General features: G+C 44.5%; 4 protein-coding genes across 11 annotated transcripts; 1 reads left to right on the top strand and 3 right to left on the bottom strand.

Annotated features, from left to right (window-relative positions):
* Nucleotides 1-14,507: 14,507 nt before the first annotated feature.
* LOC109868618 (cytochrome c oxidase subunit 5B, mitochondrial-like) lies at nt 14,508-16,388 on the bottom strand. Its single transcript, XM_020458303.2, has 4 exons — nt 16,209-16,388; nt 15,509-15,579; nt 15,147-15,246; nt 14,508-14,955 (listed from the first exon to the last, which is right to left on the bottom strand). The coding sequence occupies exons 1-4, from the start codon at nt 16,303-16,305 to the stop codon at nt 14,843-14,845; spliced, it is 381 nt and encodes a 126-aa protein (XP_020313892.1). The 5' UTR covers nt 16,306-16,388; the 3' UTR covers nt 14,508-14,842.
* Nucleotides 16,389-16,627: 239 nt separating this feature from the next.
* LOC109868278 (drebrin-like protein B) lies at nt 16,628-28,974 on the bottom strand. 2 transcript variants are annotated; one of them, XM_031802648.1, is made up of 16 exons: nt 28,781-28,974; nt 25,265-25,320; nt 24,969-25,081; nt 24,726-24,800; nt 24,483-24,626; nt 24,295-24,381; nt 19,717-19,794; nt 19,321-19,472; nt 19,173-19,227; nt 18,987-19,052; nt 18,747-18,849; nt 18,340-18,525; nt 17,842-17,922; nt 17,603-17,736; nt 17,381-17,450; nt 16,628-17,155 (listed from the first exon to the last, which is right to left on the bottom strand). In XM_031802648.1, exons 3-16 carry the CDS (start codon nt 25,062-25,064, stop codon nt 17,019-17,021), a joined length of 1,464 nt encoding a protein of 487 aa, XP_031658508.1. In that variant the 5' UTR covers nt 25,065-25,081; nt 25,265-25,320; nt 28,781-28,974; the 3' UTR covers nt 16,628-17,018. The 2 variants fall into 2 exon arrangements, with proteins under 2 accessions (XP_031658508.1, XP_031658507.1); XM_031802647.1 differs by lacking the exon at nt 28,781-28,974 and adding an exon at nt 25,451-25,936.
* On the top strand, nt 27,547-55,167 carry LOC109868277 (transcription factor 7-like 1-B). Of its 4 annotated transcripts, none has more exons than XM_020457717.2 (12): nt 27,547-28,708; nt 28,848-28,926; nt 29,807-29,973; nt 50,826-50,909; nt 52,199-52,316; nt 52,479-52,572; nt 52,710-52,796; nt 52,938-53,054; nt 53,141-53,303; nt 53,450-53,557; nt 53,634-53,721; nt 53,853-55,167. In XM_020457717.2, the coding sequence occupies exons 1-12, from the start codon at nt 28,523-28,525 to the stop codon at nt 54,425-54,427; spliced, it is 1,866 nt and encodes a 621-aa protein (XP_020313306.1). In that variant the 5' UTR covers nt 27,547-28,522; the 3' UTR covers nt 54,428-55,167. The 4 variants fall into 4 exon arrangements, with proteins under 4 accessions (XP_020313306.1, XP_020313305.1, XP_031658506.1 ...); XM_020457716.2 differs by having other exon boundaries at nt 27,776-28,708; nt 28,845-28,926; XM_031802646.1 differs by lacking the exon at nt 50,826-50,909 and having other exon boundaries at nt 27,804-28,708.
* A 1,764-nt stretch (nt 55,168-56,931) lies between these two features.
* On the bottom strand, nt 56,932-61,969 carry LOC109868375 (caspase-3). Of its 4 annotated transcripts, none has more exons than XM_031802930.1 (4): nt 61,216-61,930; nt 59,933-60,599; nt 58,434-58,597; nt 56,932-58,337 (listed from the first exon to the last, which is right to left on the bottom strand). In XM_031802930.1, exons 2-4 carry the CDS (start codon nt 60,168-60,170, stop codon nt 57,894-57,896), a joined length of 846 nt encoding a protein of 281 aa, XP_031658790.1. In that variant the 5' UTR covers nt 60,171-60,599; nt 61,216-61,930; the 3' UTR covers nt 56,932-57,893. The 4 variants fall into 4 exon arrangements, with proteins under 4 accessions (XP_031658790.1, XP_020313467.1, XP_020313468.1 ...); XM_020457878.2 differs by having other exon boundaries at nt 59,933-60,267; XM_020457879.2 differs by having other exon boundaries at nt 59,933-60,051; nt 61,216-61,929.
* Between the last annotated feature and the right edge of the window lie 8,671 nt (nt 61,970-70,640).

Genomic DNA, 70,640 nt, shown 5'->3' with positions numbered 1-70,640 from the left:
CAACATTTCCCCATTATTATTTTCTAAATCCTTCAAGGTCTGTCAAATTGGTTGTTGATCATTGCTTGACAACCATTTTCCAGTCTTGACGTAGATTTAAGTCAAAACTGTAACTCGGCCTCTCAGGAACATTCAATGTCTTCTTAGTAAGCAACTCCAGTGTAGATTTGGGCTGGATGTGTCAATGTGTGATTCGTACATTCATAATCAGAATTATAATCAGATTTATTATATGCTTACCTCAAGTAGCCAAGAAATCCCTAGTTTGAAAGCTACAGTTTTTCTGGAAGCTGTGCTGTGCCATTTTCCCCTATGTGGGCCAGTCCACTAACAATTCGTGTTCAACCAATGAGCTTCAGCCCCTCGCCATTTGAGTGACAGCTAGCAAGATACACACACAGCAGAGTGGGAGGGAGAGTAATGACGTGGTGCACATATCTGCACATATGTGACCTAGTACGATATTTTCTGGGATAACTTCTGGCTCTTGAGAAATATTGGCTAAAAAAAGTCAACAAAAGTACCAGATAATCTCTTTAAGGCTATTGCCAATGGATAACCTTAGAGTTGACAAATACAGGCCTAGACTCAGGGAAAATAGACAGTTTGGGGGGAAAGTCCACACCGGAGAATGTCCTAAAATAGAATGGTCTTATTTTTCTGGTTGAATACTTTGGTTTTAATCTGATTGGCTACCATACAGATAGTCTAAACCATCGTTTATAGGGTAATGTGGGGTAACTAGCCCACTCTAAGAACAATGTCCAACTGCTAACACAAAAAAGCAACATTTGGTAAAAATTTGATATGTGGATGATGGTCATGCTTAGGCAAACAAACTATGAAGAGAAGTGGCTACAGTTTACACTTTTTTAGTTATTTAGTCCCGGGGTAACTTTGTCCTGATCATGCACACATTCTGATTGTGCCCACATTTTCTATACTAAAATTTGCCTCTTATCTGTCCACTGTGTCCGCATTGTGACCAGATGTCCTGGTCTGTCCCTGTATGTACATTATTTGAAAGATATTCTTTCAAAATAATATTTATTTATTTTAAGACACATATTGATGACATAAGTCAATGATTTTAGAAGTCAGGATGATGATGATTTAAATGGTTTCACTGTCCAGATCTGTACACACTTGTAAGGGCAGGATGATCTGATCACAATGCCTCTTTTAATAATCTACACCTGTCTACAAATGTGGGCACAGTCAGAGCGAACAAGATCAGAAAAAAAGATGCATGTTAGCACCAGGTATAAACAGGGCTTCAGAAAGAGTCCTGTCATTGCCTCCTTTCCTTCAACTCTGCACTGATGTGAAATAACTATGCAGGTGAATCTAAATTTAGAATGGGTGGAAGTCAATAACTTAGCATATTGCTTTCTCCTCTCCTATGTTTTTAGATCAGTGCTGAGGATCGACAGGAGAGCAAGGAAAGAAGGCAGGAAAATGAATGAGTGGAGAGAAGACAAAGCCAGCCAAGACTATGGAGATGAAGAGGAGACAGGAGGTAGAGGTAAATAAGATGAACCCATACTGTATAAGAGCATTAAGATCAAGGAGAGGAGATGAGGAGTTGAAGCCAAAATTAGATAATTGAGGTGCACCCCTCATGTTTCCTGTCAGCAGGTGAAAGGACCAGGTACTGTAGGTCCATATCTTTGATGTGTAAAAGGACAGGACATCTCTCTCCTCTCAAATCGATCACCTTCTGTTTTATGCATTCGATTGGCATCATGGCAACCTGATAGCCACTTTCTCACTTAGTGTGTGTGTGTAGGAGTGTGTGGGCGAGTGTTAGCGTACAACTTAACAGGCCTCCACTCTCTCTTTAAGATGTCTGTATCGACATGATGTCACCCGTCTCTATGGGGCCACATGATTTAGGGAAGAAAATAATTGCTAATGTTATTTTGAAGTTTCAGTGAAGTTGGGTTCACTGTGTAATCTGAGTTCACACATTGTTCAGAATCAGTACTGCCGAAGGTGACAAAAAAGCCACTTTGGGAGAAATAAAACAAGCAGATTGCAGGCTGCCTTGGTTCACAACTGAGTCACAGCAATTCACTTTGATAGTGAGTTTCTGAATCTCAGAGATGGATTGCATACTCAGATAGAAATACAGAGAGGTGGAGGGATGAGGTATAAAGGGGAACAGGGAGGGAGAGAAAGATACAAAGAGGAAGGGAGGACCAGATGATCAAAAAGAGGGGGAGAAAGTTATACAACGAGAATCAGAGAGGGAGAAAATACAGAGGGGGAACAGAGAGAGAACACACACACAGTGCACACACACAAACACACACATACACGGTGCACACATACAGGTGTATAATCCCAATACACCTCTTGCAGGTCACATAGGAGGGAGATGGGGGACAGGGAATTGTTTTCCCCTCAACAATGAGAGCACATTATCTTATACCTTGTTATTTCCAGATTTATCTTGTCCCTCCCTCCCTCCCTCTTCCTTCCCTCTCTCTCTCGCTCTCTCTCTCTGTATGAGAGCGAGAGAGAGAGCTGAATGAATAGTGTATGAGGAATTGGAGATTAATTTGTTTTTAATATGCTGTGTCCATATTGGAGCAGAGAGAGAGGGGCCGTTACAGTAACAGCTGCTGTAAGGGTTTGGATTACAGAGTAATAATACTACAATACTAATAATACTACAATGTCCTCTTTAAATCTGCGTATTCCTTCAAAGCTCAGTTGTCCTGAGTCTGCACAACTCTGCCAGGACCTAGGATCAAGAGAGACACTCAAGTGTTTTAGTACTATATCTCTTGACACAATGATGAAAATAATCATGGCCTCTAAACCTTCAAGCTGCATACTGGACCCTATTCCAACTAAACATCTGAAAGAGCTGCTTCCTGTGCTTGGCCCTCCAATGTTGAACACAATAAACGGCTCTCTATATCCACCGGATGTGTACCAAACTCACTAAAAGTGGCAGTAATAAAGCCTCTCTTGAAAAAGCCAAACCTTGACCCAGAAAATATAAAAAACTATGGCACTGGAGGAACAAACCTACCTTGCTGTCTTTGCCTGGCTGGTCCCCCCCCCCCCCCCCCCCCGCCCTTGGGTTTGTGCCGTGGGGACAACCTGGCCTCAGGACTACCTGGCCTGATGACTCCTTGCTGTCCCCAGTCCACCTGATAGTGCTGCTGCTCCAGTTTCAACTGTTCTGATTGCGACTATGGAACCATAACCTTTTCATTGGACGTGCTGCCTTGTCCCAGACCTGCTGTTTTCAACTCTCTAGAGACAGCAGGTGTGGTAGAGATACTCTGAATGATCGGCTATGAAAAGCCAACTGACATTTACTGTGATTATTATTATCTGACCCTGCTGGTCATCTCTGAACATTTTCCTAGCCACCCTGCTTCTACACCTGCATTGCTTGCTGTTTGGGGTTTTAGGCTGGGTTTTTGTACAGCACTTTGTGACATCAGCTGATATAAGAAGGGCTTTATAAATACATTCGATTGATTGATGTTTATTTTTCTAAAAACCTGTTTTCACTTCATCATGATGGGGTAGTGTCTGCAGATTGATGAGGATTTTTATTTATTTAATCAATTTAGGAATAAGGCTGTAACGTAACAAAATGTGGAAAAAGTCATGGGATCTGAATACTTTCCAAATGCGCTGTATATAACAGTGGTATCCAGTTGATCTAGTAGAACTAATCCCTGGCCCTCGTGGAGGATTCCAAGCACTCCGCCATAGTGCAGGATTTCATTTCCAATTCAGTTTGATTTGGGTGGAGCCGCAAGCCATGTCAGAAAGTGCATAAAGGAGGGAGATGAAAACCAAGATTCAGTCAAGGGTGCAGTTAGAGTGGAACGTTAGTAGATTGGAGAATTAGGGTGGCGAGTTGGTGAATAAGTGGTTGAGGAATTAGGGTGGCGAGTTGGTGAATAAGTGGTTGGAGAATTAGGGTGGCGAGTTGGTGAATAAGTGCACAGGGTTATGGTGTTTAGGGTGCCGGCTGATAGTGAAGGTAGATTGAGTCTGAAGTTATCAGTGTTGGACCAGACCTGGGGGTACCACTTTTTCCAGACCTGGGAGTTAGTTCTGAGGATAAATAGTTTGTTTTAGCTTGAACATGAGCATCTACAGATATACAAACTCAAAAACGACAATGGTGTAATAACATGCTGTTATACACAACACACACACTCCCCCGCCTCAACATTTGCTTGTTGGCAGACACACCCTCTCCACTGCAATCACAGGACTGTAGGGGCCCGGTTTCCATGACAGCAATTATTACTTTGATCCTCCAATCAGGGGGCGGCCTCAACAGTAAATGTGCTTAATGAAGTAAGTGGTGGCACTGGCTCGCGATGACAGGCTGTGTGTTTTTGTGTAACGGACACCACACTGTTTGCTTAGCGAGGAAGCGGTACTCAAACCCATAACCTCTGCCCTGCTAGCACATGAATGCCTTCCTGAAGCGTCTTAACCGTCGCGCCACATGAAAAGCTAACTATTGGAACACTTCAGGCTGAGGAGTGTTTCACACATCCCCATGTGCTACAATCAAGTTATATTTTAGTGCTTAGCTAGGCAGACGGGTGTTCGCACGCACGAGAAATTATTGGATTTTTTTTGCAACACTGTACTGCAACATGGCAGGTGAGGTTTGGATGAAAGAGAGACAGAGGAAAAAAAGAGAGGTGGGGTGTGTGGGTGGGAGACTGACAGGCTAGAGATTACACCGATCTGCTCTATCTGTATGCAGACTATGCTGTCTGCCTTCACCATAATAACCACCATGCTAATATTGACATGGTTGATAGAGGTTAATAATTGAAAGTGTTGACTATTTATCTCTCTCTCTCTGTGTGTGTAATCTTTCCATATTCAGGCAGCCTGCAGGCCAGTGCTTTTGTTCCCATCTCTCAGCTGCGTATCAAATAGAGAAATACATGTGTTAATGAGCTGGACGTGATGGGTGGCATGTGGGCGTGTTAATAGGCTAATGAGCAACAGCTTGATACAACCTCAGTGTGTATGTGTCTGGGAATAAGTTAAACAGACCATCAGCTATCCTTCACAATCAGTTACAGCCAGATGTCAATGAAGTGGCCAAGGCGTCAGGGGCCAACTTTAACTTTCACAAAAGAGACACCGAAATACAGCGATGTACCAAGAGAACCTGTAGTGAGAACACACACACACACAAACAGAAATACAGCAGGGTCAGGGAGAGGAAGGTCTGACTGACTCAGATGCATCGGGCTGATCTGACCCTAGTAGCCCCGGGCTGGAGCTGACAGGAGGCTCTTGCAGCAGACATGCCCATAGACATTAAGCCCTCCATGGGGTGGATGACAGGGTCAGACACCCTGGACCTCAAGGAGGGGAGACCAGGCCAGCAGCAGCCTGAAGGCAGGACAGTTTCCTCCACATCAGACCTCTGTGTCTCGGAAAGAAGGAGAGAAGCGAGAGAGAGACAGGAGTTGCATTGCAATAGAGTGAGAGTGAGCGAGAGAGAGAGAGAAAAAGGATTGAGAAGGAAAGAAGAGCAGTAAACAAGTAGCATCCTCTCTGCATCTTAAAGTCAGCCCAGCTTACATAATCCTCCTGGGTTCTCCTCCCTAAACCCATAGCCTTTCTCCCTCCTTTCTATATACCTCTTCACCTCTCTATGCCATTCACCCTCTCCCTTATCACTCATCATGCCCCCCCTCTTGTTCTCTCTACACTCTCCCAACCTCCTTTCCTTCAGTATAAATCATTTCCCAAGTTGCCCTGCAAGTCTGGCATTTCTCAGACCTGTAGGACGTGACTGTCCTTCTCTCTTCCACCCCCTCCCTCCCCCTTCATCCTATCCACTCTTCCTCCTCTCAAACTCTCCCCTCTAAGTGAGAGTAAATTAGTAGTAATGTGTAGAGGAGAGGGCAGTAAAGAAGGACCAGGAATGATTCCTAAATACGCAGAAAAAAGCATACACACACACACAATGATTAATTGGGCATCAATGTCCTTTCCTTTCAGTAACCATGGAAACCCAACTTCATAGGCCACAGGGGATTATAGCCCTGGGCAAATATCCAGTGACAACCTAAACCTAGGCTATTCCCTCTCCATTTAGTTGCCCTATATGGGGACCAGGGTGCCATTTAAATGTAGTCCACTCTATGGGGATATGGTGTCATTTAAAAGGAGTGCACTATACGGGATGTGTCATTTAAAAGGAGTGCACTATACGGGATGTGTCATTTAAAAGGAGTGCACTATACGGGATGTGTCATTTAAAAGGAGTGCACTATACAGGATGTGTCATTTAAAAGGAGTGCACTATACAGAATGTGTCATTTAAAAGGAGTGCACTATACAGGATGTGTCATTTAAAAGGAGTGCACTATACAGGATGTGTCATTTAAAAGGAGTGCACTATACAGAATGTGTCATTTAAAAGGAGTGCACTATACAGGATGTGTCATTTAAAAGGAGTGCACTATACAGGATGTGTCATTTAAAAGGAGTGCACTATACAGGATGTGTCATTTAAAAGGAGTGCACTATACAGGATGTGTCATTTAAAAGGAGTGCACTATACAGAATGTGTCATTTGAGACACAGCTGGTGCCTTTGAAAGAATCCACATATTTCTTGCCACAATAGCACCACCAGCACTGTGGTAATACTTGGGTCATCATCAACATACTATGAAAGAGAATGGAATAACACTAATGAGACTATGATTCAAGACTAAAAAACTGAGACATTTGTTGATGTTCTGTCTGATACAGGATGAATTGTGGCGAGAGCATGACAGAGATGTAGACGAGCTTGAAACAAACAGCTGTTCCTCTCTCCAAACTAACCAGCTCTATGACTCCCTTACAAAGTGTGAAGAACTAGCCAGATGAGGTGTGGTTTTATAATGACACCAATCGGTCAGTGCCTGAATAACATCTGATGTAATTTTATAGGATGTCTGTGGAACATCTGAAGAGAAACACAAAACTGGGATCATCTGGTGGTAAATATTACCCTCTGCTGGTGACTCCACAAGTTGCAGAAGCAAGTCATATCGAATCAAATCAAATATGATGTCGCATGCACCAAATACAACATTGTGAAATGCTTACTTAGAAGCCCTTAACCATCAATGCAGTTAAGAAAATATTTTCTAAATCACCTAAAGTAAAAAATTAAAAAGTAACAATAATGAGGCTATATACAATGGGTACCAGTACCGAGTCAATGTGCGAGGATACAGGTTAGCTGAGGTCATTTGTACAGGTAGAGGTAAAGTGACTATGCATAGATAATAAACAGTGAGTAGCAGCAGTGTAAAAACAAAGGGGGGGATAAAGGCAAATTGTCCGGGTGGCCATTTGATTAGCTGCTCAGCAGTTTTATGGCTTGGGGATAGAAGCTGCTCAGCAGTTTTATGGCTTGGGGATAGAAGCTGCTCAGCAGTTTTATGGCTTTGGGATAGAAGCTGCTCAGCAGTTTTATGTCTTGGGGATAGAAGCTGCTCAGGAGTTTTATGGCTTGGGGATAGAAGCTGCTCAGGAGTTTTATGGCTTGGGGATAGAAGCTGTTCAGGAGTTTTATGGCTTGGGGATAGAAGCTGCTCAGGAGTTTTATGGCTTGGGGACAAAAGCTGTTCAGGAGTTTTATGGCTTGGGGATAGAAGCTGTTCAGGAGCCTTTTGAACTTGGCTCTCCGGCACCAATGGCCGAGTCTTTGACAATTTTTTGGGCCTTCCTCTGATACTTCCTACGATATAGGCACTGGATGGCAGGAAGCCTAGCCGTACTCAGTTTGTTGGTGATGTGGACACTAAGGAACTTGAAACTCTCGACCTGCTCCACAGCCCCGTCGATGTGAATAGGGGTGTATTCGGACCTCCTTTTCCTGTAGTCCACGATCATCTCTTTTGTCTTGCTCTCGTTGAGGGAGAGGTTGTTATCCTGGCACCACACTGCCAGGTCTCATCATTGTCGGTGATTGTCGGTGATTTCACAAAAGTTACGAAAAAATATATATTTTACAGATCCCGTATGCTTTAGATTGTTTATCTTGTTATTAGTCCCACCCTTCAGCTCCATTCAACCCCTCCCATCTGTCTCTCAACATCATCCATTTCGGATTTCTACTTGCCATATATTTTTCAACTGTGCTGTGATGCTTCACAAAAGAATTGAACCTTCCTATTCTCATAGCTTCTACAGATTGTAAATTAAAAATAAACATTTTTGCTAAAATAATTATTATATTATTGATTGATTGACTATGGCTTTTCAAATCACCCAGTATTGCTATCTGTAGTGTTAGTTCTAGGCAAATGTTGCAATTCTTCAGCCATTCCTGGACCTGTGACCAAAAACGAGCTACATTGTATATGGGAAGATTGTATCCCCCCATATATATAACATTCTATTAGTTGCAATAATTTTGTATAGTAATTTATATTGAAAAATGTCATGTTTTGAATCCAGCGTTGTTTTGCGTATCAATTCAGAAACCATGTGCCATGTAATGGGTACATCGAAAATAACTTAATGATGGTGTAGGAGTTGTGCTTTGCCACGCAGTCGTGGGTGAACAGCGAGTACAGGAGGGGACTAAGCACTCACCATTGAGGGGCCCCCGTGTTGAGGATCAGCGTGGCAGATGTGTTGTTGCCTACCCTTACCACCTGGGTGCAGCTCGTCAGGAAGTCTAGGATCCAGTTGCAGAGGGAGGTGTTAAATCCCAGGATCCTTAGCTTACGGCACTACGGTGTTGAACGCTGAGCTGGAGTCAATGAACAGCATTCTCACATAGGTGTTCCCTTTGTCCAGGTGAGAAACGGCAGTGTGGAGTGCAATTGAGATTGCTTCATCTGTGGATTTGTTGGTCTGGTATGCGAATTGGAATGTGTCTAGGGTTTCTGGGATGATGGTGTTGATGAAGAACCTCCACAAGTCTGGTTCTTCCTTGGGAGCAATTTCCAAATGCCTGAAGGTACCACATTCATCTGTACAAACAATAGTATGCAAATATAAACACCATGGGACCACACAGCTGTCATACCGCTCACACATTCTGTCTCCTAGATATGAATGTACTTTGGTGAGAAAAAAGCAAATCAATCCCAGAACAACAGCAAAGGGCCTTGTGAAAATGCTGGAGGAAATAAGGTACAAAAGTATCTATATCCACAGTAAAAACGAGTCCTATATCGACATAACCCGAAAGGCCGCTCAGCAAGGAAGAAGCCACTGCTCCAAAACCACCATAAAAAGCCAGACTACAGTTTGCAACTGCACATGGGAACAAAGATCATACTTTTTGGAGAAATGTTCTCTGGTCTGGTGAAACAAAAATAGAATTGTTTGGCCATAATGACCATTGTTATGTTTGGAGGCTTGCAAGCCGAAGAACACCATCCCAACTATGAAGCACGGGGGTGGCAGCATCGTGTTGTGGGGGTGCTTTGCTGCAGGAGGGACTGGTGCACACACAAAATAGATTTCATCACGAGGGAGGAAAATTATGTGGATATTTTGAAGCAACATCTATGTGATGAAAGAAATAAAAGCTTACATAAATAATTCTCTCTACTACTATTCTGACATTTCACATTCTTAAAATAAAGTTGTGATCCTAACTGACATAAGACAGCAAATATTTACTAGGATTAAATGTCAGAAATTGTGAAAAACTGAGTTTGAATGTATTCGGCTATGGTGTATGTAAACTTCCGACTTCAACTGTAGTTATTACAGACTTGGTCAGGGAGAGGTTGAAAATGCCAGTGAAGACACTTGCCAGTTGGTCTGTGCATGCTCTGAGTACACCTCCTGGTAATCCGTGTGGCCCCATGACCTTGTGAATTTTGACCTGTTTAAAGCTCTTGCTCAATTTGGCTACGGAGAGCGTGATCACACAGTTGTCCGGAAAAGTTGGTGCTCTCATACATGCTTCAGTGTTGCTTGCCTTGAAGCAATAATAAAAAAGGCATTTAGACTGTCAGGTAGGCTCACGTCACTGGGCAGCTCGCGGCTGGGTTTCCCTTTGTAGTCCGTAATAGTTTGTAAGCCCCTTCACATCCGACAAACGTCAGTGCCGGTGTAGTAGGATTCAATCTTAGTCCTGTATTGGCACTTTGCTTGTTTGATGGTTCTTCTGAGGGCATATTGGGATTTCTTATAAGCGTCCGGGTTAGTGTCCCACTCCTTGAAAGCAGCAGCTCTAGCCTTTAGCTCGGCTCTAGCCTTTAGCTCATTATTGAAAGAGATTGTGATACCTCACATCTCAAAACAGGGCTACTTAATGTTAGATCCTCACTTCAAAGGCAGTTATAGTCAATGAACTAATCACTGAACATAATCTTGATGTGATTGGCCCGACTGAAACATGGCTTAAGCCTGATGAATTTACTGTGTTAAACGAGGCCTCACCTCGTGGTTACACTAGTGACCATAACCCCCGTGCATTCCGCAAAGGCGGAGGTGTTGCTAACATTTACAATAGCATATTTCAATTTACAACAAAAAAATGACGTTTTCGTCTTTTGAGCTACAAGTCATGAAATATATGCATCCTACTCAATCACTTTTTGTAGCTACTGTTTACAGGCCTCCTGGGCTATATACAGCGTTCCTCACTGAGTTCCCTGAATTCCTATCGGACCTTGTAGTCATAGCAGATAATATTCTAATTTTTGGTGTATTTAATATTCACATGGAAAAGTCCACAGACCCACTCCAAAAGGCTTTCAGAGCCACCATTGACTCAGTGGGTTTTGTCCAACATGTCTCTGGACCTACTCACTGTCACAGTTGTACTCTGGACCTAGTTTTGTCCCATGGAATAAATGTTGTGGATCTTAATGCTTTTCCTCAAAATCCTGGACTATCGGACCACCATTTTATTACGTTTGCAATCGCAACAAATAATCTGCTCAGACCCCAACCAAGGAGCATCAAAAGTCGTGCTATAAATTCTCAAACAACATAAAGATTGCTTGATGCCCTTCCAGACTCCCTCTGCCTACCCAAGGACGTCAGAGGACAAAAATCAGTTAACAACCTAACTGAGGAACTCAATTTAACCTTGCGCAATACCCTAGATGCAGTTGCACCCCTAAAAACGAAAAACATTTCTCATAAGAAACTAGCTCCCTGGTATACAGAAAATACCCAGGCTCTGAAGCAAGCTTCAGACATAAGGAAGTGGATGGCTGCAAACGTTCTACTTTTAAACTCGGACAAAACAGAGATGCTTGTTTTAGGTCCCAGGAAACAAAGAGATCTTCTGTTGAATCTGACAATTAATCTTGATGGTTTAACAGTCGTCTCAAATAAAACTGTGAAGGACCTCGGTGTTACTCTGGACCCTAATCTCTCTTTTGACGAACATATCAAGACTGTTTCAAGGACAGCTTTTTTTCCATTTACGTAACATTGCAAAAATCAGAAACTTTCTGTCCAAAAATGATGCAGAAGAATTCAACCATGCTTTTGTTACTTGTAGGTTAGACTACTGCAATGCTTTACTTTCCGGCTACCTGGATAAAGCACTAAATAAACTTCAGTTAGTGCTAAATACAGCTGCTAGAATCCTGACGAGAACCAACAAATTTGATCATATTACTCCAGGGCTAGCCTCTCTACACTGGCTTCCTGTTAAGGCAAGGGCTGATTTCAAGGTTTTACTGCTAACCTACAAAGCATTACAGGGGCTTGCTCCTATCTAGCTTTCTGATTTGGTCCTGCCGTACATACCTACACGTACACTACGGACACAAGATGCAGGCCTCCTAATTGTCCCTAGAATTTCTAAGTAAACAGCTGGAGGCAGGGCTTTCTCCTATAGAGCTCCATTTTTATGGAATGGTCTGCTTACCCATGTGAGAGACGCAGACTCGGTCTCAACCTTTAAGTCTTTACTGAAGACTCATCTCTTCAGTAGGTCATATGATTGAGTGTAGTCTGGCCCAGGAGTGTGAAGGTGAACGGAAAGGCTCTGGAGCAACGAACCGCCCTTGCTGTCTCGGCCTGGCTGGTTCCCCTCTCTCCACTGGGTTTCACTGCCTCTAACCCTATTACAGGGGCTGAGTCACTGGCTTACTGGTGCTCTTTCATGCTGTCCCTAGGAGGGGTGCGTCACTTGAGTGGGTTGAGTCACTGACGTGATCTTCCCGTCTGGGTTGCCCCCCCCCCCTCCCCTTTGGTTGTGCCGTGGCAGAGATCTTTGCGGGCTGTACTCGGCCTTGTCTCAGGATGGTAAGTTGGTGGTTGAAGATATCCCTCTAGTGGTGTGGGGCCTGTGCTTTGGCAAAGTGGGTGGGATTATATCCTTCCTGTTTGGCCCTGTCCGGGGGTATCTTCGGATGGGGCCACAGTGTCTCCTGACCCCTCCTGTCTCAGCCTCCAGTATTTATGCTGCAGTAGTTTATTTGTCGGGGGGCTACGGTCAGTTTGTTATATCTGGAGTACTTCTCCTGTCTTATCCGGTGTCCTGTGTGAATGTAAGTATTCTCTCTCTAATTCTCTCTTTCTCTCTTTCTTTCTCTCTCTCGGAGGACCTGAGCCCTAGGTCCATGCCTCAGGACTACCTGGCATGATGACTCCTTGCTGTCCCCAGTCCACCTGGCCGTGCTGCTGCTCCAGTTTCAACTGTTCTTCCTGCGACTATGGAACCCTGACCTGTTCACCAGACATGCTACCTGTCCCAGACCTGCTGTTTTCAACTCTCTAGAGACAGCAGGAGCGGTAGAGATACTCCTAATGTTCGGCTATGAAAAGCCAACTGACATTTACTCCTGAGGTGCCTTCTTGCTGCACACTCGAACACTACTGTGATTATTATTATTGGACCATGCTGGTCATTTATGAACATTTGCACATCTTGGCCATGTTCTGTTGTAATCTCCAACTGGCACATCTAGAAGAGGACTGGCCACCTCTCACAGCCTGGATCCTCTCTAGGTTTCTTCCTAGGTTTTGGCCTTTCTAGGGAGTTTTTCCTAGCCACCGTGCTTCTACACCTGCATTGCTTGCTGTTTGGGGTTTTAGGCTAGTTTTCTGTACAGCACTTTGAGATATCAGCTGATGTAAGAAGGGCTATCTAAATAAATTTGATTTGATTTAATATTCCAGTCTGTGCTAGCAAAACAGTCATGTAGCGTAGAATCTGTGTCATCTGACCACTTTTGTATTGGGCAAGTCACTGGTACTTCCTGATTTAGTTTTTGCTTGTAAGCAGGAATCAGGAGGATAGAATTATGGTCAGATTTGCCAAGGGGGAACTTTGTATGCGTCTGTGTGTGGAGTATTGGTGTTCTACAGTTTTTTTCCCCCCTCTGGTTGCATGTGACATGCTGGTAGAGATGAGGTAAAACAGATTTGTCTGCCTGCATTAAAATCCCCATCCATTAGTAGCGCCGCTTCTGGATGAGCATTTTTCTTGTTTGCTTATGGCCTTATACAGACTTGGTGCCAGCATCGGTTTTGTGATGGTCAATATACGGCTACGAAAAATATAGATGAAAATTATCTTTGTAGATAGCGTGGGCTATGGCTTATCATGAGTTACTCTACCTCAGGCAAGCAATACCTCGAGACCTTAATATTAGACATCTCCCACCAGCTGCTATTGACAAATAGACACACCACCACCCCTTTTCTTCCTGGACGTAGCTGTTGTTCTGCCGATGCACAGAAAACCCAGCCAAATGTATATTATCTGTGTCGTCGTTCAGCCAAGTGACACAAAAGATGTTACCGTTTTTAATGTCCTGTTCGTAGGAGTCTTGAACTGAGCTCATCCAGTTTATTCTCCAATTATTGTACGTTGGCCAATGGAATGGATGGTAGAGGCGGGTCAGCCACTCTAATTATCGCATGGCACCCAGAACGGTCCCCCCTGGACCTCAGTCTTTTTTTCATGCAAATGACAGGGATTTGGGCCTGGTCTGGGAGAAACAATGCATCAGACTCATTAAAGAAAACAATCTTCATCCAGTTACAGGTGAGTAATCGCTGTTCTGATATCCAGAAGCAAAAACATGTAAAATAAGTTAGTGAAAAAAGAAACAATTGGTTAGGAACCCGTAAAATGTAATTTATCCCCTCCGTGCCATTAGCTCGCTCTTAAAAAAAGCAGGGTACTATACATTACACCACAATGAAAACTGTCAAAATAAGTGCGACAATCATAGTCCTTGAATGAATACACCATTATATGCGTCGGCTTCTCAGATCCAGATGACCTAAATCTTAATTTTGGCTCGAGGGCCACATTGGGATTTCGAAATTAAACAGAGTGCCACTGATTTTATGTTGACAGATTTGCTGGTCAAAATCAAATTACAGCCTAGAAAACTGGCACTCATTTCTAATTATATAGGTCTATTATCATTTCTACATACTTTCCATCTGGTTTTAGAGATGTAGTATTATTTAAATTAACACAAGCTGTATTTTGCCCACCCCTGACCAAAACCATCACGCTATTCTACATCACCACGGAAACAGCAAGAGGAGTTAAGGAGTATACTTTATTGATTTGATAAGACCAAGTGTACAGTACATACATCAACGTAAACTGCTGTTTGAATGGAATTGCTTGAAAAATAACATTGCGTCCCACACCATTAGGCCTAGGCCTTCGGTAAGTTTTAAACAATAACTGGTCCTGTGATCAGACTGACATTGAGGTTAGATAGATTTTCAAGTAGATGTTAGGATGAGATAAAGATAAATTGGACAGCAAACATGATTAAAAGAAGCCAACGGGTAAACACAGAGGCCCAACATTCTAATTTAAAACACCTAACTCCCCGTGCAAATACACTTCCTGAAATAACAGAATTTTAGTGGGGCAACTCGTGGGGCACCAGTTTGTAGTGGGAGCCACATGAGGGACAGCGCTGAGCATCGCCCTGATGGAGCCAGAACCACACCACTGCAGTGTTATCCTCCTCACCTAGAGAGAGGATGGAGAAAGTGAGAGAGAAGGGGGAGAAAGGGAGGGAGGGAGAGATCAGTTGAAGGAGACATTAGATATGAGCAGGAAGGACAACCCTCAGACAGCCATGACAAATCAGAGTGGTACAGCTTCTGGCCACAGAACTACCAGACAGCTGTAGAAAGACTAATATAAAGCTAGTCACATACAGACACAGCCCACAATCCTCTTGGTAGTGATGGAGGGCACCAGATGGGGGTCAGCCTTTGAGCCAGCATACTCTTTGGGCTTCAACATGCTGTAGGGGTCCTGGAAAGAAATCACACAAGACAGGTTCAGTTTCAGACCTAGGTGTGACTTGGTGACATGGAGAACAAAGCACACAGAAACCTTTTAAGGATCCTAAATGTGGCTAGAGGCATTGTCGGGCCAGTGCTGAGAACAGAGTGAGATTACTGCCAAACGAATTAATACTTGACATGTTAAACTACCGGTGTCACGTAAATGTTGGCCATAGCAACACAGTTGACGCAAATAATATTAATTTCAAACAAATGTAATCTCGACTCACCGCGCCCTGTTGCGCAGCCTTCATAACTATCTTCTCCAGACCAGTGGCCTGCTCCTCGTCGGTGGGGATGCCTGAAAACATGTCATCAGTGTTAGCTAGCAAGGTTAACTAGTTAGTTGGCATTAGCTAGTTTAAAAGTTAGCAAAATTAGCAGTGGGCTACTTCCGCGCTAAGCACATTCAATGATAAAGTCGACACGGATAGCTCGCTGACGCGCTAGCTAGAACCCTAAACTAAGGTACCATCTTTGACTTTTTTTTTTTTTTTACCTTTATTTAACTAGGCAAGTCAGTTAAGAACAAATTCTTATTTTCAATGACGGCCTAGGAACAGTGGGTTAACTGCCTGTTCAGGGGCAGAAAGACCGATTTGAACCTTGTCAACTCGGGGGTTTGAACTTGCAACCTTCCGGTTACTAGTCCAACGCTCTAACCACCTGCCGTCCCTTTGACAAAGGTCGCTATATAAGGCAAAATAGCTCAATATAGGACATGAAAACAATCTGCTCAGCTAGCTACTTAATGAGAACAATGTGGACAGATTGAAAATTGTATTTTGATACAACTAATATTGTGATAACTTGGCTAGAAAGCCTTGCGCCATTGCCTGGCAATGCATCGCCTGTCCTTGGCAAGACATCAATATGTCAAATACGATGCTTCCATGGCTTCTGCCCAAAACCTCCACATTACCGACTCACCACCAACCGCCATGCCGCGGGTGAGAGCAGGGACCGGGGCGGCCCGGCAAGTTGTTGCGGCCCTGACGGCCGAGCGAAGCAATAACCTTGCAGCCATTTCTCCTTCTCGTCGAAAGCACTGCTGTATAAGAAGTCGCAATATAACTGGCAGCACACTGATGACGTTTAATATTTACGTGACAGTCGCATTATTCTGACGTCTGTGCTCTTGTATTTAAAAAAAAATAGACGCGTTCAAGGCTCGAGTCGTTGACTAACGTTACCTGAAAAGGTAGGCTATGCATATACTTTATCATGCAAAGTGATTCAACCTTTATTAAACTAGGCAAGATTAGTCCAAATGAATACACCTTCCCCATTTCATAGAAGGGGGATGAGCATAAATAATCTAGAACTCAAAAAAAGGTTAAGCACATGGAAACAGTTGGACATTCATCTTTATTTATTGAAAAGTGGATCAAAAGCAAAAGTCTGACAAATTCAAGACACATATAAAACCCCAAACATCCCCATAATCCCATAGAAGACTGCTAGTCTGAGACATGACTAAAACCCGACAATCATAAAGACTAGAATACACTTACATGAGCTCTGTTGTACATTAAAATACAGTAATCAAGTGACAGTCACTTTCCCTGACATCCCTGATAAGCCCTGCACCCTCATTCTCTTCTCTTTCTACTTATAAACCTAATATCTGTGCAGAGAGAAAAACATCCCCCTTCCTACCCTTGTATTGTTCGCATTGGTCGCAGTCAGAATGATCTGATGCTCTAATTGATTGTACAGGCATGTGGGAGGGCTTTGGAACTACAGGAGCTCAACGTAATTAGCAGGGAACATTCCGTAGTGTCCATCCGGTCCGTAGCCTCTCCACCAACCCACATCCTCCATGTCTATCCCTATGATGATGTCATCAGGATCAAAGGTAATCTCAGAGTCGTCAGCTGAGGAGGAGAGGAGAGAAGGATGAAAGAAGATTAAATTCAATACAACTTTATGGATAGAGATGAGATAGGGATGAGTGGTGCCAGAAGAGATGAAAGAAGGGAAGCAATATGAGGTGGGACATCAGAGAAAAGATTAGAAAAGCAAAGAAGGATCAGATGAAAGAAGATGAAATGACAAAAAGAGAGGGACTTGATTTGAACCCAGAGCTGGGCAACACTCACTGGCTTGGTAGTCATACAGAGCCCTGGCACGCACATCATGTCCACTGGCCTCCTCTCTCTGCTCCAGCACCTGAGAGAGATTGTTCAAGTGATACGGAGTTAAAGAAGATTTGAACAGAATAAAACAGTGGAGTCATAACACCACAGAATTTTCCAACCTATTTGGAATAATATTTGATAACATGGCTAAGAGAAACGTCATCATACTTCCTGTAGACTTACTGTGGGTGTGTCATGGTAGATATCATCATAAATGTTATCCTCCTCATTTGCTGCTGCCAATGGCAGGAGCTCGTATACCTCATCTAGGTCAATGTGCCCCTCTCTACCCTGAACCAGGCCGGCAACTGTTGGCTCTGAGAGATTCAATATTTAAAGACCCTCACCAGCTGTAGTTTTTAAGTGGTAACAATGTGAGAGTGGAAATGAGTTTGCGTTTGTGTGTGAGGCGGAGGGCTTACCGTCCTCCGGTGCTGGTGCTGTGTCCTGTGTATCACCATCAAAATCATCTGACCAGTACTCCTCTTCAGTGAAGGAAGACTCTGTGACACACATACACACACATATTATTTAGACAGCCTTATCACTACGACATGAATCAGCCTGTGGTGGAAAGAGTTAGCTGCATGCCTGTATGCATGCGTGTTTGGCTTGTGGGTTGGACATGTGAGTGTAGGGCTGCTGGTGCCTCAGGCTGTAGGAACACAGTAGCAGGGGTTTCTGGGAGTAGAGGAGCAGGGCGTTCTGGGAGCAGAGAAGTAAGGGGTTAAAGGCTTAGTTATGATACAGATGTGTGTGTGCATTCATGTGTGCATGTGTGTCTGACTTGTGGGTTGGACAGGTGAGAGTGGGGCAGCTACTTCTGGGAGAAGTGGAACAGGGTTTAAAGGGTTATCTATGATACAGGTGTGTGTGTGTGTGTGTGTGTGTGTGTGTGGGTGGGTGGGTGCATGTATTACCTGCGGGTTGGACAGGTGAGAGTGGGGCTGCCTGTGCCTTAGGCTCTGAGAGCAGAGCAGGTGTTTTTGGGACCAGTGGAGCCGGGGCTTCTGGGTGAAGAAAAGCAGGGTATTGTGGGGAACGTGGTTCGTTGGGTGTTTCTCTCTCAGTGGACTTCTGAGTCAGGAAGTGGCTCTGCAGCTTCCCTGAGGGAGGGGGAGAGGGGAATAATATGTGTTATATGTTATTGGGGCTAGGGGAATGTGTGTTATGGGGGGGGCAGAATGTGTTATTGATATGTCATAATGATTTATTGCTAACTTTATTTAAGTTATTAAGTGTGTTTAGCGTTGACCAGTTTTCTATATCGATACCCACCTTGTTGCTTATCTATAAAACACTATTACAACATTCTAGGTGATTTTACCAGGTCTGGAGCTAGGCGTGTTGTCCAGTGAGGCACTCTGCTCTCTCTTTTTAAACAGCTCTCTGGGGTTCAAGGACCTCTGGGAGATCAGACGTGCTGCCTCCTGACACACACACACACACACACACACACACACACACACACACACACACACACACACACACACACACACACACACAAAGTTCAGTAAATTATGACATATTGAACACACAAACACAGTGAGTGAGTGCGGACTCTCACGTTTGCTTTTTGTACAGATGCAGGTCTTATCCTCTGAGAGTTCTGACGCTCACTGTCATGCTGCTCCTAAAAAGCAGACACACACACAAAAACACACACACTCAAATAAGTTTGGAATACTGTAACTCACAAAAGCATTTTGTGCAATGCATAGAAATCACACATAGTACCACATAAAAGGCTCACCGGCTGATGTTGTTCCTGGTCTCTATACCCTGACTCCTGCTGCTTCTGGTAAGTCCTGTCAAACAGACACACACACAGACAATATTATATTATTGAGCATGTGTTTGTGTGTGTCTGCGCATGTGTGCGTGCATTTGTGATGACTGACTTTGCCTGGTCGATTTGAGAGGTTCTCTCCTTTGCCCTCATTTCTCTCTCTGCAGCCTCCTTTTCATCCCTCTCTTTTCGCTCTCTTTTCACCCTTTGCCTCTCCTCCTCCACTCTCTTGCTCTCCTCCTTCTGACGCACCTCCTCATCTCTCTGAGAGAGAGAGAGAGAAAGAGTGAGAAATGTAACATTCTGTTGGAACCAAACTCCCAAAGAACCAGCAGCAGAGTAACTCAAAACAGGATTGCATACCACATTAGGAATAGGGAGATAACAATATAGTATAGTATTACTTTTGTCTGGAATCTTGTTATGTCTTAAGAGCAAGCACTTCAATGTAGCTTACTAGTTACATACGACAAATAAAATGTAGGCTTGGCTATCTGAGAAGGTCTACCTGAGATTGGGCCCAGAAGTTGTCCTTGTTGGTTTGCAGAATCTCATCCACAGCATTAGTCTTCTGGTACACCGACCCCTGAAACACAACAATACATTCTCTGCTGCCAATGACTGGAACGAATTGCAAAAATCACTGAAGCTAGAGACTCATATCTCCCTCACTAACTTTAAGCATCAGCTGTCAGAGCAGCTCACAGATCATTGCACCTGTACATAGCCCATCTGTAAATAGCCCATCCAGCTACCTCATCCCATATTGTTATTTATTTATTTTGCTCCTTTGTACCCCAGTATCTCTACTTGCACACTCATCTTTTGTACATCTATCACTCCAATGTTTAATTGCTAAATTGTAATTGCTTCGCCACTACTGCCTATTTATTGCCTTACCTCCCTTATCCTACCTCATTTGCACACACTGTATATAGACTTTTTCTACTGTGTTATTGACTGTATGTTTGTTTATCTCATGTGTAACTCTGTGTTGTTTGTGTCACACTGCTTTGCTTTATCTTGGCCAGGTCGCAGTTGTAAATGAGAACTTGTTCTCAACTAGCCTACCTGGTTAAATAAAGGTGAAATAAAATAAATACAAACATTACAGCTGTTTGTGTGTGTGTGTGTCAAATCAAATTGTATTGGTCACATACACATGTTTAGGAGACGTTATTGCGGGTGTAGCAAAATGCTTGTGTTTATAGGTCCGCCCGTGCGGTAATATCTAACAAGTAATATATAACAATTTCACAATATATACCCAATACACATAAATCTAAGTAAAGGGATGGAATTAAGAATATATAAATATATGGACAAGCAATGTCAGAGCAGCATAGACTAAGATACAGTAGAGTAAAATAGAATACAGTATATACATATGAGATATGTAATGCTCAATATGTAAACAGGGCAGGGTAGCCTAGTGGTTAGAGCGTTGGACTAGTAACCGAAAGGTTGAAAGTTCATATCCCCGAGCTGACAAGGTACAAATCTGTCATTCTGCCTCTGAACAGGCAGTTAACCCACTGTTCCTAGACCAATTAACCCACTGTTCCTAGGCTGTCATTGACAATAAGAATTTCTTCTTAACTGACTTGCCTAGTAAAATAAAAAAAAAGTGCCTATTGTTCCATTTTTTTAAGTGGCCAGTGATTTCAAGTCTATGTACAGTTGAAGTCGGACGTTTACATACACCTTAGCCAAGTACATTTAAACTCAGTATTTCACAATTCTTAACATTTAATCCTGGTAAAAAGTCCCTGTCTTAGGTCAGTTAGGATCACCGCTTTATTTGAAGAATATGAAATGTCAGAATAATAATAGAGAGAATGATTTATTTCAGCTTTTATTTATTTCATCACATTTCCAGTGGGTCAGAAGTTTACATACACTCAATTAGTATTTGGTAGCATTGCCTTTAAACTTTTTGGGTAGCCTTCCACAAGCTCCCCACAATAAATTGGGTGAATTTTGGCCCATTCCTCCTGACAGAGCTGGTGTAAATGAGTCAAGTTGGTAGGCCTCCTTGCTCGCACATGCTTATTCATTTCTGCCCACAAATTTACGATAGGATTGAGGTCAGGGCTTTGTGATGGCCACTCCAACACCTTGACTTTGTTGTCCTTAAGCCATTTTGACACAACTCTGGAAGTATGCTTGGGGCCATTGTCCATTTGGAAGACCATTTGCGACCAAGCTTTAACTTCCTGACTGATGTCTTGAGATGTTGCTTCAATATATCCACATAATTTTCCTCCCTCATGAAGCCATCTATTTTGTGAAGTCCACCAGTCCTTCCTTCAGCAAAGCACCCACACAACATGATGCTGTCCCCCCACCCTCCCTGTGCTTCACCATTGGGACGGTGTTCTTCGGCTTGCAAGTATCCCCCTTTTTCCTCCAAATATTGACGATGGTCATTATGGCCAAACAGTTCTATTTTTGTTTCATTAGACCAGAGGACATTTCTCCAGAAAGTACGATATTTGTCCATGTGCAGTTGCAAACTGTAGTCTGTTTTTTTTATGGCGGTTTGGGAGCAGTGGCTTCTTCCTTGCTGAGCAGCCTTTCAGGTTATGTTGATATAGGACTAGTTTTACTGTGGGTATAGATACTTTTGTACCTGTTTCCTCCAGCATCTTCACAAGGTCCTTTGATGTTGTCCTGGGATTTATTTGCACTTTCCCCCCCATAGTACATTCAACTCTAGGAGACAGAACACGTCTCCTTCTTGAGCGGTATGATGGCTGCGTGGTCCCATGGTGCTTATACTTGCGTACTATTGTTTGTACAGATGAACTTGGTACCTTCAGGCGTTTGGAAATTGCTCCTAAGGATGAACCAGACTTGTGGAGGTCTACCATATTTTTTCTGAGGTCTTGGCTGATTTCATTTGATTTTCCCATGATGTCAAGCAAAGAGGCACTGAGTTTGAAGGTAGGCCTTGAAATACATCCACAGGTACACCTCCAATTGACTCAAATGATGTCAATTAGCCTACCAGAAGCTTTTAAAGCCATGACATAATTTTGGGGAATTTTCCAAGCTGTTTAAAAGTATAATCAACTTAGTGTATGTAAACGTCTTAAATTTGTGATACATTAGTTTACGTTAACTTCTGGAATTGTGATACAGTGAATTATAAGTGAAATAATCTGTGTGTAAACAATTGTTGGAAAAATTACTTGTGTCATGCACAAAGTAGATGTCCAAACCGACTTGTCAAAACTATAGTTTGTTAACAAGAAATTTGTGGAGTGGATGAAAAACGAGTTTTACTGACTCCAATCTAACTGTATATAGGCAGCAGCCTCTAATGTGCTAGTGATGGCTATTTAACAGTCTGATGGCCTTGAGATAGAAGCTGTTTTTCAGTCTTTCAGTCCCAGCTTTGATGCACCTGTACTGACCTCGCATTCTGGATGATAGCGGGGTGAACAGGCAGTGGCTCGTGTTGTTGTTGTCCTTGATGATCTTTTTGGCCTTCCTGTGACATCAGGTGCTGTAGGTGTCCTGGAGGGCAGGTAGTTTGCCTCTGGTGATGCATTGGGCAGACCGCTCCACCCTCTGGAGAGCCCTGCGGTTGTGCGCTGTGCAATTGCCGTACCAGGCGGTGATACAGCCCAACAGGATGCTCTCAATTGTTTTAGTGCCAAGCCAAATTTATTCAGCCTCCTGAGGTTGAAGAGGCGCTGTTGCGCCTTCTCCACCACACTGTCCATGTGGGTGGACCATTTCAGTTTGTCAGTGATGTGTACGCCGAGGGACTTGAAGCTTTCCACCTTCTCCACTGTGGTCCCGTCGATGTAGATAGGGGGATGTTCCCTCTGCTGTTTCCTGAAGTCCACGATCATCTCCTTTGTTTTGTTGACATTGAGTGAGAGGTTATTTTCCTGGCACCACACTCCCAGAGCCCTCACCTCCTCCCTGTAGGCTGTCTCATCATTGTTGGTAATCACGTCTCCTACTGTTGTGTCATCTGCAAACTTGATGATTGAGTCGGAGGCGAGCTTGGCCACGCAGTCATGGGTGAACAGGGAGTACAGGAGAGGGCTGAGCACGCACCCTTGTGGGGCTCCAGTTATGTGGATCAGCGAAGTGGATGTGTTGTTTCCTACCTTCACCACCTGGGAGCGGCCCATCAGGAAGTCCAGGACCCAGTTGCACAGGGTGGGGTTCAGACCCTGGGCCTCAAGCTTAATGATGAGCTTGGAGTGTACTATGGTGTTGAATGCTGAGCTATAGTCAATGAACAGCATTCTTACATAGGTATTCCTCTTGTCCAGTTGGGATAGGGCAGTGTGCAGTGTGATGGCGATTGAATCATCTGTGGATCTATTGGGGCAGTATGCAAACTGAAGTGGGTCTAAGGTGACAGGTAAGGTAGAGGTGATATGATCCTTAACTAGCCTCTCAAAATACTTCATGATGACAGAAGTGACAGTTAAGGGGCAATAGTCATTTAGTCCAGTTACCTTTGCTTTCTTGGGTACATGAACAATGGTGGCCATCTTGAAGTATGTGGGGACAGCAGACTGGGATATGGAGAGATTGAACATGTCCGTTAACACACCAGCCAGCTGGTCTGCGTATGCTCTGATGACGCGGCTAGGGATGCCGTCTGGGCCAGCAGCCTTGTGAGGGATAACACGCTTAAATGTCTTACTCGAGACGGCCACGGAGAAGGAGAGCCCACAGTCCTTGGTCGCGGGCCGCGTCGGTGGCACTGTGTTATCCGCAAAGCGGGCAAAGAAGGTGTTTAGCTTGTCCGGAAATAAGAGGCCGGTGTCCGTGACGTGGCTGGTTTTCCTTTTGTAGTCCGTGATTGTCTGTAGACCCTGCCACATATGTCTCGTGTCTGAGGCGTTGAATTGCAACTCCACTTTGTCTCTACACTGACGTTTGATTGACTTGAGGAGGGAATAACTAAACTGTGTGTGTGTGTGTGTGTGTGTGTGTGTGTGTGTGTGTGTGTGTGTGTGTGTGTGTGTGTGTGTGTGTGTGTGTGTGTGTGTGTGTGTGTGCGTGTGTGTGCGTGTGTGCGTGCGTGTGTGCGTGTGTGTGAGTGTGTTCTCACCACAGGCCCTCTGGGTATGTCATATTTCTGTGTCTCTTTGGTTTGCAGAATCTCATCCACAGCATTAGTCTTCTGGTACACCGACCCCTGAAACACAACAACACATTACTCTGTGTGTGTGTGTGTGTGTGTGTGTGTGTGTGTGTGTGTATGCTTGTGTGTGTGCATGAGTGTGTGTGTGTTCTCACCACAGGTCCACTGGGTACATCGCTGTATTTCTGTGTCTCTTTGCGAAAGTTAAAGTTGGCCCCCGATGCCTTGGCCACTTTACCCATGATGCTCTCTGGCTCCACGTCATCCTCTCCCCGTGCATTGATGGTCACATGGGCACCCTGCAGGAAAGAGATTGGTCAGAGAGAGAGTCTACACAGCGCGAATTTAGAGAATTAACATTTTGGAGCATCTCTCTCTTTAATGCAGGTAAAACTCACCCTTAGGAAGTTACCCATGGAAATGACATGGTTGGCGCACTGTCCTTTCCGAGAGTCCTTTACCCCCTCACCTGTCTAAAACACACACACACAAAGGTGAATGGCTGATTTGACAAAGGTCTCTAGTGATCGTTATGCTTCGAGGGTGGTGTGTGTGTGTGTGTGTGTGTGTGTGTGTGTGTGTGTGTGTGTGTGTGTGTGTGTGTGTGTGTGTGTGTGTGTGTGTGTGTGTGTGCTACTTACCCAGTTGATGAGGACATATTTACACAGGCCAGAGTTGGGGTCCTTGACACGACAGAAGGCATACATCACCTTCCCACTGCTCAACTCCTCCACCATCTCCTCCAGACCGCCGTCTACATACAGATACACATACACACAAATCGAACGTGGGTCGTCAACGTTACTGATGACCATGTAAGCCAGCTAAACTAAAGCCTACGTGGTATGGTGTATCTTCAGTTTTCATACAACAAATTCCCTGAACCCCCCCCATTACACACATGCACAAACAACTTATATTGCAGACCCACACTCACCTCCCTTCTCTGCCAGGCGGATGTCATTGGTGTTCCCCTCATATGTGAACAGAGCCCTGTAGACAGACAGAAAAACAACTGGAAGATTCTCTCTCTCTTGTCATTGCTGAATCACAAACACACACATACAGATACAACTGTGATACCAAATCAACTGATCTAATCCTTCTCTCAGTTCTTGCTCACCAGTTGGTATCAGACTTCACATCCACCACTTCTTTATATGCGGCCGTGAGTGCTGCTCCGTTTTTACTTAGATTCACCGACATTCTCCTGTGTGTCTATCTGTGCCGTGGCATCCACTGCGTCAAAGAAAACGCAGCACCAAAACTTTATCCAGGAAATAAGAAATGGTCTCTTCAGTTGGAGTAGCTGAGATATACTGAATGATGAAAGAGCACTCTAGTGGGTAAAGGCAGAACTTCCAATGACAAGTGAGTCTTGTACCAAGGGGATTCTTTCAGCTTTGTCAAAACTGGGATGGATCAGGACCAAATCGGCAAAATAATGGTCTCCTCTCTGTGTCAAAGTAAGATTCAAATATTCTACCTAGAGAAATCAAGGAAAGAGGACCGCTAACACAAACAGGCTGCCCGAGCTGATTCAGTATGAAGGAACTACTACACACACACCCCTCTGAAACTTGTCGGGGCAGTGTGTGTGTGTGCGTGCATGAACGTGTGTGTGTGTGAGAGAGAGAGAGAAATTTAGAGAGAGAGAGAGAGAGGGAGTGAAAGAAACCGGTCAGGGCAGAACCGGAAAAGTCAATTTTTTTTGATTGGTGCTGCAGTACCGCAAGTTCTTCAGTACAAGCAGGTCGGCAGACTAAATGCTTCCTGCTAACTATTCAGGTGGTGGAAGAGTCTACTGTAAAGGGACTGAGGGTGATTGCTGGTTAGACTACAGAAGGTTCACAAGCATCAGCCTTGTTGATAAGTAGATCTCCACTCTTTCTCTATCCTATCACATACTCTCTTTCTATCTCATTATCTCTTTGCTGTTGGTGAGCAGTTCTCTCTCTCCCTCCTTTTCTATCCCTGCCAACCCTCTCTCGCTCTCTCTCTCTCTTGCACGCTCGCTCTCTCTGTGTGTAGATGAGCACCCTCCAGCTTCCTCTTTTACACATGCACACACATACACACACACATACTGAACATACACTAGCTTTCTCAGGAACAAAAGAGGGAATTCCTTTTCACCAATGCACACAGACAGACATAGAGGCGTAGACACAAATACACTCACACACACACACTATTTCAGATGCAGCCTAATCCCTTGTCTCCTTTGCTCGTTGGTGGGTGGTTTTATTATGAGGGAGGGGGGCATGACACTCATCATTCCCAACACCCCCATCACACACACGTTTGCACTACACACACATGCACAAACACACTATTGTGCAATAGTATTATGTTAGCTTGGAAATGCCTGTGGTTTGCTAGAGGGTTGAGTGTCAATTTTGTAGCAAGGACCTGCAGTCACATAAACATATATGGGGGGGGGGGGGGGGGGGGGGGTGTAACAGATAACAGACCAAGGGAGGGCTCGGGTTACAGTCCCACAGAAAAAAGTACACACACAAAGATTAAAGAGAGAAGGAGAGCGGGCATTATCAACACCATTATCTTCATCATAATCATTAGCCTACCATTACATCCTTCAGTTCTCTCCTATGAATATGCACATGAAGCCAGCTGGAATCCAATATAATTCAGTGTGGTGAAACAACAGTAAAACTGAGCCATATTCAGTGCGGAGGCAAACTGATTTGTATTTTTAATTGTGTGCCACCCTATGGGACTCCCAATCACAGCCTGATGTGATACAGCCTGGATTTGAACCAGGGACTGTAATGACACCTCTTGCACTGAGATGCAGTGCCTTAGACCACTGTATCACGGGTGATCTGGCTGGGAATCCAGACATTGCAAAGATATACTTTCCCCCTGACCAATATCTTTTTTCAGCTCAAGATATCAGATGGGAAAAACTCCTGGCACCATTGACACATACATCATTGATAGCTGGACTGGAATTACTCTGCCCAAACGTCTTCCCTCCCCACTTTCTTCCTCCTGTCTCCCGTTTCCCCTCCTCCCCCACCCCAGTCTTCCCTCCCCACTTTCTTCCTCCTGTCTCCCGTTTTCCCTCCTCCCCCACCCCCAGTCTTCCCTCCCCACTTTCTTCCTCCTGTCTCCCGTTTCCCCTCCTCCCCCACCCCAGTCTTCCCTCCCCACTATCTTCCTCCTGTCTCCCGTTTTCCCTCCTCTCCCACCCCCAGTCTTCCCTCCCCACTTTCTTCCTCCTGTCTCCCGTTTCCCCACCTCCAGTCTTCCCTCCCCACTTTCTTCCCCCTGTCTCCCGTTTTCCCTCCTCTCCCACCCCCAGTCTTCCCTCCCCACTTTCTTCCTCCTGTCTCCCGTTTCCCCTCCTCTCCCACCCCCAGTCTTCCCTCCCCACTTTCTTCCTCCAGTCTCCCGTCTTCCCTCCGCACTTTCTTCCTCCAGTCTCCCGTTTCCCTCCTCCCCCACCCCGTCTCCCGGCGGCGGCCTAGCTCTTCCACTCCACCTCAGAAACACCAAGCGACTTGTGTTATTTCCCATGCGACCATATACACGCACACAACCAGCGACTAACTTTTTCTCAAACTCGCAAGGATTGCATTTTCTATTTTTGAAGGACAATGGACGACTAAATAATTAAGAAAGTAGGCTTGTGAGCCGACTTTTCTTCGGGCTGATTTTACTCGGGAGGGTAACGTTAAGTAGGAGGAGAACGTATGTGCAGGAGGACAACTTATGTGCGTGCGTGTTTTAAACTTCTGCGACGTACAGCTTTCCATTGTTTTCGTTTTCCATTTCAGTTTTAAGAGATTGCTAGTTGTTTTTACATCAGTATACGGTTATACGAGGGATCGTCGATGTGGGTTGTAACGTTAGCTAGTTTTTCTAGCCCAAAATAAAAGACGCGACAAGAAACGAGTGGAACAACTCCAGGAATCGACTAGCTAGTTAACTAGTTAGCTTAGCATGGCTAACTAACGTTAGCTAGCTAACAATGAACAGTCGTTGGATGCTTATTTTTGCAAAGTTTGCAACAACTCGTCTTGTTCATGGCTAATCTCGTTACTACCACTGGAAATCCAAATAATACAGTGTACTAGCTAGCTAACGTTAGCAGGGTGTTTTGAAACTCGGTGGGTACGACATCACTTCCACGGCAAGACAACAGTGAGTGTGTTTTTAGAAATTCAAGATGCCGCAGCTGGACGGAGGAGGAGGAGATGATTTGGGAGCCAACGATGAGTTGATCTCGTTTAAAGACGAGGGGGAGCAGAGGGAAAAGACCGCCGAGAATGTGTCCTCTGAGCGGGACCTGGACGATGTCAAGTCTTCCCTGGTCAACGAGACGGAGAACAACAGCAGTTCGTCTGACTCCGAGGTAGCTAACTTTACTAGCTAGCCAGCTAGGGACAGAAAATTGAATCACTATATAAACAACTACGGTACTAACCTTTTTCTTCTAGCTACCAATCTCCAGTGTTTTTTGGCAAACAACGTTTGTGTATGTTTGTCAGCAGGCAGTCAGTCATAGACGTCCCCAGCATCACATACCGGATTGGGAGAGTTATGTCAGACAGAGAGAGTTCGTTGCAGAAGGTAAAACACGCCAAACTCATAGTAAAACTATAACACTGTATACCTGTAACTCTCACTTTGATCCTTCATATGAGTGCCCCCCTCTCCCCACTTTTCTCTATATCCCCCTCTTCATCCTCTCCTCCTTTATCTCTCCCTCCCAGTCCATTCCTTTATTTATCAATTCATTTTTAAAAAGTCGTGGGGAAAGAGTTAGGTCATCTTACACCCCTTACAAGAAACACAGAACATATAGCAATAAATCAACAACCACAAGCATTCTTGCCTTGTCGGCAGCTCTGCAGAGTGGTCACTAGCTGGCACAGTCATACAATCAGATGTTAAACACACTGCAAACCCGAATGCCTAACCTTAAATTAAGACCAAAAAGCTCATTTTTGTTTATATGAATTTTTGCTTTAGAGCCAATTATGACTTTGCAGCTGGAACATCTAGTGGAAACCGCTCAGTTCTTCCTCCAGAATCCTCCTCCAGCCTCATCCCCCCCCCCTCACCCATCTCCCACACCCCCCATTTCTCTCAATTCAATGAGCCCTGTTGACAAGAGATGTCACTGTCTTAAATGCTAACAAAGCAACTAAACAGATTATAATAGATTGACGACAACCCATCCCTAGTCTATCCCCCAGCTCTGAGGAGGCAGTTGGTCAATGGTTGTTGAAGTTAACTCAGACTCAATTTTTCAATCCAATTTAGGCTCTCTGTTGGCATGGGAAACATATGTTAACATTGCCAAAGCAAGAGAAGTAGATAATAAACAAAAGTGAAATAAATGGAAATTAACAGTAAACAATACACTCTCAGAAGTTCCAAAAGAATAAAGACATTTCAAATGTCATTATGTCTATATACAGTGTCTCTCTCTCCCTCTCTCTCCCAGCTCTGAGGAGACAGCAACACGACAGTGGGTTGTTCAAGGCATCTCTGTACGCTGGCTATCCCTTACTGATGATCCCTGACCTGGGTAACCTATCCAACCTGGGCCACTTGGGGAACCTTGGTAACCCCTACCTTTCTCCTGGAGTCCTCTCACCCGGCTCCAGGACGGTGAGTCAGTCACATGCACGCAGGAACATGCATCACATACTGCCACTCTGTTATATTGTTCTTATAATTTTTGCAAGTAAAGCTGCTGTACTAACATAGCTGTCTGTGTGTGGTGTCTGGCGGAGTGTGTATCGACTGTGGGATGTCTGTTGTGTGGTTATAAGGGACAGTGAATGATGAGTTGTGTGTGTGTGCGCTCCTACTCTGAGCAGGGTGATGTATCTCATAGCGATTAATGGTGTGTTAACACACTGGCACTACCGCAGCAGACAGGCCCCAACACACCCCTGATAAAACACTGTTGCTGGAATGTGTGTGACAGAGTGAGCGAGGGGGGAGAGAGAGGCTACAGTATTTCATCACCATCCATGCGTAACTATGCTACAGTTGTAGCTAACGTTGTTGTTTTTTTTGTTTCCTTTCTGTGTTTTGGGATTGAGGTTAGAGGTCGACCGATTATGATTTTTCAACGCCGATACCAATTTCTGGAGGACCAAAAAAAGCCAATAATGACAATTACAACAATACTGAATGAACAATGAACCCTTTTATTTTAACATAATACATCAAATCTATTTAGTCTCAAATAAATAATGAAATGTTCAATTTGGTTTAAATAATGCAAAAACAGTGTTGGAGAAGAAAGTAAAAGTGCAATATGTGCCATGTAATAAAGGCTACCGTTTAAGTTCCTTGCTCAGAACATGAGAACATATGAAAGCTGGTGGTTCAATATTCCCAGTTAAGAAGTTTTAGGTTGTTATTATAGGAATTATGATGCGTCGACTATTTCTCTATACCATTTGTATTTCATACACCTTTGACTATTGGATGTTCTTATAGGCACTTTAGTATTGCCAGTCTAATCACGCAGTAAAGTGCTGTTTGAATAAATGCTTACGAGCCTGCCGCTGCCTACCACCGCTCAGACTGCTCTATCAAATCATAGATTTAATTATAATAAACACACAGAAATACGAGCCTTTGGTCATTAATATGGTCAAATCCGGAAACTATCATTTCGAAAACAAAACGTTTGTTCTTTCAGTGAAGTACGGAACCGTTCCATAAGTCTAAATATTGCTGTTACATTGCACAACCTTCAATGTTATGTCATAATTATGTACAATTCTGGCACATTAATTACGGTCTTTGTTAAGAAGAAACACAGTTTGCAATGAGCCAGACGGCCCAAACTGTTGCATATACCCTGACTCGGCGTGCACTGAACGCAAGAGAAGTGACAAAATTTCCCTAGTTAATATTGCCTGCTAACATTTATTTGAACTAAATATGCAGGTTTAAAAAAAATATATACTCTGTGTGTTGATTTTAAGAAAGGCATTGATGTTTATGATTAGGTACATTTGTGCAATTTACGTGCTTTTTTCACGAATGCGCCCATTTGGCGAAAATGAATTAGGCTGTGATTCGATGATGAATGAACAGGCACCACATTGATTATATGCAAAGCAGGACAAGCTAGTTAACCACCCATGGTTGATGATATTACTGGGTTATCTAGTGATTATGTGAAGATTGTTTTTTTATACGATAAGTTTAATGCTTGCTAGCAACTTATCTTGGCTCCTTGCAGCCACAAGGTCATTTTGACGCTACACTGTTGTAACAGGTGGCCTGCCAACCAGTTTCCTCATGGATTGCAATGTAATCGGCCATAATCAATGTCCAAAAAGGAAGATTACCGATTGTTATGAAAACTTGAAATTGGCCGTGCCGATTAATCGGTCAACCTCTAATTGAGGCCCTCTTTGGGTATCTTCACTCTGAATCGTGTATGTGTAAGTAGACAAAAAGCTAACATTCCGATCAAAGGTTTTATAAGTTGATTTGGAAATGTTTCCCTTCAACACAACTGGTAGTAGTTGCTCTTTTTTTGTATACATTAACTCCACACCCTGTCTGCCTGCCTTTGCATTCCCCTCCCCAGGTATTAATGGGATATTGTTGTCATTAGGAGGAGGTGGAGAAGCTGAATGGACCTAATAATGTTCTCAATAGGAGATCATCCCCACACAGTGGTTGATACTCCTTCCTCCCCTATGCCCACTTCTCTGTCTGAGATAAGATAAACATACTAATGTTAACCCCTTAAATGTAGGGATGCACCGATACCCGATAATACATTTTTTTGCTGCCTTTTTAGCATTCTAATACAGTTAGAGTTGAAACGCACACGGACCTGCTGTTTCGTTGTTCAATCGTTTCATTCTCAACCAGGATTTCATCATACATGTCAAGCAGTGACGTTTCAGCTCTGTCTGTCCGTGGCCTTCCTTGGTGTGCACTGTCACTGTGTCCATTTCTATCTTGTCCAGCTGTGTCACGTAAACCCTGTTTCTTGTCTGCATCGAAGTAGCGGTCCTTGTACCTAGCATCGAGCATGCTGGCGACACAGTAAAGAGGCTCGGAGAGAATGACACAAGTTACTTGTTCACAGCCTCTAGTAGAGTACTTTTGAAGTTTTGTTGAGCAGGCGTTTCAATGCCATGACAGAGGGTGTCACGCCTGCTGCAGACGCACGCAGTTGATGAGCTTATTTCTCCAGTCAGTTGTTCAAATGGAGCTAGGAGTGTTTTCATGTTTCCAAGTTTCACACGTGTTCTCAAATGCCATTGAAATGGCAGCAGCAGTATGAGAATCAGCACATTCTTGAGCAATAAGACTTTCCTCAGTACGAATTCCTTGTCGACCCACTTTGCTGTTAGACTCAGCATGCTCATGGGGCTGATATCGCTGGTCCAAACGTCAGTCGTGAAGCTAATAGCAGTGATGCCCATAGCAAGTAGCTCATTAATGTGCGTTTCAACGATACTGTGTAACTCCGGTAGGGCAACATCTGAAAAATAGTGCCTGCTTGGAAGTGTGTACCGGGGCTCGAGGTGCCCGACCAGTCGGTGAAAGCCAACACCATCCACAACAGAGAACGGTTGATTGTCAAGGGCAATTATCTTGGCGTTAATGATGGATTTTACCTTTGAGGTGTCTCACTGAAATGTTCTTACTTTTTCAAATGACTGCTCAACTTGAACTTGTTTAGTTGTTGGAAGTGTGCACTTAGGTTTTTTTCTGCTTTTCTTCTAAATAGTCGCCTAACGTCTGGGGGTGATGCACTTTCAAATGAGTAATTAGGTTTGTGTTATTGAAAGATTTCACTTTCTCCCCTCAGGAAATAATAGCAGCACAAACATTGCATATGGCCTTTTTGTTATCTTCCTCTGAAACTTCAAAGTAGATCCACACAGCAGACATTGTGGGCCAGGTTAGGAATACTGTGTTGCGCGTGTAGCGTTGTATTTTTCGTGGTGTCATTACGTCATCTGCCTAACGTTTATATAGGTATACATGTCAGCTTTGACATCGGTGTTAAACTAGACATTTGTCCGATGTTGTCATTTTTGGCTAATATCGTCCGATTCTGATATGCTTACTGATATATCATGCATCCCTACTTAAATGTAAAGTCCCCATGTTTGGGGAGCCTATTAGATTATTATTAATTTTTTTCAATTCAGTTCAATGAGAACGCTAGCCCCTAGCTGCAAAAGCAGGGTGTCTGTCTGCAGAAATCTGAGTATCTTGGTTATTGATCTGTGCCTTAAAATCTTGGTGTGGCCTCAATCTGCCTGACTAACCGGTGTCTGTATGTAGCCTCGCTACTGTATATAGCCCGTCTTTTTGCTGTTCTATCAGAGGATATGGCGGATGACATTTGGGCACCATCCCTCCCCAGCAAGCGCCCCAGCCGGTCAACGTCTTCACCCACACTGCTATGTCAATCACCCCATCTGATGGTTCCACATCCACTTTTAATAGACCCCTTGACCCATCTGATGGTTCCACATCCACTTTTAATAGACCTCTTGAAAAAGAAAATAGTGTCTTGTGGCACCATTCATCCTAACAGAATCGGTTTCCCCAAGACCAAGGTAAACGACATGACAAAGACAGTGGAGAGGGGGACCATACTGTCGATCAGGACTAACAAGCTGCTTTTTGTGAAATGGAAGATCACTAGCGAAGTAACCATACTCACCACACAGCATAAGGCGTTCAATAACAACCATGTCTCAAGGAGGGTGAAAAAGGAAGAATATCTCAATAACTGTTTCTGAGAAGGACTACAATGCTATCATGGGGGGTGTCGACCTATCTGATGTTCTGATAGGCTACTACCAGGTCCTCCACAAGACCAGGAAGTGGTAGAATTATTATTTTTTTACACTTTGTGGACATTGCTACAGTAAATACTTTCATTCTCCACAAGCATATGGCCAAAGCAAAAGGCCAAGCTCCTCTTTCCCAGTTGGCCTTCCGAGAGCAGCTGGTGTTGGAAATAGCTGAATTGGGTGCCCAAAGCAACCTCATAACCATCACAAGACCACCCACTCAAGGTGAGTGCCACTATCTAACACACATGACAAAAGGAAAATCTGGAGGGTAAAATGCCAGATCTTCTGTACGAAATGCCAGTTCGCTTTTTGTTTCCTGATAGAGAGGGACTGCTTCAAAGACTCATGACATGCACAAGCTACGGTGAAAGTGAAATCTAATCATCTACACCTGGGATGTAAAACGAACACGACTGCCATTTGTAAATAGTAAAGCTTATTTCTATTTTTGTACCTTTTTTTTGTGAAGGACACGTGTGTAACCAAGTTAGTTTTTTATGTACAGTACCAGTAAAAAGTTTGGACACACCTACTCAGTCAAGGGATTTCTTTATTTAAAAAAAATTCTACATTGTAGAATAATAGTGAACACATCAAAATGATGAAATAACACATATAGAAACATGTATTAACCAAAAAAGTGTTAAACAAATCAAACTAATGTTATATTTGAGATTATTCAAAGTAGCTACCCTTTGCCTTGATGACAGCTTTGCACACTGTTGGCATTCTTTCAACCAGCTTCACCTGGAATGATTTTCCAACAGTCTTGAAGTTCCCACATATGCTGAGCACTTGTTGGCTGATTTTCCTTCACTCTGCCGTCCAACTCATCCCAAACCATTTCAATTAGATTGAGGTCGGGTGATTGTGGAGTCCAGGTCATCTGATGCAGCACTCCATCACTCTCCTTCTTGGACAAATAGCCCTTACACAGCCTAGAGATGTGTTGGGTCATTGTCCCTTTGAAACACAAATGATAGTCCCACTAAGTGCAAACCAGATTGGATGGCATATCGCTGCAGAATGCTGTCGTAGCCATGCTGGTTAAGTGTGCCTTGAATTCTAAATAAATCACAGACAGTCGCACCATCCCACCACCACCTCCATGCTTCACGGTGGGAACCACACATGCGTAGATCATCCGTTCACCTACTTCGTGTCTCACAATGATACGGCAGTTGGAACCAAAATCACACATTTTGACTCATCAGACCGAAGGACAGATTTCCACTGGTCTAATGTTCATTGCTTGTGTTTTTTGGCCCAAGCAAATCTCTTCTTTTTATTGTTGTCCTTTAGTAGTGGTTTCTTTGCAGCAATTCGACCATGAAGGCCTGATTCACGCATTCTCCTCTGAACAGTTGATGTTGAGATGTATGTTACTTGAACTCTGGGAAGCATTTATTTGGCCTGCAATTTCTTAGGCTGGTAACAAAATAATGGACTGTCGTTTCTCTTTGATTATTTGAGCTGTTCTTGCCATAATATGGACTTGGTCTTTACCAAACAGGGCTATCTTCTGTATACCACCCCTACCTTGTCACAACACAACTGATTGGCTCAAATGCATACATTTGTGGAATTTCTTTCCTGACCTTTTAACAAGGCACGCCTGTTAATTGAAATGCATTCCATGTGACTACCTCATGGAGTTGGTGGAGAGAATGTAAAATGTGCAAGGCTGTCATCAAGGCAAAGGGTGGCTACTTTGTAGAATCTCAAATGTAAAATATATTTTTTATTATTTAACACTTTGTTTTTGTTACTACATGATTCCATATGTGTTATTTCATAGTTTTGATGTCTTCACTATTATTTTACTATTTAAAAATAAAGCCAAATCCTGGAATGAGTAGGTGTGTCAAGTTTTGACTGGTACTGTGTATCTGTTGCTTTTATATTGTTTTTGTAAACAGTTCATTTGTATGTGGGACCAATGCATTGGATATGCCTAGGCTAAACTTTCAGGCACTTTGGAAGGTTGAAAAACACTTGGATGTCCCCTGACACTACCACAATGTTTGAGAGATGTTGGTGTTGTAGAGATTTTGTTTTTATAGCGAACAATAACATTTAGGCACATCCAGTGTGCAAAAACAGTGCAATTACCACATTTGGATACTTTGGAGAAGTGAAAGGACACTTGAATGTACCCTGGATACCCCATAACACCACTACAATGTTTAAGTTTATTATTATTATTATTATTTTCACCTTTATTTAACCAGGTCGGCAAGTTGAGAACAAGTTCTCATTTAAAATTGCGACCTGGCCAAGATAAAGCAAAGCAGTTCGACACATACAACGACACAGAGTTACACATGGAGTAAAACAAACATACAGTCAATAATACAGTATAAACAAGTCTAGATACGATGTGAGCAAATGAGGTGAGATAAGGGAGGTAAAGGCAAAAAAAAAGGCCATGGTGGCAAAGTAAATACAATATAGCAAGTAAAACACTGGAATGGTAGTTTTGCAATGGAAGAATGTGCAAAGTAGAAATAAAAATAATGGGGTGCAAAGGAGCAAAATAAATAAATAAAATACAGTAGGGAAAGAGGTAGTTGTTTGGGCTAAATTATAGGTGGGCTATGTACAGGTGCAGTAATCTGTGAACTGCTCTGACAGTTGGTGCTTAAAGCTAGTGAGGGAGATAAGTGTTTCCAGTTTCAGAGATTTTTGTAGTTCGTTCCAGTCATTGGCAGCAGAGAACTGGAAGGAGAGGCGGCCAAAGAAAGAATTGTTTTTTTTTAAGTGAGGTTGATATGGTAGAAATTGTGTTTTTATGCTGAACAAATACATTTAGGGATTGCAAATATGTAATGGCACTGGAATTGTCTAATTTACAGACATTTCCAAATCAAATACAACAAGTGTGGACTTTACTGTGAAATGCTTACTTACAAGCCTTTAACCAACAGTACAGTTCAAGAAGAAAATACCGACATGGCACTTTGGAGAGGTTTAGGGACACTTCGAAACGTCCCGTGACCACACCTAACACCACTTACTAAAACCATCTGTCCATTTTTATTTGTTAGGTCAATCAATCCATTGTTTTCCCTGATTCTTCACATGTTGTGGAAGCCATCTAACGTGTTTCCAGCTCTGGGAATCAATTCACTTATAGATTGTCATTGAAAGATCACTTTCAAAATAAAAAACTGTTTTTGTGTGTGTGATCTTGTGTATTCTGAACTATGTAACTCCTATCTTCTGCATCTCCCAAATGTCTTCTTTCCAAATATACCAAGTTTTGGCATGTCAGAATCATGTAATTACACATGAATAGCAGTTACTTTTTATTTAGGTGAAAATCAACATTTTGTCATTACATTTAAATGGTTAACTGTAGAATAGCCAGAAATGGCACTGACAGAAAGGGGAGCCATGCTCCTAGGCATGACATTGAGAATGACACAAATATTAATTTCCACATAGTTTGCTGCTTCAGTGTCTTTAGATGTTTTTGTCATGTGTTGCTATGGAATACTGAAGTATAATTACAAGCGTTTCATAAGGAGTCAAAGGCTTTTATTGACAATTACATGAAGTTGATGCAAAGAGTCCATTCTTGCGGTGTTGACCCTTATTTTTCACGACCTCTGCAATCCGCCCTGGCATGGTGTCAATTAACTTCTGGGCCACATCCTGACTGTTGGCAGTCCATTCTTGCATAATCAATTCTTGGAGTTTGTCAGAATTTGTGGGGTTTTGTTTGTCCACCCGTCTCTTGAGGATTGACCACAAGTTCCCAATGGGATTAAGGTCTGGGGAGTTTCCTGGCCATGGACCCAAAATATCGATGTTTTGTTCCCTGAGCCACTTAGTTATCACTTTTGCCTTATGGCAAGGTGCTTCATCATGCTGGAAAAGGCATTGTTCGTCACCAAACTGTTCCTGGATGGTTGGGAGAAGTTGCTCTCGGAGGATGTTGGTACCAGTCTTTATTTATGGCTGTGTTCTTAGGCAAAATTGTGAGTGAGCCCACTCCCTTGGCTGAGAAGCAACCCCACACATGAGTGGTCTCAGGTTGCTGTTGGCGTGACGCAGGACTGATGGTAGCGCTCAACTTGTCTTCTCCGGACAAGCTTTTTTTATGGATGCCCCAAACAATCGGAAAGGGGATTTATCAGAGAAAATGACTTTACCCCAGTCCTCAGCAGTCCAATCCCTGTACCTTTTGCAGAATATCAGTCTGTCCCTGATGTTTTTCCTGGAGAGAAGTGGCTTCTTTGCCGCCCTTCTTGACACCAGGCCATCCTCCAAAAGTCTTTGCCTCACTGTGCGTGCAGATGCACTCACACCTGCCTACTGCCATTCCTGAGCAAGCTCTGTACTGGTGGTTCTATCAACACATTGACTGCAGTAATTTGCGCTGCTAAAACACTTGACCACTGCAACTCCAACTCCCGAGATGCCTACATAGCCCACCCCTTCCCTCCCTTCGGCAAATCTGATCACGACTCCATTTTGCTCCTCCCTTCCTATAGGCAGAAACTCAAACAGTAAGTACCCGTGCTAACGACTATTCAACGTTGGGCTGACCAATCGGAATCCACACTTCAAATTGTTTTGATCATGTTGACTGGGATATGTATCCTCTGAGAATAACATTGATGAATACAGTGACTGAGTTTCTCATGAAGTGTTTAGGAGATGTTGTACCCACTGACTATTAAAACCATACAAACAGTGTAGTTATTCCCTCCGCAATGCAATCAAACAGGCAAAACGTTAGTATAGAGACAAAGTGGAGTCGCACAAGACGTATGTGGCAGGGTCTACAGACAATCACGGACAACAAAGAGAACCAGCCTAGTCACGACACCGTCTTGCTTCCGGACAAACTAAACACCTTCGCCTGCTTTGAGGACAACACAGTGACACAGAAGCGGCCCGCTACCAGTGAATGTGGGCTTTCCGTCTCTTTGGCCAACGTAAGACATTTTAAGCGTGTTAACCCTCGCAAGGCTGCTGGCCCACACGGCATCACTAGCCGCATCAGAGCATGCGCAGACCAGCTGGTTGGTGTGTTTACGGACATATTCAATCCCTCCCTATCCCAGTTTGCTGTCCCCACATGCTTCAAGATGGCCACCATTGTTCCTGTACCAAGAAAGCAAAGGTAACTGAACTAAATAACTATTGCCTCATAGCATTCACTTCCGTCATCATGAAGTGCTTTGAGAAACTAGTCAAGGATCATATCACCTCTACCTTACCTGATACCCTAAACCATTTCAATTTGTTTACCACCCCAATAGATCCGTAGACGATGCAATCGCCATCACACTGCACACTGCCCTATCCCATCTGGACAAGAGGAATACCCATGTAAGAATGCTGTTCATTGGCTATAGCTCATCATTCAACACCACGGTACCCTCCAAGCTCATCATTAAGCTCAAGGCCCAAAGAACACTTCCACTTCGCTGATCCTCAATTCATACAAATAGACTTGAAATCACTGGCCACTTAAATAATGTTTACATATTTTGCAGTACTCATCTCTTATGTACAGTTGATGTCGGAAGTTTACATACACCTTAGCCAAATACATTTAAACTCAATTTTTCACGATTCCTGACATTTAATCCTAGTAACAATTCCCTGTCATAGGTCAGTTAGGATCCCCACTTTTTTTGAATAATGTGAAATGTCAGAATAATAGTTATTTATTTCAGCTTATTTATTTTGTCAAATTCCCAGTGGGTCAGAAGTTTACACACACTCAATTAGTATTTGGTAGCATTGCCTTTAAATGGTTTAACTTGGGTCCCTTTACACTTGTGTGTGTATAAGGTAGTCGTTTTGGAATTGTTAGGTTAGATTACTCGTTGGTTATTACTGCATTGTCCGAACTAGAAGCACAAGCATTTCGCTACACTCGCATTAACATCTGACCATGTGTATGTGACAAATAAAATTTGATTTGATTTGTACTGTTGGAGCTAGAAAAGCAAGCATTTCGCTACACCCGCAATAACATCCGCTAAACATCTGTATTTTACCAATGACATTTTATTTGATTGAGCTGAACCATAGCATACCATCTATCCTCACCGAAATATGGACCAAAAACTCTAGGGGTGAAATCAGATTGTCACAGAAGGAGATATCTCCTCTCCAGGACTAGAAGTAAAACTTTTATATAATTTCAGACAGTAATTTTGAAAGAGGTGCTCACGAGCCAAAATTTGTATTGAATATATTTTTTAAAGTACTATATCTGTTTCGTATGATGTTACGTCCTGCTATGATTATTATTTATAATAACATATCATACTGACAAATTTTTTTAAGTGTACAATATGTTGCACATTTTTTTTGTGCTTTAGAACCCGGGCTGCATCTTTAAGTCTAGATCTCCAGGACTAGGGAAACCCGAAAAGCTGTTTCCCATGGATACTGTAACCCCAGGGAGAGTTGTTGAGGAACCCTTTCCCCTTTTAACACGCACCCTTTTTTTCCTTTTTTTTGTCTCCTTTTTCTCCCCAATTTCATGGTATCCATTTGGTAGTTACTGTCTTGTCCCAACGCTGCAACTCCCGTTCGGACTCGGGAGAGGCGAAGGTCGAGAGCCGTCCGTCCTCCGAAACACAACCCAGCCAAACCGCACTGCTTCTTGACACAATACCCACTTAACCCGGAAGCCAGCTGCACCAATATGTCGGAGGAAATACCGTACGCCTGGTGATCGTGTCAGCGTGCATTGCACCCGGCCTGCCACAGGAGTCGCTAGAGCACGATGGCACAAGAACATCCCTGCTGGCCAGCGTCCACTCTTCTGGGAAGGGTTCCCACTATCGGCAGACTCAGTAGCCTCGGTTTTTCGGATGACTGCCTTGCCTGGTTCACCAATTACTTTGCAGACAGAGTTCAGTGTGTCAAATCGGAGGGCATGCTGTCCGGTCCTCTGGCAGTCTCTATGGGGGTGCCACAGGGTTCAATTCTCGGGCCGACTCTTTTCTCTGTGTATATCAATGATGTTGCTCTTGCTGCGGGCGATTCCCTGATCCACCTCTACGCAGACGACACCATTCTATATACTTTCGGCCCGTCTTTGGACACTGTGCTATCTAACCTCCAAACAAGCTTCAATGCCATACAACACTCCTTCCGTGGCCTCCAACTGCTCTTAAACGCTAGTAAAACCAAATGCATGCTTTTCAACCGGTCGCTGCCTGCACCTGCATGCCCGACTAGCATCACCACCCTGGATGGTTCCGACCTAGAATATGTGGACGTCTATAAGTACCTAGGTGTCTGGCTAGACTGCAAACTCTCCTTCCAGACTCATATCAAACATCTCCAATCGAAAATCAAATCAAGAGTCGGCTTTCTATTCCGCAACAAAGCCTCCTTCACTCACGCCGCCAAGCTTACCCTAGTAAAACTGACTATCCTACCGATCCTCGACTTCGGCGATGTCATCTACAAAATGGCTTCCAACACTCTACTCAGCAAACTGGATGCAGTCTATCACAGTGCCATCCGTTTTGTCACTAAAGCACCTTATACCACCCACCACTGCGACTTGTATGCTCTAGTCGGCTGGCCCTCGCTACATATTCGTCGCCAGACCCACTGGCTCCAGGTCATCTACAAGTCTATGCTAGGTAAAGCTCCGCCTTATCTCAGCTCACTGGTCACGATGGCAACACCCATCCGTAGCACGCGCTCCAGCAGGTGTATCTCACTGATCATCCCTAAAGCCAACACCTCATTTGGCCGCCTTTCGTTCCAGTACTCTGCTGCCTGTGACTGGAACGAATTGCAAAAATCGCTGAAGTTGGAGACTTTTTTATCTCCCTCACCAACTTCAAACATCAGCTATCTGAGCAGCTAACCGATCGCTGCAGCTGTACATAGTCTATTGGTAAATAGCCCACCCTTTTCACCTACCTCATCCCCATACTGTTTTTATTTATTTACTTTTCTGCTCTTCTGCACACCAATATCTCTACCTGTACATGACCATCTGATCATTTATCACTCCAGTGTTAATCTGCAAAATTGTAATTATTTGCCTACCTCCTCATGCCTTTTGCACACATTGTATATAGACCCCCCCTTTGTTTTCTACTGTGTTATTGACTTGTTAATTGTTTACTCCATGTGTAACTCTTTGTTGTATGCTCACACTGCTATGCTTTATCTTGGCCAGGTCGCAGTTGCAAATGAGAACTTGTTCTCAACTAGCCTACCTGGTTAAATAAAGGTGAAATAAAAAAATAAATAAAAGATGTTGGAACATTGCTGCGGGGATTTGCTTCCATTCAGCCACGAGAGCATTAGTGATTCATTACTCCAGAGAAGGCATTTCCACTGCTCCAGAGTCCAATAGCGGTGTGCTTTCCACCACTCCAGCTGACGCTTGGCACTTTGCATGGTTTTGTTAGACTCATGTGCGGCTGCTCAGCCATGGAAACACATTTCATGAAGCTCCTTACGAACAGTTATCGTGCTGATGTTGCTTCCAGAGGCAGTTTGGAACTTGGCAGTCAGTGCTGCAACCAAGGACAGACGATTTTTACGCGCTTCGTCACTCGCTTGTCCCTTTCTGTGAGCTTGTGAAGTTTACCACTGAGCCGTTGTTCCTAGACGTTTCCACTTCACAATAACAGCACTTACAGTTGACCGGGGCCGCTCTAGCAGTGCAGACATTTGGAAACGTGGCATCCTATGACTGCTACGCTGAATGTCACTGAGCTCTTCAGTAAGGCCGTTCTACTGCCAATGTTTGTCTATGGAGATTGCATGGCAGTGCATTGTATGTGGGTGTCCACATACTTTTGTATATATATAGTGTACCTTCAACCTTCATTTGAAAATAACTTTGCTTGGAAAACAATAAAAAGGCGGCAGTAGTACTGTTTGTCCGTCTTGAGACACCGTGGCCAGTATACACTCTCTCAAAATAATTAGACTTAATCTAAGAACTCAATCTGTCATTAATTGTGACGTTTTTGCTGAGGTGATCTTAGTCACTCAATGTTAGATTTAACTTGGGTGTTTGGTGCCGTGAAGAAATGTGCATGAAAACGAGTCATGTCTCGTTGCATTACGACAAACACTTCATCGAGGAGTCCCTACTGTTGACCAATCACCAACGAAGGGGCGTTGACTTTGGCTTGCCTCGAGGGAAAAATTCTTGCCTGATGCCAAAACGTCACATAATGTCATCATATATGCATAAACTGTTTTGGATGGGAAGCTTGCAGAGGCCTTTAGAGTTAGGCAGGAGATATTAAGATGACGCCGAAGAACACGGCTGACGTTTTACATTCTCCCAACCAAAATTGCAGTTTGTGTATCTTATTTGTTAACATTGTGTAGATAATGTTGCTGCTGCCGTCTCTTATGAACGAAAATAACTTCTGGACATCAGGAAAGTGATTACTCACCGCGGACTGGAAGAAACGTTTTCCTTTAACGAGTCCAATGAGAAGTAGTATATCCTGCTTACACTGGAACAGGCACAGATCCACGCCTTCTGCGTGAAGAAAAGATGCCGGAAAAATGCAGATCGGGGCGAGCGTGTAAACTCCCACTGCCATCCATTCTTCTTGCTAACGTACAATTGGAAAATAAAATGGATGACCTACGATTTAAGATTATCCTACGAACGGGACATTAAAAATTTTAACATCTTATGTTTCACTGAGACGTGGCTATAATGATGATATGGCCAATATAGAGCTAGCGGGATTTTCCATGCACCGGCAGAACAGAGACGCTACTTCTGGTAAGACGAGGGGTGGTGTGTGTGTCTATTTGTCAATAACAGCTGGTGTGCAATGTCTAATATTAAAGAAGTCTCGAGGTATTGCTCGCCTGAGGTAGAGTACCTTATGATAAGCTGTCAACCACACTATCTACCAAGAGAGTTCTCGTCTGTATTATTCGTAGCCGTCTATTTACCACCACAAAGCGAAGCTGGCACTAAGACCGCTGTCAACCAACTGCATAAGGCCATAAGCAAACAAGAAAATGCTCACCCAGAAGCGGCGCTCCTAGTGGCCAGGGACTTGAATGCAGGCAAAATTAAATCCATTTTACCACATTTTTACCAGCATGTCACGTGTAAACATGGGGGGAAACATCCTGGACCACCTTTACTCCACACACAGAGATGCATACAAAGCTCTTCCCTGTCCTCCATTTGGCAAATCTGACCACAATTCTATCCTCCTGCTTACAAGCAAAACCTAAAGCCGGAAGTACCAGTGACTTGCTCAATACGGAAGTGGTCAGATGATGTGGATGCTTCACTACAGGACTGTTTTGCTAGCACAGACTGGAATACGTTCCGGGATTCATCCAATGGCATTGAGGAATACACAACCTCAGTCATCGGCTTCATCAGTAAGTGCATCGATGAAGTCATCCCCACAGTGACTGTACGTACATATCCCAACCAGAAGCCAAGGAATACAGGCAACACCTGCATCGAGCTAAAGGCCAGAGCTGCCGTTTTCAAGGAGCGGCAGTTTATAAGAAATCCTGCTATGCCCTGAAGACAAACAAGCAAAGCATCAATACAGGATTAAGATTGAATCCTACTACACCGGCTCTGACGCTCGTCGGATGTGGCAGGGCTTGAAAACCCAGACGCGAGCTGCCCAATGATGCGAGCCTACCAGACGAGCTCAATGCCTTTTATGCTCACTTCGAGGCAAGCAACACTGACACATGCACGAGAGCACCAGCTGTTCTGGACGACTGTGTGATAACGCTCTCGGTAGACGATGTGAACAAACCTTTTAAACAGGTCAACATTCTCAAAGCAGCTTGGCCAGACGGATTACCAGGACGTGTACTCAGAGCTTGCACGGACCAACTGTCAAGCGTCTGCACTGACATTTTCAACCTCTCCCTGACCAAGTCTGGAATAAATGTTTCAAGCAGACCACCATAGTCCCTGTGCCCAAGGTAGCGAAGGTAACCTGTCTTAATGATTACCGCCCTGTGGCACTCCCGTCGGTAGCGATGACATGCTTTAAAAGGCTGCATCCTCCCTGACACCCTAGACCCACTCCAATTCGCATACTGCCCCAACAGATCCATAGATGATGCAATCTCAATCGCGCTCCACACCGCCCTTTCTCACTTGGACAAAAGGAACACCTATGCGAGAATGCTGTTCATCAACTACAGCACAGCGTTCAACACCATAGTGCCCACGAAGCTCATCACTAAGCTAAGGACTCTGGGACTAAATGCCTCCCTCTGCAACTGGATCCTGGACTTCCTGACAATTTCTCAGAACAAGAATAGACAGTTTCAGAGGAAAGTTATTTTGTTTCTGGCCATTTTGAGCCTGTAATCGAACCCACAAATGCTGATGCTCCAGATACTCGAACTAGTCTAAAGAAGGCCAGTTTTATTGCTGCTTTAATCAGCACAAAAGTTTTCAGCTGTGCTAACATAATTGCAAAGGGGTCTTCTAATGATCAATTAGCCATTTAAAATAATTAACTTGGATTAGTTAACACAATGTGTCATTGGAACACTGAAGTGATGGTTGCTCATAATGGGCCTATTATTCCATAAAAAAACTGCTGTTTCCAGCTACAGTAGTAATTTACAACATTAACAATGTCTACACTGTATTTCTGATCAATTTGATGTTATTTTAATTAACAAAAATGTGCTTTTCTTTCAAAAACAAGGACATTTCTAAGTGACCCCAAACTTTTGAACGGTAGTGTGTGTATATATTTTTTTACCTACCTAGTTTGCAGAGAGAAACTGACGTGGACTTAAATTCCTTTGTTTCTCTCGCTGAACTTCAAAATGATTCTGTATTCTGCAATCAAATGTTTTTGCAACATACAAAGAAAGCTAAATGATGCTACCTACTGCTGTTTACAGCTTTTTATTTATGGTGAATAGTGTTTGCAAAACTGGTTATGGAACCTATTATGCTAAATTAAGGGGGGTGTTGGTGTGTGTGTGGTTTGTGTCTTGGTGTTTTATAAGAAGCAGTATGTTTAGCCTCCAGCTGTGCAGTGACTTCATGATAGAGCAGCTAACTCCTTATTGTTCAGGGATAAAGAGAGAGAGAGAAAGGGAGAGTATATATGTGTGTAGGCTTCATCAGTATGGTATTTCTAACAGCTGGTTTCAGTTAGAGCTCACAGCTAGAACTTCCTGGGGCCTTGGGGTGGGTGTGTGAGAGAGAGAGGTAACAATAGAGAGTATGGAGGAAGAGCTGCTCAGCCTCTCACACACTTTTTCTCCTTGTGCAGTGTACACACACTCCCTGCACAGGCAAACACCTATGTTCTTGTGGTCCTCATTATTTTAGTTTTATTTGGCCTGCTACACAATGGGACCCTTATTCATGATGTGTGTGCTACGTTAGTTTTTTCCTCAACTGTAGTCAGCGACTCAATGTAGCATGTTGGTCTGCTGTGAACAAAACTGGGACCCATTTTGTGATGGCGAATTCATCAGTGACCCCTCATAATCACAACACAAGGAGTTCTACTATGACTTTGGGAAGGAACATTTTAAAGGCCCATCTCTTGGAAATGGTGAGAACGTTAAGCAAATGTTCTGCAATTCTACACATTTTTATCATGGGGCAGAGAGAGACCTTTGCAGTTTTAAAGTTTAAATTACAGTACATTTATGCCTGTAATTGTTGGATACCAATATCCCAGTGAGCATCCCAGGCCCAGGTGACCAAGGGTTACACAAACTAGATTAATAATATTGTATTACACTCTCTAAACTTATTCCACGGAGCCCTTGGCCAAAATTTGTTTGAGCTGTTAGTAATATTAATTTAAAAATAATATACCCCCTGCAGTACCTCCGCAGACCCTGTCCACTTTGAGAACCCCTACATTATACCCGTCACACACATTCTCTCTCCCCCTCTATGGCACATCTTACTACTCCTCTCTCGACCTCTAGGCCACTTTGCACCTCAAGATTCTTGTCCCTACACAGATACTAGACCTCTCTACTCCTGCAAATTGCCATGTCCATTTTTTTGCCCCCTCGCTTATCCCTTCTTCCTTCCTGTCTCACTTCCTTTGAGTGGAGACTGACCCCTGAGCTGTTGTAGTTTACGTCAATGTGTTCTCCCTTATATGCATTTAGCAGTGGTGCACTGCCGCTGCTAAATCGCGGCCGGGGTTTCGGGAAGGGAAAACATTTTCAGTTTAAGCGTAAACGGCTAAAACCAGATATAAAGTATGTAGAAAAGATTGAGAGCAATATATATATATATATATATTTTAATTCGATTTATATTTGAGAGCTAACAATCACCAAAATAAAAACTACATCCAGGGAGAATCTGAAATTCCAAAAATGTCACGGAATCAAATCAAAGTTTATTTGTCACGTGCGCCGAATACAACAGGTGTAGACCTTAAAGTGAAATGCTTACTTACAGGCTCTAACCAATCGTGTGGAGGGGAAAAAAGTGTGTGTGTGTGTGTAGGTAAGTAAGTAAAGAAATAAAACAACAGTAAAAAGACATTTGAAAATAAGAGGAGCAAGGCTATATACAGACAGCTGTTAGTCAGGCTTATTGAGGTAGTATGTACATGTAGATATGGTTAAAGTGACTATGCATATATGATGAACAGAGAGTAGCAATAGCATAAAAATAGGCGTTAGCGGGTGGTGGGACACAATGCAGATAGCCCGGTTAGCCAATGTGTGGGAGCACTGGTTGGTCGGGCCAATTGAGGTAGTATGTATGTGAATGTATAGTTAAAGTGACTATGCATATAAGATTAATAGAGAGTAGCAGCAGCAGACAAGAGGGGTTGGGAGGCACACAATGCAAATAGTCCGGGTAACCATTTGGTTACCTGTTCAGGAGTCTTATGGCTTGGGGGTAAAAACTGTTGAGAAGCCTTTTTGTCCTAGACTTGGCACTGCTTGCCATGCGGTAGTAGAGAGAACAGTCTATGACTGGGGTGGCTGGGGTCTTTGACAATTTTTAGGGCCTTCCTCTGACACCGCCTGGTGTAGAGGTCCTGGATGGCAGGAAGCTTTGCCCCAGTGATGTACTGAGCCGTACGCACTACCCTCTGAAGTGCCTTGCGGTCGGAGGCTGAGCATTTGCCTTACTAGGCAGTGATGCAACCGGTCAGTATGCTCTTGATGTTGCAGCTGTAGAACCTTTTGAGGATCTCAGGACCCATGCCAAATCTTTTTAGTTTCCTGAGGGGGAATAGGCTGTGTTGTGCCCTCTTCACGGCTGTCTTGGTGTGTTTGGACCATTCTAGTTTGTTGTTGATGTGGACCCCAAGGAATTTGAAGCTCTCAACCTGCTCCTCTACAGCCCGTCGATGAGAATGGGGACGTGCTCGGTGCTCCTTTTCCTGTAGTCCACAATCATCTCCTTGGTCTTGGTTACGTTGAGGGATAGGTTGTTATTCTGGCACCACCCGGCCAGTTCTCTGACCTCCTCCCTATAGGCTGTCCCTGATCAGGCCTACCACTGTTGTGTCGTCTGCAATCTTAATGATGGTGTTGGAGTCGTGCCTGGCCATGCAGTCGTGGGTGAACAGGGAGTACAGGAGGGGTCTGAGCACGCACCCCTGGGGAGCTTTAGTGTTGAGGATCAGCGTGGCAGATGTGTTGCCACCTACCCTCACCACCTGGTGGAGGCCCGTCAGGAAGTCCAGGATCCAGTTGCAGAGGGAGGTGTTTAGTCCCAGGTTCCTTAGCTTAGTGATGAGCTTTGAGGGTACTATGGTGTTGAACACTGAGCTGTCGTCAATGAATAGCATTCCCACATAGGTGTTCCTTTTGTCCAGGTGGGAAAGGGCAGTGTGGAGTGCAATGGAGATTGCATCATCTGTGGATCTGTTTGGGCAGTATGCAAATTGGAGTGGGTCTAGGGTTTCTAGGATAATGGTTTTGATGTGAGCCATTACCAGCCTTTCAAAGCACTTCATGGCTACGGATGCGAGTGCCACAGGTCTGTAGTCATTTAGGCAGGTTGCCTTTGTGTTCTTGGGCACAGGGGCTATGGTGGTCTGCTTGAAGCATGTTGGTATTACAGACTCAATCAGGGACATGTTGAAAATGCCAGTGCAGACACCTGCCAGTTGGTCAGCACATGCCCGGAGCACACATCCTGGTAATCCATCTGACCCCACAGCCTTGTGAATGTTGACCTGTTTAAAGGTCTTGCTCACGTCGGCTACGGAGAGCGTGATCACACAGTCGTCCGGAACAGCTGATGCTCTCATGCATGCCTCAGTGTTGCTTGCCTCGAAGCGAGCATAGAAGGCTTGCATCATTGGGCAGCTCACGTCTGGGTTTTCAAGCCCTGCCACATTCGACGAGCCCTGCCACATCCGACGAGCGTCAGAGCCGGTGTAGTAGGATTCAATCTTAATCCTGTATTGATGCTTTGCTTGTTTGTCTTCAGGGCATAGCGGGATTTCTTATAAACTGCCGCTCCTTGAAAGCGGCAGGTCTACCCTTTAGCTCAGTGCGAATGTTGTCTGTAATCCATGGCTTCTGGTTGGGGTATGTACGTACAGTTACTGTGGGGACGACGTCCTCAATGCACTTATTGATAAAGCCAGTGACTGATGTGGTGTATTCCTCAATGTCATCGGAAGAATCCCGGAACATGTTCCAGTCTGTGATAGCAAAACAGTCCTGTAGTTTAGCATCTGCTTCATCTGACCATTTCTTTCATAGACCGAGTAACTGGTGCTTCCTGCTTTAATTTTCGCTTGTAAGCAGGAATCAGGAGGATAGAGTTGTGGTAGGATTGACCAAATGGAGGGCTCTGTACGCATCTTTGTGTGTGGAGTACAGGTGATCTAGAATTATTTTCCCTCTGGTTGCACATTTAACATGTTGATAGAGATTTGGTAGAACTGATTTAAGTTTTCTGCCGTAAGATACGGTTGCAGAAACACTATGTACAAAATAATTTTGAAATATCGTGAAAATAAACACATAATAGCACATGGGCCCCACATGGTTTGTTTCAGTAACTCAGATCGCATAAGAGCAAGGCATAAGCCATGACCATTGCAGAATTGCAGGAGATTAGCTTTGAAACTGCAATTTATCTCTTAGCCCCCATGACAAATGTATAAAATTGCAGGAATCAAGCTTCAAAACTGTGAAATACTCTATCTTCCTCATGGTAAAATGTGTATAATTGCAGGAAATTGGCTTTAAAATAAAGGTGAAATAAATTTAAAAAGTATATATTTTAGTCCGCGGCCAAGAGGGCCTCTAAAACCACACCATTGTCCATGCCCACTACCCCTTCCACCCTGCTAACTTAAGCGCTTGTTGTGTGTGCACTGCTTTTCTAAAAGCAAGCGGTCACACACATAAACCTTAATGTAGAGAGACGTGCAGCTGAGGCCTGACTGATACACTCACCAGATAGAGGGGGGAGGGGTGTGTGTGTCTGCATACATAATCTGACCCAGACCCATGTGGAGAGTCATCGGAGTACACTCTCTCAACCTCTCACATTCTGTAACACTCACATCCTCCCTCATACGTCCCTCCACAGACACCCCTCTTCATACCCGTTTCACGATATGTCATATTTGTCCATTAAATAATTTTTAATATGTAGTGCATGCAAACAATGAATCAAAGAGGTATGTTTTAAATCACGCTCGCTCTCTCTAGTATCTACAGATGAAGTGGCCCATGCTGGATGTTCCTGGAACTTCTGCTTTAAAAGACCCTCGCTCTCCCTCCCCTGCTCACATGGTGAGTGTGTGTGCACTACAGTCTAGTGACTGTGCAGTGACATCACTTGCCCTGACACATAACATGTAAAAGGACAACTGTACTAGCAAGTAAGCTTCTAGCTTTACATGCTTTATTGAAGTACCTTGTTTTTATTACATAACTTACCCTGGTTAGTTACCCTGCTCTGCTACTATCAGCCATTTAGCATGTCTCCCAGAGTATCCACACACGGCACTCGGGTGACCTGAATCGTGTCCTCCCTCACCCTCTCCAGGCTCACACACACACCCTCCCTCACCCTCTCCAGGCTCACACACACACCCTCCTGACCTCCCTCACCCTCTCCAGGCTCACACACACACCCTTCTGACCTCCCTCACCCTCTCCAGGCTCACACACACACCCTCCTGTCCTCCCTCACCCTCTCCAGGCTCACACACACACCCTCCTGACCTCCCTCACCCTCTCCAGGCTCACACACACACACTCCTGTCCTCCCTCACCCTCTCCAGGCTCACACACACACCCTCCTGTCCTCCCTCACCCTCTCCAGGCTCACACACACACCCTCCTGTCCTCCCTCACCCTCTCCAGGCTCACACAAACACCCTCCTGACCTCCCTCACCCTCTCCAGGCTCACACACACACCCTCCTGTCCTCCCTCACCCTCTCCAGGCTCACACACACACCCTCCTGACCTCCCTCACCCTCTCCAGGCTCACACACACACCCTCCTGTCCTCCCTCACCCTCTCCAGGCTCACACACACACCCTCCTGTCCTCCCTCACCCTCTCCAGGCTCACACACACACCCTCCTGTCCTCCCTCACCCTCTCCAGGCTCACACACCCTCCTGGCCTCCCTCACCCTCTCCAGGCTCACACACACACCCTCCTGACCTCCCTCACCCTCTCCAGGCTCACACACACACCCTCCTGACCTCTCTCAAACCTGCTGCAGACAGACAGACGCTGGAATGTTAAAGCTGAATGGTGTTAATCCGTCAGAGACAATGAGGACTTTAGCACCTCCGGGTGGTGTGTGTAGCGATGGCTGTGTGTGTTCTGATACAGAGACCAGGACCTTGAGTGTGTGTGTAACGGAGTGTGTTTTCGGTATCTGAGGATATCCCCGAAGACCTGGTGGAGGACTCACCCCTTGTCACTGATACAGCCAGTCAGCCCAGAAACAACCGCAGGCCCTAGGGCCAAGGCTCATGTCGATTTGAAAGCATTGTATAGCTTGTTCCAAATCTAATCCCTGCCTCTTCCCTCTATCTCCCTCTCTCCTCTCTTTCTCTCTCTAGTCCAATAAGGTACCAGTGGTGCAGCATAGTCACCTGTCCCCCTTTTCCCCACTCCTGTCCTACAGTCCAGACCCCTTCCCTCCACGGACACCCCCTCCTCACCTCTCAGCTGACACGGGTATGAAAGTTCCTCTCCTCTCTCATCCCTCTTTCTGCTTTTGTCTGGAATACTCAGTATTAATGTTAAAACCTAGGTGATTCACATTTTACGTTTGAGATCTGTCAGATGACACTTGTCGCTATATAACAACAGATATATATGTTGCTCTCCCCTCTCCAGGTCTTCCCCCCACCCCCCACCCAGCAGAGCTCTCTCCTTACTACCCTCTCTCTCCTGGAGGCATGGAACACATGACACACCCGCTGAGCTGGCTGTGAGTCACACACACGCCCATTCAAACTCTCATGATGAATACAATAATGGTTTAGTTTATTTTGCCAACAATTTTTAGCACAACATATGCTATTACAAAAGTGCCACTGTTTCCCCTCCCTCGTTTTCTGTCTCCAGGCAGGGCCAGTCCATGTACGGTATTCCAGTGGGGGGGTTTAGACCATCCTACCCTGCAGCTCTCGCCTTGAACTCTTCCATGTCCAGGTACAGCTCACCTAATCACTCACACACATCCACCTATCACTCCTCTGGAGACTACATACTGCGATGACTGGACTTCTGTAAAGATTGCAAACATGTCATTTAATTGTTATTTATGTTTGTGGTATGGTGTGTGTTTGACAGCTTTGTGTCCAGTCGTTTCTCACCCCACATGGTCCCGCCTCCCCAGACGTCAGTCCCCCACCCTGCCATCGTTTCCACGGCGATCAAACAGGAACCGAGAGACAGCAACCAGCATGGGTACGCACACACACAGCTCTTTAAACCACACACCTTTCTCACACCCCCGTTGCTGACTCCGTAACTCTGTGCTGTGGTGTGTGTAGGAGGTGTGCTCTGTCTATGGGGGACAGAGAGGAGGAGAAGAAGCCTCACGTGAAGAAGCCTCTGAATGCCTTTATGCTGTACATGAAGGAGCAGAGACCCAAGGTGGTGGCTGAGTGCACCCTGAAGGAGAGCGCTGCCATCAACCAGATTCTGGGACGCAGGGTGAGTGGCAGTGTGTGTGTATGCGTGCTCACACACGGTCACTGTTTGTACGATGTGTGCGTTCATGCTGAACGTTGTGGTCAATGACCTATGCTCCAGAAGGGAGTGTGTGTGTTAACCCTGTGTGTCTGTGCGTCTGTCTACAGTGGCACACTCTGTCTCGTGAGGAGCAGTCTAAGTACTATGATATGGCCCGCAAGGAGAGACAGCTACACTCCCAACTCTACCCTGGATGGTCAGCTAGAGACAACTACGTAAGTAGTAATTATTTAGCAGTGATTTGATTGGTTGCTGTGTGGTGGAGGATGTGATGTGATTGTGTGTGTGCAGGGGAAGAGGAAGAAAAGGAAGAGAGATGGCAGGCCAGAGACTGCTCCAGAGGGACAGATGACACACCCCCAGTCAGCTGCTCCAGAGGGTAAGAACCACCTAATACATTCAAGATCAGAGCAATATGAAGACGTGAGAAGTGACCTACTCTGTTCTACTTAATGACATAACTGGGAAGTAACAGCAAGACTGATCAGTGTGTTTTTATTTTGTCTCTAGAGCACTTCTCCGCGCAGCTCAAGAAGTCGTGTGTGTCGTATGGAACTCAGGAGAGACCCAGTGTGTCTCACACACACCTGACACACACACACCTGTCCCAGGCTAGTCCCGCCTCCTCTCTGGACTCTCCAGCCACGCCCACCACTGCTCTGGCCTCCCCTGCTGCTCCCGCACCCACACACACCGAACACACACACTCACACTCCGAGCACACACATCCTGAGCAGGTCCAGCCCCTCTCCCTCACCACCAAACCCCCTCGTCTGCAGTCACACAGGGACACACACGGTCAGGCTTACACCCACATCCAGTCTCACACACATTCGCATGTATTAACTCACACACACCTCCCCCTGCCCCCTACCCCCAATACCTCTTCATCCCCCTACTCTCATCCCCCATTTTCTCTCCACATGAGCTCATCCAGCAAACAGACTCCACCACTTCTGTCTCGACCAATACCCTTTGCCTCTGGCTTAGCTCCTCCCACCTCTATCCACCAATCAACAATGAGCTCCCATCATGCCATGCTCCAGTCCCAGCCACTCTCCCTCGTCACTAGGAATAATAGTTAAAACCCAAAAACGCTAACCACAGATCTATGATCAGATTCCTCTAAGGCCAGCCGTAATCTTAAGCATTACACTACCCCTAACCACAGATACCTCTAAACCCTGTCTAATCATGGGTGGGATGAAAAAATATATGACCCCCTATCAGTGTGTAGGAGAGTCCACTCTACTATGTGGGCAGGGGTGAACAACTCCTTGAGGGCTACATGATGCTCCAGCCTAGCAACACACACAATTGAAATAGTGTTTGAATAGAGGTTTAAATGAAGATCATTATTAATTGATTAGCAGAATCATGTTAGTGATTGGGGGGGGGGGGCCTGCAACACCCCCTGTTTGTTGCCTTAGGATTAGGGTCAATTTCTTCCTACATTTTTAATTGCTTTTTTTGTCTGTAAATAAACATTTTTTTAACCTTTTATAGATATTAGACCAGGTTTTATATTAGTATGGAAAGGAAACAATTATTGGTCAATATTTGACCACACCTCTTAACTTCATGTAACTACATTTTTTTGTGAAATGGTATTGCAACATCTTACCTTTTTTTGTATTAATTTGTCCAATTTGCTACTTGTATAAAATACAAAAAAGGAAAGGTACATTTTTAAAGAAAAATAGATCAAAGTATGTTTGTCTTTGTGGTAGTAATGTGTGTAGATCTGTTTTCCCTCCCTCCCCTATTCTGTTATAACCCCCGTATGACTTGAGTCTTGATAATAAACATCTACTTATTTCTGAAACGTGTCTGTTCCTGCGTTGTCTTTGCCTTTGGTAGCATAGTCTTTCTAATAAACACACTGCATCTTCAATGGATCTCATCATCGAAGGTAGGTGTTTCCTATGAACCTCAATGTTTGACCAGCACAAATAAAATGCGTGCTTAGTCCCCTCCTGTTCACCCATGACTGAGTGGCCAAGCACGACTCCAACACCAAGTTTGCTGCTGATAACGGTGGTAGGCCTGATCACCGACAACGATGAGACGACCTATAGGGAGGAGGTCAGAGACACCAGGATAACAGTCTCCCAATGTGAGCTGTAGTGGAGCGGCTTGAGAGTTTCAAGTTCCTTGGTGTCCACATCACCAACAAACTATCATGATCCAAATACACCAAGTCAGTCGTGAAGAGGGTACGACTGCCATTTCCCCCTCAGGAGACTGAAAAGATTTGGCATGGGTCCCCAGATCCTTAAGTTCTACAGCTGCACCATTGAGAGCATCCTGACCGGGTTCCTCACTGCCTGGTAAGGAGCTACAGAGGGTAGTGTGTACAGCCCAAAACATCCCTTGGTCCAAGCTTCCTGACATCCAGGACCTATATGCTAGGCGTTGTCAGAGGAAGACCCAAAAAATTGTCAGAATCCAGTCACCCAAGTAATGCTGTTCTCTCTGCTACCCCATGGCAAGCGGTACCGGAGTGCCAAGTCTAGGTCCCAAAAGGGTCCTTAACAGCTTCTACCCCAAATCAATAAGACTGCTGAACAATTAATCAAATGGACACCTAGACTATTTACATTGACACCTATGCCCCCTTTGTTTTTACACTGCTGCTACTCACTGTTTATTTTATATGCATAGTCACTTTACCGCTACCTAAATGTACAAATGACTTCGACTAACCTGTACCCCCCACATTGACTCGGTACCGGTACCCCCTGTATATAGCCTCGTTATTGTTATTTATTTTGTAAAAGTTTTTTTACTTTATTTAGTAAATATTTTCTTAACCAGCAATGCAGTTGAAGAAATGAAGGGCTTGTAAGGTCTACACCATTTGTTTTTGGCGCATGTGACTTTGGATTTGAGATGTAGATATGATCTGTTCAAGAACAAGTTTCCTCAACTCAACCTTTATTACTACAATAAAGTGCACAGTCACTGATCTAATCGTCTTACAATTGGAGCAAGGCTGAACTTGGGTATTTGGAACGCAGACGTCGTGTGTGTCTGTACCACCCCAGGGTAAACTCGGAGCAGGTAGTCTAGGGGTTAAGAGCAAGTAACTGAACTTACCTGGTTCGAATCCCTGACCAGGTAAAAAAAAAAATATGTTGATGTGCCCTTGAGCAAGGCACTTAACCCTAACTGCTCCTGTAAGTCCTGGATAAGATGTAAATGCATAGGTGTATAGTATCAGTTGCTCTACTAACTTTAATCAGCTGGTTGAAGGAACTCCCAGGTTAATGATTAAACATGTAACTCTTATGGTCATGACCTCAGAGTTCCTCAGCAGAGAGTCCGTCTTACTGTAAATGAGTCTTGAAAGCGGAAAGTGATAGTGCTGAGGAGTACATTTGTATCAGTAATGAATCAGATGTGTGTGGTAGGTGTTCATGAGGTGGTTTATCAGTGTGCTTTGTTTGCGGTAGGTAATTATGTGCCAGAGTGTATCAGGTGACAGGCGTTCATGTTATGTGTTCTTCTTTCCCTGTCTTGTCTGTCTGGGGAAAGGCCTATAGTCCTTCTCACAGCTCAGTATGTGGGTTCAAAGAGTAAGGACGCATTCCAGCAATCTTTTTACTTTTCCTGTTGGAAAAACAATATCCCACCTATACAGTAATATACACACACTTAAGGGTTACACAAGTTCAAACTCAGTCAGCCATTCAAGGAGTTGGTCTGATGGACTTCCCCATGCATGCAGGAACAAGAGTTGAGAAATAGAGAACCCCACTTGTGCCATGTCATGAGGATACCTGGGCCACTTATTGAGATGTTCCTTTTAAGTAAATGAGGTGAGAAGGAGACTGTAGTGTGACTTTAATCTTTTAGTCTACCTGGACTGGTGTTTCTCCTTCTACAGCAGAGGTACTCAAATCTGAGCCTGCTGGTGCACTGGTCTGGCGTAAAGCTGTCTTCTTCTACTTACTCTCCGTCTCACTGTACCAGTCAGAGCGCTACAACTTAGGAATACAGTCATGTCAGTTAAAATACTAAAAACACCTTGAACATTAAATGTATCAAATCAATTAATGAAAAAAATATATTGTCACACACAAAGTCATTTTTAACACACAACATTGAGCATTCAGCATGCGTGTTCAACTTACATTTAATGGTTTCAAATAAAAGCATAGAAGCAGAAGCTTAGCCTTTTAGGTTGCCATTTGAATGAAAGAAATAGACTCAAATAACATAGTATACCGTTCGTTATCTAGAATATTTGAAGATGCGTCAGTTGTCTGTAAAGGAAGACGCCATAATCATCTACTCTGTGGTGAAACCACCAACAGCTCCAGATCTGTTCCTTTATCCACATATCTTTACAATGTTCTGTTTCTATTATGCACACGAACATGTACACAAGTAACAGAGTGGAAATTCTGTCCGAACCTTTGCACAAACTCACAACCCTCTGGCTAACAACACATTGAAAATCATCCGTACTAATGTAGCTGACAGAGAAAGTCTACCCTGTCAATCTGTGAGCGACAAGTGTCTTTAGTTCTCACAAAGACTTCGGGTTTAGCTTATAGATGGTTTGCGAGATCTGTTGTACTCTGGGTTGACCAATGTCGTTGCAGAAAGCCCATTGGCCCCGCCCTCGGGCTCGGCGAATGGGAACACCTCTCTGGTCAGTCGCGATACGAAGCAAGGCATTTCCTTCTTCCCCGCCAGCAGACGACCTTTGGCCTGGAAGCCAAAGGCTACACGGTGGGAGAGGCGTGTCAGTAGGCGTGTCAGCTCCAAGGCTCTGCCCCCTTCCTCCTCCAATAGGATGCAGAGTGTCTGGAGGAAGACAGCCCCCAGAGGGTGCATGAAGGCCCCGTAACCTGGTGTGGTGGCGTACATCACCGCTGTATCCATGGGGATGGACAGGTACTGAGACAGAGTGTCCTCAATGACATCACTTCCTGCTGAATCCGTCTCCACTGTCACCCCATCATCCAGCTCACCCCCACGACATGCCTAGGGAGAGAGAGAGAGATTATTACTAATTATGATTGTCATATCACTGACTGATTTGTTGTTGTGGATGTGGTGATTGATGATAATGGTACTGACCTGGATAAAGAACAGCTTGGTCTTTCCCTCCATGTGTGAGTTGTTGAAGCAGGAGAAGATGTGGGACAGTCTAACCGGCTTTCCGTCTGCCCCAAACACACAGCCCTCCTCCCCGTGAGACGACAGCACTGCCAGGAAACACTCCTTCACTGGCCGCTCACTCTCTGCAATCAATCAATGCATCAATCAATCAATTAATGACATTTTATTAATTTATAAATGTTTTGTCAGAAAGTGCTTTACCCACTAAGAGCTAACAGCAGCACAGTGGCAAGGAAACAGTCCCTAAAAGGAAGAAACCTTTAGAAGAATCAGACTATGGGTCGGCCCATCCCTCTCTGGCTGTACTGGTTAGAAGAAGAAACATTAATCAAACATTATCTCCCCTGTTGGGTCATGTGATGATGGTGGTATGCGATTCCTCAGAACAGTTTGCTTTAGTGAAAGATTAGCTTATCCATCTGTCATCCTGTCTGCAGGTCACAGCACGGTGTGTGCATATGTCCGCAGGTGTTTGCACAGTAGTTATTAAACAGGTGTGTATAGGACTGTGTCATCCTTTATTACTAGGACATTCTGTCTCGTGAGTGTACGTGTGTGTGTTTGTGTGTGTCATCATTTCATTCTGTCTGCACGCCATACATACAGTATTTCAAATCTCCTATGATTACTACTGTAAGTAACTGTAAATAACAATGAATGGCAAAGAATCTTTCCTCTGCCTCCCCCTGAAAGGGACAAGACAGGTTAAAGAAGGATTTTTAAGCCTTGAGACAATTGAGACATGGTTTGTGTGTGTGCCATTCAGAGGGTGAATGGGCAAGACAAGAGATACGATCTGTTAGGAAGGTGTCCTTAATGGTTTGTTTTGTACACTCTGTTTATGTGTGTGTATACACTGAGTGTACCAAACATTAAGAACACCTTCCTAATATTGCGGTGTGCTCCCCCTTTTGCCCTCAGAAGAGCATCAATTCGTCAGGGAATGGACTCCACAGGGACGCAGGCCCATGTAGACTCCAATTCTTCCCACAGTTTGGTCAAGGTGGGGTCTGGCACCTACAACCATATCCTGTTCAAAAGCACGTAAATCTTTTATCTTGCCATTTCACTGTCTGAATGGTACATATATACAATCCATGTCTCAGGGCTTAAAATTCCTTCCTAACCTGTCTCCCGTTCATCTACAATGATTGAAGTTGATTTAACTAGGGACATCAATAAGGGATCATAGCTTTCACCTGGATTCACCTGATCAGTCTGTCATGGAAAGAGCAGGTGTCCTTAATGTTTTGTACACTCAGTGTAGGTTTTCAATTGTTTTGTATTCAGGGCTGCAGTGGACTCTGTGACCGTCCCCTAATTGCTAACATTACGTAATAACGCTGATATGTTTGATAAAATGGATAAAACCAGGATATAAAGTATTTGTTACTGTTTTAGAGCTGATGTAGAGCAGGGGTGTGTGTGTATAAGGTATGTGTGTCTGTGTGTGTTACCTGTCTTGAAGAGTGTGTACATCTCATGAGAGGTGAGGTCAGTGTGTATGTCCACTCTGTATCCCAGTCTGGTCAGGGTACGGTGGAGCCTTTTGGCGTCTTTCTCCGCCCCTGGCCTCCTGCACAGTGGTACACGGTGGTGAAAGTTCGACACTGCGACCAGGACAGCGCGGTTACACTCCTCATCGCCAGCCTTTGTCTGTCTCCACAGCGGCATTTCCAAAAATATAGAGACCATTGGTCCCGTTGGTCGCTGCAGTCTGGTTCCTCAAGGTTTCTACCAATCCCGTTGGAGTCTCAACCTATCCCTTGCTTCTGTCGTCTCTGCTTGCTCTCTGGGGGTTTAGGTCAGATTCACTGTCTCTGACAAATGTACTAGTATATTGTGCACAAAGTCCAATGTGATAGAAAGAGTGTAGCTCAGAGTGCCAAATTGACTGACTTCTCTCTTGGGGCAAGGTTCAACAGGTAAGAGCCACCTGAATACACCACCAGCAGGTATATATCCACCTAAGCTGTGTCTCAGCTTCTTTAGAATGTCAGTTTAAAGTCTGTGTGTTTATGAGTCAGGTTCAGGTGTGTATGTATTTATACTGCAGCTGAACACTGTTCCAACTTGCAGACAGATGGGCTACCGCCAATAGCCCTGCCCTTTACACTAACACACCTGGAAGGCCAGAAGTGGAATATCAGGATCACATGCTGTTGCGTCACAGTATTACCTAACTCTGCTCTTTCTGTTTTTCCCTCATTTCCTCCTACATTCATCTACTATGTTCTTTTCTGTCTGCTGGGAAAGCCATCTCAGTGAAACCCGTGTTATCTCATCTCTGGACTTAACCATATTTCACAACCTATACTATAGCAATGGATAACCAGCTCATCTCATTTGCAAAGGGCTTGCTGGGCAGACTGTCATCAATAGCTTCACTTTCACAAAGACTCAAAGTCACATTGTATAAATAGGAGTAAGTGGTTCTGAATAATCACATTACTCAGGGATTGCCAATTTCAGAAAATGTAACCAGCTATATTCACCTACATAACCAGAAAGAACTGACTACTGGAATGTTTTGCTTTTTAGTTGATGTTAGGGATGGTCGTGAGTACACGAGGAATCAATTCAAGGTTTGTATTTGATTAATAATAATCAAATGCAAGAACTTAAAATGTTCACTGAACAAAAATGTAAGCGCAACATTTAAAGTCTTGGTCCCAAGTTGTAGTTTGAACTGTACATTTACTAATGGCAGTACATTAAATGTACTCGTGGCACTACTCACAGTTCCAGTATGGTTCATGTCAACAGAGTTACCCATTTTGGGATTTTGGGATTGCAGTTTCTTCAGCTCATTCTCTAGGAACGTTATCTTTTCCTTGTTCTCGCTCACAATTTTGTGAAGCTGACTCACAGTCTCTGACAAATGATCGATCTTCTATGATGTTTTGTTGGTAGCCCGCCCTATGATGGACACTATGGAGAATGTGGAGTGTTGTTTAGTAGACAGGGACTGGATTGCAGAGAAAAGTTCACTTCACTTTTTCCACCGGTGGTTTTTAATTGGAGTCTGAGGTAAAGAGGTTGCAAGGATTTCATGTTGTTCTTTCTCTTGCTTGAGCTTGCGTCATCGTGTGTATCCATGCTGTTCTGACTCTCCTCGTAGCTAGCTAGCATGCCTGCCGTCTTCTGTGAGGCTTGGATATTCCGTCATCTGTTGTCTTTCTGTTGTGTTCTTCCCATTCAACTTGACAAAAACTAACTCTAAACTTGCCCTATGTCACTAAAACAAGTTATAGTTAGTTTCTTTCAACATTGATAGCCAATATTAGACTGTAAACCACCTAACCCTCAATTTTGCTTTGATAAGCGAGAAAACACTCCCTCTCACAGCGACGCCATCTTGACTCCGCACAGGTTAAGTAATAATAACCCCCTCGTCCTACAAGACGATCGGTTGAGTGACGCCATCTGACGTAAGACAATGCCAGATCCCTATACTCCCTGTGCCCAATGATGGTATGTTTATCACCCAGATCCCTATGCTTGCTATGCCCAAACATGGTATGTTTATCACCCAGATCCCTATGCTTACTATGCCCAAACATGGTATGTTTATCACCCAGATCCCTATGCTTACTATGCCCAAACATGGTATGTTTATCACCCAGATCCCTATGCTTACTATGCCCAAACATGGTATGTTTATCACCCAGATCCCTATGCTTACTATGCCCAAACATGGTATGTTTATCTTTTTTTTAAAGTTTTATTTAACCAGGCAAGTCAAATTATTTTTTACAATGACAGCGGGTTAACTGCCTTGTCCAGGGGCAGAATGACAGATTTTTACCTTGTCAGCTCAGGGACTCGATCTAGCAACCTTTCATTTACTGGCCCAACACTCTAACCGCTTGGCTACCTGTCACCCCTTATCACCTAGATCCTTATATTCACTATGCCCAAACATGGGTATGTTTATCACCCAGATCCCTATACTCACTATGCCCAAACATGGTATGTTTTTCACCCAGATCCCTATACTTACTATGCCCAAACATGGTATGTTTATAGGATTTATAGGACTAGCTGAACGTGTCTGGCAAATCGATTCTCTCAAGTGATGTTCAGACTCTAATAAAGAATAGGCAAATATGAATAATAACACTATACTTCTTACTGGCTGTTTCTCAGGTTATGATAGGAGGCCACAAATGTGGCTGCTAAAACACAGCATTTTGTTCTTTCACTAAATTGTTTATTAGTTGGGATGAGATTTTTTATGTAGCAATTCCATGGTACAGGGTGTATGCGTTGATATATAAAACGACTCAAGATTCAATACTTCTGTCACGCCCTGACCATATAGAGCCTTTTTATTCTCTATTTTGATTAGGTCGGGGTGTGACTAGGGTGGGTATTCTAGGTTGTTTAGTTTTATGTTGGCCTGGTATGGTTCCCAATCAGAGGCAGCTGTTTTTCGTTGTCTCTGATTGGGGATCATATTTAGGCAGCCATTTCCCCACTCTGTTTTGTGGGATCTTATTTTTGTGTTGTTGCCTGTGAGCACTCCAGAACGTCAAGTTTAGTTTATTCTTTGTTGTTTTGTTGTGCGGTTCACTTCAATTAAAAGATGTCGAACTGATTTCCTTTGGTCTGAATGTGATTACGACGATCGTGACAGAAGATCCCACCACAACAGGACCAAGCAGCGTGCCCAGGAGGGAGGGTATCCTGGACTTGGGAGGAGATATTGGATGGGAGGGATCCTGGACTTGTGAGGAAATAAAGGTAATGAGAGATACCGGAGAGAGGTTTTGTCAAGGAGTATGCTGCAGCGCAGGTTCTCTGAAGAGCGCCTTCTCAGCCCGGCACCATCTGTGCCAGCTCCACGCACCAAGCTTCTAGTGCGCCTCCACAGCCCAGTACGTCCTGTGCTAGCTCCCTGCACTCACTGTGCGGAGGTTGTCATCTGTTCGATACCAGTTGTGCCGGCTCCATGCACCAGGTCTCCAGTACGTCTCCTCAGTCCGGTGCGTCCTGTGCCTGCTCCTCGCACTTGCCCTGAAGTGTGTGTCACCAGTCCGGCACCACCTGTGCCGACTCCACACACTAGAGCTCCAGTGTGCCTTCCCAGTCCGGTACGTCCTGTGTCTCCTCCTCGCACTTGCCCTGAAGTGTGTGTCAACAGTTCGGTGCCACCTGTGCAGGCTCCACGCTCCAGAGCTTCCAGCGACGGTCCCCAGTCCGGAACCTCCTACGACGGTCCACAGTCTGGAACCTCCTACAAAGGTCCACGGTCCGGAACCTCCTGTGACAGTCCAGAAAGTCCCACTCCAAGGCCGGAGCCTTCCTCTGCGCCGGTGCCCAGTCCAGGCACGGCGTCCAGTCCAGCTCCAGGACTGGAGCCTTCCCCTGCGCCGGTGCCTAGTCCAGGCACGGCGTCCAGTCCAGCTCCAAGGCAGGAGCCTTCCTCTGCACCGATGTCCAGTCTAGACCCGGTGTCCAGTCCCGCTCCAAGGCCGGAGCCCTCCTCTGCGCCGGTGCCTAGTACAGGCACGGTGTCCAGTCCAGCTCCAAGGCTGGAGCCTTCCCCTGCGCCGGTGCCTAGTCCAGGCACGGCGTACAGGCACGGCGTCCAGTCCAGCTCCAAGGCAGGAGCCTTCCTCTGCACCGATGTCCAGTCTAGACCTGGTGTCCAGTCCCGCTCCATGGCAGGAGCCTTCCTCGGCTCCAAGGTTCAGTCCAGGCACAGTGTTCAGCCCGGGTCCAGGGCTCGATCCACGGGATGTTCTTCATCCTGCACCAGAGCTGCCGCCGATGCTGGCGGATCCTTGAGCGGAGTGGGTTCTTCGCTCCGCACCGGAGCCACCACCGACGCTAGATTCCCACCCGGACCCTCCCCTATAGAGTCAGGTTTTGTGGCCGGAGTCCGCAACTTTGGGGGGGGGGGGACTGTCACGCCCTGCCCATAGAGAGCCTTTTTATTCTCTATTTTGGTTAGGTCGGGGTGTGACTAGGGTGGGTGTTCTAGGTTGTTTAGTTTTCTGTTGGCCTGGTATGGTTCCCAATCAGAGGCAGCTGTTTTTCGTTGTCTCTGATTCGTGCTTTTCAGCTAAAATGATTGTACAGAATTGTTGCCACCAACAAGATGTTGAATATTTAGAGCATACAATCAACGCAGCTCTGCAGATTTTGTTGTGAGGATACAGAATCGTTAGACCATTTTTTTCTGGTATTGCCCTCAGGTAGCCTGTTTCTGGAATGGCTGAAAATGCATAACATTAATCTGAAATTGACCCTAGAAATAGTATTGTTGGGAGATCTGGAGTGACCAGGTCAGTCAATTACTAATATACTAAAACTCTTCGTAAGTGTTTATCTTCAACTTGCAATATGTGGAATCTATTCGATTAGATAGATTCAAATTGTATGTTTAAAATCACAGCACAGTTGAAAGATATGTGGTGCATAGAAATCCGAAGAGGGTGACTAGCAGAGATAAATGGGATGGGCTGAGGGAAGCTGAGGGTTGGGATGTGGAATTGGAGACAAGTGGGAGTGGAGTTGCTGGGTGGGGGTTAGAATGACGGTCAAAGATAAAAGTAAAAATGAAGTTAAAAGAAAAAGTAAGTTTGAATGACACTGAGGAGCAGTGATGTTACAGCTAATACCTGTTTTCCTGAGGCTGATGCCGCACAGGTGTTTGTACACATTCATATACACACACTCTCATGCATATACACACACTCTCATTCATATACACACACTCTCATTCATATACACACACTCTCATTCATATACACACACTCTCATTCATATACACACACTCTCATTCATATACACACACTCTCATTCATATACACACACTCTCATTCATATACACACACTCTCATGCATATACACACGCTCTCATGCATATACACACACTCTCATTCATATACACACACTGTCATGCATATACACACACTCTCATTCATATACACACACTCTCATGCATATACACACTCTCATGCATATACACACACTCTCATTCATATACACACACTCTCATGCATATACACACACTCTCATGCATATACACACACTCTCATTCATATACACACACTCTCATTCATATACACACACTCTCATGCATATACACACACACTCTCATCAAATCAAATCAAATCAAATTGATTTATATAGCCCTTCGTACATCAGCTGATATCTCAAAGTGCTGTACAGAAACCCAGCCTAAAACCCCAAACAGCAAGCAATGCAGGTGTAGAAGCACGGTGGCTAGGAAAAACTCCCTAGAAAGGCAAAAACCTAGGAAGAAACCTAGAGAGGAACCAGGCTATGTGGGGTGGCCAGTCCTCTTCTGGCTGTGCCGGGTGGAGATTATAACAGAACATGGCCAAGATGTTCAAATGTTCATAAATGACCAGCATGGTCGTATAATAATAAGGCAGAACAGTTGAAACTGGAGCAGCAGCACGGCCAGGTGGACTGGGGACAGCAAGGCAAGCAGTCATCATGTCAGGTAGTCCTGGGGCATGGTCCTAGGGCTCAGGTCCTCCGAGAGAGAGAAAAAAAGAGAGAATTAGAGAGAGCATATGTGGGGTGGCCAGTCCTCTTCTGGCTGTGCCGGGTGGAGATTATAACAGAACATGGCCAAGATGTTCAAATGTTCATAAATGATCAGCATGTTCGAATAATAAGAAGGCAGAACAGTTGAAACTGGAGCAGCAGCACGGCCAGGTGGACTGGGGACAGCAAGGAGTCATCATGTCAGGTAATCCTGGGGCATGGTCCTAGGGCTCAGTTCCTCCGAGAGAGAGAAGGAGAGAATTAGAGAACGCACACTTAGATTCACACAGGACACCGAATAGGACAGGAGAAGTACTCCAGATATAACAAACTGACCCTAGCCCCCCGACACATAAACTACTGCAGCATAAATACTGGAGGCTGAGACAGGAGGGGTCAGGAGACACTGTGGACCCATCCGAGGACACCCCCGGACAGGGCCAAACAGGAAGGATATAACCCCACCCACTTTGCCAAAGCACAGCCCCACACCACTAGAGGGATATCTTCAACCACCAACTTACCATCCTGAGACAGGGCCGAGTATAGCCCACAAAGATCTCCGCCATGGCACAACCCAAGGGGGGGCGCCAACCCAGACAGGATCACCACATCAGTGAATCAACCCACTCAGGTGACGCACCCCTTCCAGGGACGGCATGAGAGAGCCACAGTAAGCCAGTGACTCAGCCCCTGTAATAGGGTTAGAGGCAGAGAATCCCAGTGGAAAGAGGGGAACCGGCCAGGCAGAGACAGCAAGGGCGGTTCGTTGCTCCAGAGCCTTTCCGTTCACCTTCCCACTCCTGGGCCAGACTACACTCAATCATATGACCTACTGAAGAGATGAGTCTTCAGTAAAGACTTAAATGTTGAGACCGAGTTTGCGTCTCTGACATGGGTAGGCAGACCATTCCATAAAAATGGATCTCTATAGGAGAAAGCCCTGCCTCCAGCTGTTTGCTTAGAAATTCTAGGGACAATTAGGAGGCCTGCGTCTTGTGACCGTAGCGTACGTGTAGGTATGTACGGCAGGACCAAATCAGAGAGATAGGTAGGAGCAAGCCCTTGTAATGCTTTGTAGGTTAGCAGTAAAACCTTGAAATCAGCCCTTGCTTTGACAGGAAGCCAGTGTAGAGAGGCTAGCACTGGAGTAATATGATCACATTTTTTGGTTCTAGTCAGGATTCTAGCAGCCATATTTAGCACCAACTGAAGTTTATTTAGTGCGTTATCCGGGTAGCCGGAAAGTAGAGCATTGCAGTAGTCTAACCTAGAAGTGACAAAAGCATGTATTAATTTTTCTGCATCATTTTTGGACAGAAAGTTTCTGATTTTTGCAATGTTACGTAGATGGAAAAAAGCTGTCCTTGAAATGGTCTTGATATGTTCTTCAAAAGAGAGATCAGGGTCCAGAGTAATGCCGAGGTCCTTCACAGTTTTATTTGAGACGACTGTACAACCATTAAGATTAATTGTCAGATTCAACAGAAGATCTCTTTGTTTCTTGGGACCTAGAACAAGCATCTCTGTTTTGTCCGAGTTTAAAAGTAGAAAGTTTGCAGCCATCCACTTCCTTATGTCTGAAACACATGCTTCTAGCAAGGGCAATTTTGGGGCTTCACCATGTTTCATTGAAATGTACAGCTGTGTGTCATCCGCATAGCAGTGAAAGTTAACATAATGTTTTCGAATAACATCCCCAAGAGGTAAAATATATAGTGAAAACAATAGTGGTCCTAAATCGGAACCTTGAGGAACACCGAAATTTACAGTTGATTTGTCAGAGGACAAACCATTCACAGAGACAAACTGATATCTTTCCGACAGATAAGATCTAAACCAGGCCAGAACTTGTCCGTGTAGACCAATTTGGGTTTCCAATCTCTCCAAAAGAATGTGGTGATCGATGGTATCAAAAGCAGCACTAAGGTCTAGGAGCACGAGGACAGATGCAGAGCCTCGGTCCGATGCCATTAAAATGTCATTTACCGCCTTCACAAGTGCCGTCTCAGTGCTATGATGGGGTCTAAAACCAGACTGAAGCATTTCGTATACATTGTTTGTCTTCAGGAAGGCAGTAAGTTGCTGCGCAACAGCCTTTTCTAAAAATGTTGAGAGGAATGGAAGATTCGATATAGGCCGATAGTTTTTTATATTTTCTGATCAAGGTTTGGCTTTTTCAAGAGAGGCTTTATTACTGCCACTTTTAGTGAGTTTGGTACACATCCGGTGGATAGAGAGCCGTTTATTATGTTCAACATAGGAGGGCCAAGCACAGGAAGCAGCTCTTTCAGTAGTTTAGTTGGAATAGGGTCCAGTATGCAGCTTGAAGGTTTAGAGGCCATGATTATTTTCATCATTGTGTCAAGAGATATATTACTAAAACACTTGAGCGTCTCTCTTGATCCTAGGTCCTGGGAGAGTTGTGCAGACTCAGGACAACTGAGCTTTGAAGGAATACGCAGGTTTAAAGAGGAGTCCGTAATTTGCTTTCTAATAATCATAATCTTTTCCTCAAAGAAGTTCATGAATTTATCACTTCTAAAGTGAAAGTCATCCTCTCTTGGGGAATGCTGCTTTTTAGTTAGCTTTGCGACAGTATCAAAAAGGAATTTCGGATTGGTCTTATTTTCCTCAATTAAGTTAGAAAAATAGGATGATCGAGCAGCAGTAAGGGCTCTTCGGTACTGCACGGTACTGTCTTTCCAAGCTAGTCGGAAGACTTCCAGTTTGGTGTGGCGCCATTTCCGTTCCAATTTTCTGGAAGCTTGCTTCAGAGCTCGGGTATTTTCTGTGTACCAGGGAGCTAGTTTCTTATGAGAAATGTTTTTAGTTTTTAGGGGTGCAACTGCATCTAGGGTATTGCGCAAGGTTAAATTGAGTTCCTCAGTTAGGTGGTTAACTGATTTTTGTCCTCTGGCATCCTTGGGTAGACAGAGGGAATCTGGAAGGACATCAAGGAATCTTTGTGTAGTCTGTGAATTTATAGCACGACTTTTGATGTTCCTTGGTTGGGGTCTGAGCAGATTATTTGTTGCAATTGCAAACGTAATAAAATGGTGGTCCGATAGTCCAGGATTATGAGGAAAAACATTAAGATCCACAATATTTATTCCATGGGACAAAACTAGGTCCAGCGTATGACTGTGACAGTGAGTGGGTCCAGAGACATGTTGGACAAAACCCACTGAGTCGATGATGGCTCCGAAAGCCTTTTGGAGTGGGTCTGTGGACTTTTCCATGTGAATATTAAAGTCACCAAAGATTAGAATATTATCTGCTATGACTACAAGGTCCGATAGGAATTCAGGGAACTCAGTGAGGAACGCTGTATATGGCCCAGGAGGCCTGTAAACAGTAGCTATAAAAAGTGATTGAGTAGGCTGCATAGATTTCATGACTAGAAGCTCAAAAGATGAAAAAGTCATTTTTTTTTGTAAATTGAAATTTGCTATCGTAAATGTTAGCAACACCTCCGCCTTTGTGGGATGCACGGGGGATATGGTCACTAGTGTAGCCAGGAGGTGAGGCCTCATTTAACACAGTAAATTCATCAGGCTTAAGCCATGTTTCAGTCAGGCCAATCAAATCAAGATTATGATCAGTGATTAGTTCATTGACTATAATTGCCTTTGAAGTAAGGGATCTAACATTGAGTAGCCCTATTTTGAGATGTGAGGTATCATGATCTCTTTCAATACTGACAGGAATGGAGGTGGTCTTTATCCTAGTGAGATTGCTAAGGCGAACACCGCCATGTTTAGTTTTGCCCAACCCAGGTCGAGGCACAGACACGGTCTCAATGGTGATAGCTGAGCTGACTACACTGACTATGCTAGTGGCGACGCGGATCCTGTGTTCTGCCTTACAAACAGGACCACGGAGTGGATCCCATGCAGCGACCCAAAAAAACGACTCCGAAAAAGAGGGAAACGAGGCGGTCTTCTGGTCAGACTCCGGAGACGGGCACACCGTGCACCACTCCCTAGCATTCTTCTTGCCAATGTCCAGTCTCTTGACAACAAGGTGGATGAAATCCGAGCAAGGGTAGCATTCCAGAGGGACATCAGAGACTGTAACGTTCTTTGCTTCACGGAAACATGGCTCACTGGAGAGACGCTATCCGAAGCGGTGCAGCCAACGGGTTTCTCCACGCATCGCGCCGACAGAAACAAACATCTTTCTGGTAAGAAGAGGGGCGGGGGCGTATGCCTTATGGCTAACGTGACATGGTGTGATGAAAGAAACATACAGGAACTCAAATCCTTCTGTTCACCTGATTTATAATTCCTCACAATCAAATGTAGACCGCATTATCTACCAAGAGAATTCTCTTCGATTATAATCACAGCCGTATATATCCCCCCCCCAAGCAGACACATCGATGGCTCTGAACGAACTTTATTTAACTCTCTGCAAACTGGAAACGATTTATCCGGAGGCTGCATTCATTGTAGCTGGGGATTTTAACAAGGCTAATCTGAAAACAAGACTCCCTAAATTTTATCAGCATATCGATTGCGCAACCAGGGGTGGAAAGACCTTGGATCATTGTTACTCTAACTTCCGCGACGCATATAAGGCCCTGCCCCGCCCCCCTTTCGGAAAAGCTGACCACGACTCCATTTTGTTGATCCC

Source organism: Oncorhynchus kisutch, linkage group LG23 (genome assembly GCF_002021735.2).
Source record: "Oncorhynchus kisutch isolate 150728-3 linkage group LG23, Okis_V2, whole genome shotgun sequence".
In the NCBI taxonomy this organism is placed as follows: Eukaryota; Metazoa; Chordata; class Actinopteri; order Salmoniformes; family Salmonidae; genus Oncorhynchus; species Oncorhynchus kisutch.
This window is presented reverse-complemented; position numbering and strand designations above follow the sequence as displayed.

What these genes read in the sequence shown, in the direction of transcription:
- LOC109868375 (XM_020457877.2), bottom strand. Translation starts at nt 60,170, where the DNA reads ATGGTCTCTATATTTTTGGAAATGCCGCTGTGGAGACAGACAAAGGCT. An exon ending in GTACACACTCTTCAAGACAG is followed by an intron (nt 58,598 to 59,932) that starts GTAACACACACA and finishes GATTGATTGCAG; the next exon opens with AGAGTGAGCGGCCAGTGAAG. An exon ending in CCAAGCTGTTCTTTATCCAG is followed by an intron (nt 58,338 to 58,433) that starts GTCAGTACCATT and finishes CTCTCTCCCTAG; the next exon opens with GCATGTCGTGGGGGTGAGCT.
- LOC109868618 (XM_020458303.2), bottom strand. Translation starts at nt 16,305, where the DNA reads ATGGCTGCAAGGTTATTGCTTCGCTCGGCCGTCAGGGCCGCAACAACT. An exon ending in AGGCTGCGCAACAGGGCGCG is followed by an intron (nt 15,247 to 15,508) that starts GTGAGTCGAGAT and finishes ATTTCTTTCCAG; the next exon opens with GACCCCTACAGCATGTTGAA. An exon ending in GAGGATTGTGGGCTGTGTCT is followed by an intron (nt 14,956 to 15,146) that starts GTATGTGACTAG and finishes TCCTCTCTCTAG; the next exon opens with GTGAGGAGGATAACACTGCA.
- LOC109868277 (XM_020457716.2), top strand. Translation starts at nt 28,523, where the DNA reads ATGCCGCAGCTGGACGGAGGAGGAGGAGATGATTTGGGAGCCAACGAT. An exon ending in CTCCCTCCCCTGCTCACATG is followed by an intron (nt 50,910 to 52,198) that starts GTGAGTGTGTGT and finishes TTCTCTCTCTAG; the next exon opens with TCCAATAAGGTACCAGTGGT. An exon ending in ACCAGATTCTGGGACGCAGG is followed by an intron (nt 53,304 to 53,449) that starts GTGAGTGGCAGT and finishes GTCTGTCTACAG; the next exon opens with TGGCACACTCTGTCTCGTGA.
- LOC109868278 (XM_031802647.1), bottom strand. Translation starts at nt 25,533, where the DNA reads ATGTCGGTGAATCTAAGTAAAAACGGAGCAGCACTCACGGCCGCATAT. An exon ending in ATGTACCCAGTGGACCTGTG is followed by an intron (nt 24,382 to 24,482) that starts GTGAGAACACAC and finishes GTTGTGTTTCAG; the next exon opens with GGGTCGGTGTACCAGAAGAC. An exon ending in TCTCAAATCGACCAGGCAAA is followed by an intron (nt 19,228 to 19,320) that starts GTCAGTCATCAC and finishes TCTGTTTGACAG; the next exon opens with GACTTACCAGAAGCAGCAGG.